The sequence below is a fragment of the Ursus maritimus genome, unplaced genomic scaffold (assembly GCF_017311325.1).
Source record: "Ursus maritimus isolate PB19 unplaced genomic scaffold, ASM1731132v1 scaffold_26, whole genome shotgun sequence".
Classification (NCBI taxonomy): Eukaryota; Metazoa; Chordata; class Mammalia; order Carnivora; family Ursidae; genus Ursus; species Ursus maritimus.
Window position 1 is genome coordinate 19,515,618 of NW_024425119.1, and position 71,742 is coordinate 19,587,359.

The 71,742-nt window shown below is 45.0% G+C and overlaps 4 protein-coding genes and 1 long non-coding RNA gene across 10 annotated transcripts in view; all 5 read right to left on the reverse strand.

Moving 5' to 3' along the window:
* The window catches only part of LOC103677812 (cationic amino acid transporter 3-like), a 25,456-nt gene extending 17,941 nt beyond the window's left edge, over positions 1 to 7,515 (reverse strand). The window contains exon 1 of the mRNA XM_040642206.1: positions 7,414 to 7,515. The gene's annotated coding sequence lies outside the window, so the exon portion shown is untranslated. The remainder of the gene's footprint in view (positions 1 to 7,413) is intronic.
* A 10,303-nt stretch (positions 7,516 to 17,818) lies between these two features.
* LOC103677843 (cationic amino acid transporter 3-like) lies at positions 17,819 to 19,582 on the reverse strand. Its single transcript, XM_040641897.1, has one exon. The coding sequence runs from the start codon at positions 19,580 to 19,582 to the stop codon at positions 17,819 to 17,821; it is 1,764 nt and encodes a 587-aa protein (XP_040497831.1).
* A 7,380-nt stretch (positions 19,583 to 26,962) lies between these two features.
* On the reverse strand, positions 26,963 to 27,730 carry LOC103677811. Its single transcript, XR_572528.2, has 2 exons — positions 27,669 to 27,730; positions 26,963 to 27,144 (listed from the first exon to the last, which is right to left on the reverse strand). It is a non-coding gene; the product is annotated as an uncharacterized LOC103677811 (long non-coding RNA).
* Positions 27,731 to 27,781: 51 nt separating this feature from the next.
* On the reverse strand, positions 27,782 to 42,500 carry LOC103677844 (cationic amino acid transporter 3-like). 4 transcript variants are annotated; one of them, XR_005837881.1, is made up of 3 exons: positions 41,944 to 42,500; positions 31,900 to 32,134; positions 27,783 to 27,841 (listed from the first exon to the last, which is right to left on the reverse strand). XR_005837881.1 is itself a non-coding variant. In XM_040642208.1 (3 exons), exons 2-3 carry the CDS (start codon positions 31,946 to 31,948, stop codon positions 30,125 to 30,127), a joined length of 1,779 nt encoding a protein of 592 aa, XP_040498142.1. In that variant the 5' UTR covers positions 31,949 to 32,134; positions 41,944 to 42,500. The 4 variants fall into 4 exon arrangements, 1 of the variants encoding a protein (XP_040498142.1); XR_005837879.1 differs by having other exon boundaries at positions 27,785 to 27,841; positions 31,910 to 32,134; XM_040642208.1 differs by lacking the exon at positions 27,783 to 27,841 and adding an exon at positions 30,125 to 30,589 and having other exon boundaries at positions 30,635 to 32,134.
* A 22,114-nt stretch (positions 42,501 to 64,614) lies between these two features.
* Positions 64,615 to 71,742, reverse strand: part of LOC103677816 (cationic amino acid transporter 3-like) — a 14,474-nt gene continuing 7,346 nt past the window's right edge. For 2 of the 3 annotated variants that reach the window (XM_040642210.1, XM_040642209.1), the window contains one exon: positions 64,615 to 67,018. In XM_040642210.1, coding sequence (XP_040498144.1) covers positions 65,068 to 66,831 — 1,764 coding nt within the window. In that variant the 5' untranslated portion in view covers positions 66,832 to 67,018 and the 3' untranslated portion in view covers positions 64,615 to 65,067. Of the gene's footprint in view, positions 67,019 to 71,318; positions 71,568 to 71,742 lie in introns of those variants that run through there. The other variant, XR_005837882.1, reaches the window with a different exon arrangement.

Consider the following 71,742-nt stretch of genomic DNA (forward strand, 5'->3'; position numbering starts at 1 on the left):
TAGTGAATTGGAGGATGGGTTAATAGAGGAAAAAATGAAAATAGAAGATGGTCTTAAAAAAATCCACGCCCACGAATGTAGGTTACGGGAGATTACTGACTCAATGAAACGATCCAATGTTAGAATCATCGGCATCCCCGAGGGGGTGGAGAAAAACAGAGGTCTAGAAGAGATATTTGAACAAATTGTAGCTGAAAACTTCCCTAATCTAGCAAGGGAAACAAACATTCGTGTCCAAGAGGCAGAGAGGACCCCTCCCAAGCTCAACCACGACAAACCTACGCCACGTCACGTCATAGTGCAATTCGCAAATATTAGATGCAAGGATACAGTATTGAAAGCGGCCAGGGCAAAGAAATTTCTCACGTACCAAGGCAAAAGCATCAGAATTACGTCAGACCTGTCTACACAGACCTGGAATGAGAGAAAGGGTTGGGGGAGCATATTTAAAGCTCTTTCAGAGAAAAACATGCAGCCAAGGATCCTTTATCCAGCAAGGCTGTCATTCAGAATTGATGGAGAAATAAAGACATTTCAGAATCGCCAGTCACTAACCAATTTTGTAACCACGAAACCAGCCCTACAGGAGATATTACGGGGGGTTCTATAAAAGTAAAAAGGCCCCAAGAGTGATACAGAACAGAAAGTCACAGCCAATACAAACAAAGACTTTACTGGCAACATGGCAACATTAAAATCATATCTCTCAGTAATCAGTCTTAATGTAAATGGTTTGAACCATCCCATAAAACGCCACAGGGTTGCAGATTGGATAAAAAGAAATGACCCATCCATTTGCTGTCTACAAGAGACTCATTTCGAACCCAAAGATGCATTCAGACTGAGAGTAAGGGGATGGAGTACCATCTTTCACGCAAATGGACCTCAAAAGAAAGCTGGGGTAGCAATTCTCATATCAGATAAATTGGATTTTAAACTACAGACTATAGTTAGAGATGCAGAAGGGCACTATATTATTCTTAAGGGAAGTATTCAACAAGTGGATATGACAATTATAAATATATATGCCCCCAACAGGGGAGCAGCAAGATACACAAGCCAACTCTTAACCAGAATAAAGAGACATATAAATAAAAATACATTAATAGTAGGGGACCTCAACACTCCACTCTCAGAAATAGACAGAACACCCTGGCAAAAACTAAGCAAAGAATCAAAGGCTTTGAATGCCATACTCGACGAGTTGGACCTCATAGATATATATAGAACACTACACCCCAGAACCAAAGAATACTCATTCTATTCTAATGCCCATGGAACATTCTCAAGAATAGACCATGTTCTGGGACACAAAACAGGTCTCAACCGATACCAAAAGATTGAAATTATCCCCTGCATATTCTCAGACCACAACGCTCTGAAATTGGAACTCAACCACAAGGAAAAATTTGGAAGAAACTCAAACACTTGGAGACTAAGAACCATCCTGCTCAGGAATGACTCGATAAACCAGGAAATCAAAAATCAAATTAAACAATTTATGGAGACCAATGAGAATGAAAATACAACAGTCCAAAACCTATGGGATACTGCAAAGGCAGTCCTAAGGGGGAAATACATAGCCATCCAAGCCTCACTCAAAAGAATAGAAAAATCTAAAATGCAGTTTTTATATTCTCACCTCAAGAAGCTGGAACAGCAACAGAGGGACAGGCCTAATCCACGCACGAGGAAGCAGTTGACCAAAATTAGAGCTGAAATCAATCAAGCAGAAACCAGAAGTACAGTAGAGCAGATCAACAGGACTAGAAGCTGGTTCTTTGAGAGAATCAATAAAATTGACAGACCACTGGCAAGACTTATCCAAAAGAAAAGAGAAAGGACCCAGATTATTAAAATTATGAATGAAAAAGGAGAGGTCACGACGAACACCATTGAAATTGGAAGGATTATTAGAAATTTTTATCAACAGCTATATGCCAATAAACTAAGCAATCTGGAAGAGATGGAATCCTTCCTGGAAACCTATAAACTACCAAGATTGAAACCGGAAGAAATTGATTCCTTAAACAGGCCAATTAATTATGAAGAAATTGAGTCAGTGATAAACAACCTTCCAAATAACAAAACTCCAGGCCCGGACGGTTTTCCTGGGGAATTCTACCAAACATTCAAAGAAGAAATAATACCTATTCTCCTAAAGCTATTTCAAAAAATAGAAACAGAAGGAAAGCTACCAAACTCATTCTATGAGGCCAATATTACCTTGATCCCCAAACCAGGCAAAGACCCCCTCAAAAAGGAGAATTACAGACCGATTTCCCTAATGAATATGGACGCCAAAATCCTCAACAAGATACTTGCTAATAGAATCCAACAGTACATTAAAAGGATTATCCATCACGATCAAGTGGGATTCATACCTGGGATGCAAGCGTGGTTCAATATTCGCAAATCAATCAGCGTGATACATCATATCAACAAGAAAAGACTCAGGAACCATATGATCCTCTCAATCGATGCCGAAAAAGCATTTGACAAAATACAGCATCCTTTCCTGATTAAAACCCTTCAGAGTGTAGGAATAGAAGGTACATTTCTCAATCTCATAAAAGCCATCTATGAAAAGCCTACTGCAAATATTATTCTCAATGGGGAAAAGCTGGAAGCCTTTCCCTTAAGATCAGGAACTCGACAAGGATGCCCATTCTCGCCACTATTATTCAACATAGTACTAGAAGTCCTTGCAACAGCAATCAGACGACAAAAAGGGATCAAAGGTATTCAAATTGGCAAAGAAGAAGTCAAAATGTCTCTCTTTGCAGATGACATGATACTCTATATGGAAAACCCAAAAGAACCCACTCCCAAACTATTAGAAGTCATAGAGCAATTCAGTAACGTGGCGGGATACAAAATCAATGCTCAGAAATCAGTTGCATTTCTATACACGAATAACGAGACCGAAGAAAGAGAAATTAGGGAATCCATCCCATTTACAATAGCACCAAAAACCATACGTTACCTTGGAATTAACTTAACCAGAGACGTAAAGGACCTATATTCTAGAAACTATAAATCACTCTTGATAGACATTGATGAAGACATAAAGAGATGGAAAGATATTCCATGCTCATGGATTGGAAGAATTAACATAGTTAAAATGTCCATGCTACCCAGAGCAATCTACACTTTCAATGCTATCCCGATCAAAATACCGAGGACATTTTTCAAAGAACTGGAACAAATAGTCCTTAAATTTGTATGGAAACAGAAATGGCCCCGAATCTCCAAGGAACTGTTGAAAAGGAAAAACAAAGCTGGGGGCATCACAATGCCGGATTTCGAGCTGTACTACAAAGCTGTGATCACAAAGACAGCATGGTACTGGCACAAAAACAGACACATAGACCAATGGAACAGAATAGAGAGCCCAGAAATGGACCCTCGGCTCTTTGGGGAACTAATATTTGATAAAGCAGGAAAAAACATCCGGTGGGAAAAAGACAGTCTCTTCAATAAATGGTGCTGGGAAAATTGGACAGCTACATGCAAAAGATTGAAACTTGACCACTCTCTCACACCATACACAAAAATAAACTCCAAATGGATGAAAGACCTCGATGTGAGACAGGAATCCATCAAAATTCTAGAGGAGAACATAGGCAGCAACCTCTACGACATCGGCCAAAGCAACCTTTTTCATGACACATCCCCAAAGGCAAAAGAAACAAAAGATAAAATGAATTTATGGGACTTCATCAAGATTAAAAGTTTCTGCACATCCAAGGAAACAGTCAGAAAAACTAAGAGGCAGCCCACGGAATGGGAGAATATATTTGCAAATGACACTACAGATAAAGGACTGGTATCCAAGATCTACAAAGAACTTCTCAAACTCAATACACGAGAAACAAATAAACAAATCAAAAAATGGGCAGAAGATATGAACAGACACTTTTCCAATGAAGACATACAAATGGCTAACAGACACATGAAAAAATGTTCAAAATCATTAGCCATCAAGGAAATTCAAATCAAAACCACACTGAGATACCACCTTACGCCAGTTAGAATGGCAAAAATAGACAAGGCAAGAAACAACAATTGTTGGAGAGGATGTGGAGAAAGGGGATCCCTCCTACATTGTTGGTGGGAATGCAAGTTGGTACAGCCACTCTGGAAAACAGTGTGGAGGTCCCTTAAAAAGTTAAAAATTGAGCTACCCTATGATCCAGCCATTGCACTACTGGGTGTTTACCCCAAAGATACAGACGTAGTGAAGAGAAGGGCCATATGCACCCCAATGTTCATAGCAGCAATGTCCACAATAGCTAAATCGTGGAAGGAGCCGAGATGCCCTGCAACAGATGACTGGATTAAGAAGTTGTGGTCCATATATACAATGGAATATTACTCAGCAATCAGAAAGAATGAGTTCTCAACATTTGCTACAACATGGACGGCACTGGAGAAGATAATGCTTAGTGAAATAAGTCAAGCAGAGAAAGACAACTATCATATGATTTATCTCATCTATGGAACATAAGAACTAGAATGATCAGTAGGAGAAGAAAGGGATAAAGAAAGGGGGGGTAATCAGAAGGGGGAATGAAACATGAGAGACTATGGACTATGAGAAACAAACTGAGGGCTACAGAGGGGAGGGGGGTGGGGGAATGGGATAGACCGGTGATGGGTAGTAAGGAGGGCACATATTGCATGGTGCACTGGGTGTTATACACAACTAATGAATCATCGAGCCTTACATCGAAAACCGGGGATGTACTGTATGGTGACTAACATAATATAATAAAAAATCATTATTAAAAAAAAAAAGAAAGAAAGAAACTAGATGGGCTTCCAGAAAGAATCAGAATGAGGATTTCTCAACAAGAAGCAGAAAGAGGGCTGGAAAAGCCAGGAAGATTGTGCAATTAAAGGATTAGGAAGTGATGTGATACATTGATGTAAACCGTGAAAATTGATTTCTTTTATACTTCCCCATACAATTCTCTACTCTCCTTTACTCAATCCTGAATCCTATCAACATAGAACACCTAAGAAAAGTCCTCAGGAGATGGGTGCCTGTGTGGCTCAGTTGGTTAAGCATCTAACTCTTGGTTTTGGCTCAGGTCATGTTTTCAGGGTCATGGGTTGGAGCCCTGTGTCAGGGCCCACCCTGGGCCTAGAGACTGCTTAAGATCCTCTCTCTCTCCCGCAGCCTCTCCCCCTTTTCCCGCTTCTGTGTGCACTCACTCTCTCTTTAAAAAAGAAAAAAAAAAAGAAAAAAGTCCTCAGGAGAAAGTAGTAGAAGGAAATCCATCTGCCTGTTCACCTTATTTTCCAAACTACAACTATGATGTAGGATGGCCTTTGTCTAAAATGAGCATAGATCCACACCCACTTCTTCCAAGAATCTTTATTAAACAGCTTTGTTTTTTCCCCTAAATCCTTCCTTTCCTTGTAAGCATAGAATCTAGAAATCCATCCAGTGGTCTCATCCATCATATACTCTGTCTCCATTTTAGACTAGCAGTTGTGAGTGGTCAGAGCCCACGGCTCCTTCTTTCATGTACCTCCTCCCAACCCACATCTTCAATAATACACAGCACACTAGGTGGCTTAGGAAAGGCCAACTATCTCTCTGTTTATCGTCCTTCATTATCTTTAAATGTGTCTTTTGACCTCCCGTGTAAGGAGGAGGTCTCTGTCTCTCCGTCCTTTCTCACCAGATTGTGCTTGGTCTTCTCATAGCTCTAGGTAGTTGCTCCACATTGCCACCTGGTTCCTGGGAAAGTTAATTGGTTTTGCTCTGTTTTGTTGTTGGAAAAACACCAGATCATCTGAGTCATGTGAAAGTTGTATCATGCCTCAAAGTCCTGAGCTCTTATCCAAATGCAGATCCATACAACTTCTCCACCAAGACCCATCTGCCTCACCCCAGTTCAGACAACATGATCTACAAGAAAGAGCTTCCATTACTAAAGGACACTCTTAATCTCTCTTTCCTAGTTCTTTCTAATCCCCACTCTACTTTGTGATTTCTGTGATAATCAAAGAAAAAAGGGACAAGGATAAACCGAAATAATATTATCCAAAAATTATTTTTATCAATTTGGAATATACTTGGTGAAGGAAATTGGTCTTTCCACAAGATTTTGCTTAAACTAAGGTTAAAATGAATCAGCCCTCTGGAAGCACATAACACATACCAATTGATAATGAAGAGAAGTTGCCCAAGAACTGCTAGAAGGCAAGAGAAAGACAACCTAGAAATCAACATTTGCCACATATAATCAAGAAAACAGGTTTCATACATGAATAAATGTTGTCTGGACTTCTGGTGTTGGGGCACTGCCACAATATACATGGTGGTGGGGAAGGGAGAGAGAGAGGGGAACAGTTTAAGACTCCAAGGGCCTTTGAAATTAGTGAGTTACAGATATGATTTGCAATAACAGCAAACCGCCTCTAGAAGACCCAGGTTTCTCCTCCAAGCCTTTATCGATCAATAAATATGACTATCATGTACATAAAATTGACAGATTCCAAGAGAGGAAAAAAACAGAACTATCAATATTCAAGGTTTATTTAGCACAGGCTCATTTATAATATACCTGGGAACTCAAAGAAGGCTTCATACAGCATTTTAAAGATCACTGGGCAGCCACACCCCAGGGAAACTTGGTAATCTGTCCTCTTACAGCCTGACCTGGCTTGTAATCAATTCCTAACACAACTTTTTAAAATTAGATAAGAAAGGCAAGGAGATACCTTCAGCAGCTTTAAAAATAGATATCTAGCTCCTTGAATAAGGAAGATGAGACCCCAAACCCTCTGTCATGATGGTGAACCATTCTATCAAACTGGACCTGCTGTTCTGCAAAGTGCACACCAATGACCTCCCTATGAGTATATGACACAGAAACTTTCAGAATCTCCAGTGATAAATGAGGCAAAATATGAAGGAGGCAGCAGAGCCAAGTGGAAGAATCTTCATTCATCCCAGAAACATGTCTAAGCATAGTATGTGCTGGGGTCTGTGGGAAAGACAAAGATGAAGAAAGCAAGCTCTGCACTAGGTCAAAGAGGAAAGGCCAGGAAAGAGGGAAGGGCTCACAGGTGGGAAAGACACTTGAGGAGAAGCAGCAAGGAATAATCTCCCCTAACTCATATTTTCTTTAGCAGAGCTGAGAATCTTTCTGGTCTGCAGGACAGAGTATAGGCCTCCACATCACTCTGACCGCAGCAAACCTACCTGTTCTTCCCAAACTTTCAAGGCCTCTGCTCTGTACCCCACAATCCAAAGACTAGCTCTTGTTCCAAGAAATACCCTCTGTTCAAACCCCAAGAGCTTCCACAGCCAGTAGTACTACACACCCAAACTTCTTCCTCTATGGCTCTGTCTCAGTTTTCTTGCCAGCTCTATAAACATAAGAAATCACTTACCAATGGGCCGTTCCTGTCTAAGAGGAGAAAGACCTGAGAAAAAAGTGCAAGCCAAACCTAGGGAGAGGTTAGGAGCTTGGCCAAGCAGAGTCAGGACTTGGAGTGAAACTTAGCTGGGCCTTTATGGATTTGGGGCCCTTGGGAAGAGATAACTTCTGGGAGGCGGGGCCCTCAAGAGGCGTGGCCCTAGCAACACTGAGTCCCAGGGAGTTGTGGCCATTGGGAGGCAGATAGAAGAGAAGGGTGGGAAAGGGTAAAAGAGGTAACTTAAATAGAATCCTGGAAGAAAGCTGGAGGTGGGCTATGGAAGATAGCAGGGCCCTGTGCGGGTGAGGAGGTAGACTGAGGACTTAAATAGGACTTTGCTGGAGACTTTGTTGGGAGCAAGATATGAATTTAGAAGTAAACAAGCTTTTCAGGGTCCTGGGTATGGAGGAGGTGCTGGCCGGCAGGAAGAGAGTGTGGGGAGCCAGGTGGAGCCCAGCCTGTGCTGATTTGGAGGCCAGTCCTAGATCCAGCTAAAGAGCCCACTCAGCAGTCCTTTATTTTTTTAAAAGATTTTATTAATTAATTTGTCAGAGGGAGAGAGAGAGCGCACACAAGCAGAGGCAGCAGCAGGGAGAGGGAGAAGCAGGATCCCTGCTGAGCAAAGAGACTGATGCGGAACTCGAACCCAAGGCCCTAGACCATGACCTGGGCTGAAGGCAGACATTTAACTGACTGAGCCCTTAGCAATCTTTTAAACAAGGACATAAATAAGGATGGAGCGCCCCCTGCCCCCAGCTACCTCTACCAGAATCTCTTACTAAGTTCCTCAACCACCACTAACCATCCCCTGCCCCCTCACCCATGTTTCCTATCACTCCAGGAATAAAACCAAAAGGGATCTGGCTTAAGCATCACCACAAGGGATTTCCTGAGACAGTCATTCAGTGTTCATAACAGATTCCAACTGAATGCGCATTGAGCCTTGTGCTGGAGGAAGCAAAGATAAAGTCCCTGCCTATAGAGCTTCCTGCTTAGACTTTCTAAATGTATTGCTTCCAAGACCTTGAAACAGTGACCAAAGGAAGGTGCCTGCTCCTTTCTGGAATATTAATCTTCAAACAGAGGTAAGAATTCTCAGAGATGGAGAAGGTGGGGCCTACTTAGAGACCCAGGGCTGAATGCATAAATCATGGGCCTAAGAAGCCATGGGTCTCAAGGAAAAGGGGCACCACTGCCTCTAACCCCAAAATTATGTGCCTTAAAGTCTGGGGTAGAGATGAAAAGAAGAGAGAGAAGGTAGTGTCAGGTCCCTAAGAGGACAGAGTCTATACTAATTATACTAAGAGCATTGAATTTAGAGCAGAAAGAATTGCCCCAGATCTCAGGAAGAACCTCCAGCTGAGGAGAAAATACAAATAACATTGACCCTGCCCTAACACATCTCCAGGGGGCATGGACCAAGGGCACTAATAGCATCTCCTGTGTTCTAGGTGCTATGCTGGGTAAGGGATGAGTGGCCCTAGCCAAGACTACAGAGCCAGAATTGCTAGAGGTAAAGGAGACAAGCAGGATTGGAAGGATGACAGTCATAACAAACAGGAGGGGAGGGGAATCTGGGTATTTGATGTGTGTCTGTTTCAACAGTTCTAGGCTGTCCCTCCTACCTCAAGCTGGGAATTTCTCAGATGTGCATCTGCTTGAGGGAAAGAAGTGCAGGTGCAGGGGAGGGTCTATCCTTGCATCTGGTCGCAAGATTAATCCCTTCGCTTTTCTTCCTATGTGATTATTCACTGTCTGCTGGGTAGAGGGTGAAAGGTTGGGGCAAATGCCAGGTCCTCCAGACAATCAATAGGTAAGGAAGACAACTGGCCCAGGGCTGGGGGGAATGGAAAGGATGCAGACTTAGGGCCATAAGTCTCTCCTGGAAGACGGGTACAGAATGGGGGACCTGGTAGGTGGAGCCCATCCAGGTGATGTCACAGGAAGTGTCTGAACCTTGATGGGGGAAGAGAGAAGAGGAGAGGAGGAAGGGGTGTGAGCCAGAGACAGGGGAAGAGGCTGAGAGACACAGAGATAAGAGAAGCAAGGCAGAGAGATGGGAAGGAGGGACGAGAAGGACCAGGGATGGGGGAGGCAGCACAAGAAACAGAGAGGAGGAGATGCAAGGGGAGATGCTGAAATTCTCACAGGGTGAGACTCACACAGATGTGATGGAAAGAGAGACCCTCAGACACTGAGGAAGGGACACAGGGAGGGAGGCAGCCAGAAGGAGGAGCTGAGGGCAGATCCAGTCCTGGGACATCTCAAACCACAAACTGTCTGGAGTCAGAGAGACAGGCCCACAGACAGACAGATGTGCTGACAGAGATGAAGGTGAAGTAGGCCAAGATGGAAGAAAGCAGACAGGGCTACAGGGAGGAGGGGGAGGGAGCCAGACAGAGAGAGAGAAGGAGGCAGGTGTACAGCAGGAGGGGGAGCCAGGCCAGGGAGGGGTCTGCATATTGGCTTCAGGAGCCTCTTCCCTCTCACCTGACTTCTGCTGAGCCTGGGGCCCCTCTCAGGAGCTGCTGCTGCTGGATGGGTCCAGAAAGCTGAGAGGGTGGGATGCTGCCAGGTCTACCCCAGGCTGCCTCCTAGTGCCCACCTCCAGAGGCCCTACATGGATATGGACAGTGTCTCTCCTCCCCCCGGCCCCCACAATGCTGCCATTCAAAGAGGCCTGAGCTCAGCCCTAATTTCTCAGGGTTCATGGAGCCTGACTCACCCAGTGCAGGGGAGTGGGGGCCAAGGAGAAAGAGAAACTGAGGCAGGCAAGGGAGGCTGACAAGCTCTGGAGAAATTGCTGGGACACACTGCTTAGGGATCCCATGGAAGAGAGGGAGGAGAGGTGAAGGCCTGGGACTGGGTCTGCATTGAGAACTAAAGAAGCACCATGCACAGTATGAGCAAAATAACATCACAGTGACTGTCCATTAACTTGGAGTCAACAGTGGAGACACCTTCTGAGCAGGCATGATCAATGCCTCCAAGCAGCACCTCACAAAAATGCCCCCACAAATATACATATGAAACCCACAAAAGGAGAAATTGAGGGAGAGAATAGTGACCTTGAGATCAGTGTACACAGTTGAATCTAGGTTTTAAGGGACCAGTGATGAAGCAACCAGCCAAGTGTGTGAAGACATTAGACTTAGCATGGCAGCTGGACCCTGCCTTTTCCCCCAGGCTTTCTTGGAGCTCTGCAAAGACTAGTTTCCTCAGTTTCTCTCAGGGCCAGGGGAGACTCTAAGAACATAACTCAAGCAATCTAAAGGGGAATAATTCTCCCTGTCCGCTTTCCTGCAGCCACATTTGAAGGTCCCAGAGGCCATATGTCTGGTGACAGCTAGAGCCCAAGGAGTCTCTGTAGCAGCAGGAGGGAGAGTGGAGAGGGAACCTTCCAGAGAAGTCCCACAGAGAAGACCAGGGAGCAAAACCTAGGAGCTTAATCCCACTCCCATGGGCACTTAGAAGTGTAATAAATTTCAGAATGTCCAGGACTTCCACATAATAAAACCCAGGAGCTGCGTAATTATATTTCTTCTCCAAGTTCTACCCGTTACTCTCCTTCTTCCCCAGGTACACACATCTTTTATGAAACACATTAAACCAGATCCTGGACTTTAGAAACTGCCACCATTAGAGGGATGGGCTTAATTACAGAAAAAGCAATTTAGGATACATTTTGTAATAGATTTCCTTAGAGCTAGGGTTGGCAAATGCTAGAACAAGAAACAACCACACACACACACACACACACACACACACACACACCCATACACATCCCCTCCTTATTTGTCTCCAAGGTTCACACTCCCTCCCTCAAGGTCATACACTTCCTGAGAGATCTGACCTCTGATGCTGAGTCCTGTCAGCATCTGTCACATGTCCCATCTCCCTCCAGCATCCCTGTCTCTTGCCTCCTGCCTACTGCTAATCCATCTTCTGATGAGGCTGGTGATGGTTTGAGCTCAGGTGCAAATTCACAGAAGCCTAGGTGCCTGGTCTGCTCCAGACCCATTTTCTCCAGGAATGTTAGTAGACCTGCTGTCTTTCTTTGACAACTCCCGACAACCCTGGGAAGCTGAGGTTGCAGATGGAACCCAAGGAGGAAGAGAATTTGCTCTTTCAGCTCAATACCTTGATCTCAGCCCCTTTTCTCCACCGCACATCCCCAAAAGCAGAACCTCAGACGATGGCAAAGGGGGTGAAATCTCAGGAAGACTATCCCAACCTTAAGGAGGTCCTGAGTGCTTCCAGAAACCAGGGGAGATGGGGTGAAAGATGAGGTTAGAGGACCACAGAATGCTTCTTGTGATACAGGCAATTTCCACCAGGGGCCAAGGGACTCAGTCCTGAGGACACGAGGGGAAGCTTCTCAGTAGTGACCTGCAAAGGCCTCAGCTGCCACAAGAGGGCGGCAGAGAAAGGTGCTCCCTGCAGAGCCAGCCGAGGGCCCTGGGCTCTGAGAGAGGCCTGGGCTGCCCAGGCTGAGGGGGTCTGTGGCTCCAGCAAGAACCCAGGAATTTCTGAATCTAGGAATCCCCTCCAGCAGCCCTTCCCACTGGCATCCCTTATTCCCTTCAGCCCCTGAAATGCCATCCCCCCCCGCTCCAGCCCCCTTCCCTTTTCTGGTCCCCAGCCCTGGGACTGCTGGCACAGAAGGGCCACCTGGCTTTTCCTTTATGGTTGGAGAGCAGGTGACATGCCAGCTCCCAGAGCTGATGCCTCACAGAGGCCCTGCTGAGAACTAGAGCCAGAACTGGAACCACATGGTCTTGATTCCCAATCCAGGGGTCTTCCCATTGTTGCTGACTGCAGCTCTTGAAAGCAAGGCACACTTCATGGCCCCAGTGGGAAGCCAGCTCACAGCCCTGGGTTCACACACTGATGTCAGAGCTCCTCCTTACCCATGTGATGTATGCTTACATACAGAACTGGGACACAGAGGACCGTTAACCATGGAACACTGACACGTTGGCCACACACACCGTGCTGTGCACACCCCCATCCTCAGCACACACACCCCTCTGCTCCTGAGTCCCACACCCCTGCCCCTCTCTTCCTACTTCCTGAGCTGCGAGAGGACCTTTTCCTCATTCATCATGTGCTCTTTGCCCTGTGTTTCCAGAGGCTCCTCACAGCTGCAGACAGGGAAGCCCTTTCCCTGCTCTAATCTGCTCCCTCCTACCACAGGCCCTGTTTCCAGTTCCCCTGGCACTGCCTGGAGTGACAGAGGAACCAGAGAGAAAACTGGAGGTCTCTGAGCTCTCTTCTCTGAATCTGCCCTGCTGATCACTGTCTTCCCGCCCAGGAAAGGTCTGACCATCTGTGATCCACCAGGCTTTACCCCACATCCTCTCAGTGTCCCTACACTCTGACCCATGTCCCTATCTAGAAAAAAACTACTCCCATGCTGGGGTTGGGGGTGCTGGGTTCCATTTTCTCCAACTGAGCCTGGCCTTATAGGGCACAGTGCAACAAAAGGATCTGAGGATAGCCTCAGTAGGAACTTCCCCGCACAAGGGTTCTAAATGCTTCAGCTGCTGTGGCATTCAGCAAGAATGCATGCATTAACTTACCAGAGGCCTCCAAGAGAAAGGGACTTCTTTTGGACCTGCCTGGGGAGCACTGATCACAGACAGAAGTTTTCACTGTGACTCTGGTCATCCCAGCTTCAGCAGGTGGCACACAAGGACTTCTGGGGACTCTAAGGCCTTCAGGCCAAATGGGTGGAGCCTAGAGTTAGGAACTGCAGCCTGGTTCCATCATTCCCAAATCCCAGGGGTGGGGGTGGGGGAGAGAGCAGGCCTGAACCCTCCACTGTCTGGCCTCCCTCCCACCCTGATTCCCCCTCTTTATGGCCCTCCCTGGTCAGAGCAGAATCTCTGAGCTCTTCCAATGCAGCCCTGAGTGCAGGCCTCAGGATCCAGTCTCCACCCAGCCTGAGACCTGGGACCCTGATGCAATCCCCTTGTGCTTTGCAGGATAGTGGCACCCATTGCTCAGACTCCCCATCCCCTACATCCCAGCAATAACAGACTTCCTCTCCTGGCCTCCCACCTCCCCCAACCCCTAGCACAGCCTGGAACCTGCTGGAAATTTCCACAAATCAAATCAGAGACATTTTCAGCTACAAGTCTTCAGGATACCCTGGAACAGCACACACACATACACACATGCACACATGCAGATATACACACACTGATGCTCACACTCATACATACACATAGACACATACCCTCAAAATACACACATATACACATCCATGCATCCAAACATTCTCACACACGAAGACACATACTCACCACTCACAAGCCAACATTTACAGACAGGCATGTACACCCAAACTTACACACACACTCGCACACACTCATCAAACACACATGTGCACACATACACACCACTCTATGCCTTTCTTCTAAGGCTCCAGAAGCCAGTCCTCTAGATTCTAGGATCTTGAATGTCCAGGGGAAAGCAGGGAAACCCACAGGAAACCTGTTTCTGGTTTCCTGGCCCACACTGCAGTTCCTCTGCTCTATCCCCCTTCCTGCCACCAGAGTCTCTAGGACTGTGGCCCACACTGTGGAAGTGCAACCTCCCACCTCACCCCCACCCCCGGGCCTGCAGCTGAGGCAGAGAAAGACCCTCTGCCCCATGGTGTGGGGGAAAGAGCAAGAGTTCAGGAGCCAAATACCTGAATTCAAGTTCTGCCTTTGCCTATTATGCTGTGTTATCCTGGGCACTTGACAGAATCTCTCTGTGCTTCAGTTTTATCAGTTGTAAGGTGGGGTTAATAAAATTTACCTAATATTTTTGTGAGGGTTAGAAGACGGGTAAATGTTCCATCAGCAATGTGTTCACCTTTGGAAAGCAACCGCATTCCATTCCCCAGCCCCTGTGATGAGCGCCTCCCCAAACCCTTCCAGTCCTGCTGTCCCTGACACAGAAACCCAGTGTCCTTTGGCCTCCAACACTCAATTGTGCATACCTGGGTAAACTTGATCTCTGACTTGGTGAGTCCACAGGATTCCCCTTCCTCAATCCCTGCCCCTCCTGGTCCATCATGCCTCTCACCCATTTGTAGGTTGAATTTTCTGTAGTTAACTTTCAATTCAGCTGACCATGGCCCAAATATTCACAATGGAGCACTGAGCCTGTGCATCAGAAAGACATGGGTGCTATCACCCCCAGGGAGCCATGTCAGAGAAAATCATCCTCCTATTTTTTAAGCATTAGCCAGCATCCTAAGCCCCCATGATTGATTAACCTTTCTCTAAATCCCTATAGATCATGCATCCTTTCCTAGAAAATAACAGAGCCCTTCTGCATGAAACAGAATCCAGACACTGTTGCACAACACCCCCCACCCCTGTACACCTAGGAACCAGGCCCCCTTGCACAACCACCCAGCACTGAGATAACATCTGTAGCTGGTACCATCAAGTGCATGTAGTCAAGAAATGTTGAGGACCACTATACTCCCTTTACTGATTAACTGCCTTAAGCTCCTTTAATAACCCCTGGCAAGGCAGAAACCTCATAGTTGGCTTTTGGGCAAGAGTCTGCCTTTTCCCCAGGTGGTTGGGCTCCTGAATTAAGCTCATACTCCTTTCCAATCAAAGTTCCTCTCTTGACTATTGGCTTTTGGAGCAATAGGCAGCAGAAATTGGGTTTTGGTAACAAATTTTGGCAAGGAAGTCAGAAGTCAACGACCCTGTGGCATCCAGTTCTATGGGATTTCCAAAGTGAATCAGTTGGCCAGTCGTAGGTCAGGACTTCCTCTTTGGTTTCAAGGCTAGTGACATGGACTACCTCAGGAGGTTAGCTGCTCCAGGCTATTTGGTCTCAGAGAGGGAATCTGAAGGATCTGTCCTTGCAGCTGCTCAGACTGTTTTTGTCTCCAGGAAACTCCCTGCTGATTCCAGACCCATGCTAGCTGCCAATTTCACATTTTAGTCGGGGTGGAAATGAAAGGAGCAATCGGGGAAGCTGAGGAGCCTCTGGACCTGGGAACTCCCTTGGAGTGCACACATCTATAAGCCTCTCATTCATGAAGCACTGTGTCTTTTTTGTTTCACTGTCTATGCTTTTCCCATTAGAAAGGCATGACTTTTGAGAGAACTAAGAGCCACATCAATAATGATTAATTTATATGGAATTTGGAACAGATCTGTTTTGGTGTGTGGGGGGGGTTGCATTGTATTGTGTTAAATTTATGTATAATGAGAAGTTCCAATCTCTATCCCACCAAGTAGCCCACTGGGCCAAATTTTGAATAAGAAGAAGAAATATAGGCAGGAATCTATGACTAAGAAAGAGGTCATTTTTATTGTGACACCACCTTGCCATGTATGTTAGGGTCAGAGGAAAAATGACCACAAAATGGCTCTTTTGTATCTATCTCTTCCTCCCATTGGGTGGCCTCCAAATAGTTTGGCTCTGTCAGCTGGTCTAGGGAGTGCTCCGGTTTATGGAACTCTGACTTTGGGGGAGGAACCAGACACCAGGAAGCCATTTATCCCTTTCTTCTACTGATCTTCCTAGTTCTTATGTTCCATAGATGAGAGAAATCATATGATTGTTGTCTTTCTCTGCTTGACTTATTTCACTTAGCATTATCTCCTCCAGTGCTGTCCATGTTGCAGCAAATGTTGAGAAATCATTCTTTTTGATAGCTGAGTAATATTCCATTGTATATATGGACCACAGCTTCTTAATCCAGTCATCTGTTGAAGGGCATCTCAGCTCCTTCCACGATTTAGCTATTGTGGACAATGCTGCTATGAATATTGGGGTGCATATGGCCCTTCTCTTCACTACGTCTGTATCTTTGGGGTAAATACCCAGTAGTGCAATGGCTGGGTCATAGGGTAGCTCAATTTTTAACTTTTTAAGGGACCTCCACACTGTTTTCCAGAGTGGCTGTACCAACTTGCATTCCCACCAACAATGTAGGAGGGATCCCCTCTCTCCACATCCTCTCCAACAAGTGTTTCTTGCCTTGTCAATTTTTGCCATTCTAACTGGCGTAAGGTGGTATCTTAGTGTGGTTTTGATTTGAATTTCCCTGACAGCTAATGATTTTGAGCATTTTTTCATGTGTCTGTTAGCCATTTTGACTTACATATACATTGTGAAATGATTCACTCTGGTTTCCCCACTGGGAAAGGATTAATGGATGGTATTTTAATCTAAATGCCTCATTAAATGAAAGTAAATGTTCAAAGCGTACCTTTGTTTACCTCACTTAATCTTTACATCATCAAGGCCTTCAGCTGGATCTTTGGTTTTCAATTGTGTTCCCTGGACCAGCAATATCAGCTTTACCTAGGAACTTGTTAGAAGGACAAGTTCTGGGTGCCACCCTGACCTACTGAATTCCAAGTGCTGGGGGTGGGGCCCAGGAATCTGTTTTCACAGGCCCTCCAGGTGAGGTGGCACCTGCTGCTGTCTGAGCACCACTGAGCAGAGCACTATTCCTGGCCTCTCTCTTTCCATCCCCCTTTGCTGTGACTTTGATTAGTGAGTTAAAGAGACAGCAAGGAGCATGCCCAGCTCAGCCACTTTCACTTTTTTGTTGGGTTTCTTTTTTTATCCAGAATCAACTTACTCACAGGACACCTGATATATCTAAAAAGGTGTTAATATCCAAAGTATATAAAAAAACTTACACAACTCAACACCAAAAAAAAAAAAAAAAAACCAAGTAATCCAGTAAAAAATGGACAGAGGTCTTGAATAAATATTTTCCAAAGAAGACATACCAGTTGGCTAACAGACACATGAAAGATGGTCAGCAACACTATTCATCAGGTAATGTATATTAGAACTGCAATGCGATATCACTTTACATCTGACAGAATGGCTAAAATAAAAAGGCAAGAAATAGCAAGTGTTGACAAGGATGTAGAGAAAAACGAACCCTCATATACTCTCAGTGGGAATGTAAATTGTTGCTGCCATTACGGAAATCATATGGAAGTTCCTCAGAAAATTAAAAATAAAACTACCAGATTATCCAGTATTTCCACTACTGGATATTAACCAAAAGAAAACAAAAACACTTTTTCTAGTTTCTTTCAATAATAACTTTTTTAAAACTCAGTATGCACTATAGACACAACTGAAAAGTAGACTGCCCCCCAAAAAAGGAGAAAGAGCAAAGACACATCCTTCATTTCACAACAAATACAGAGCTGTTTTAGTGTTCTCCCAGCAACTACCCGTGGGAAGCCTAGCTTTCCATGTGCTCAAAAGTACTTCATTATCACAGGGGACCAGACTACATTCAGGTGTGATGATGTCAACCCAAATATGGACTGGCACTGCTGAGTTCACTGCTGAGTCTACAGTTTTGGCCCTAACTGAAGTGCGGCTAAGAGACCAGGCTGTGCTGGATCCCATAGCCGAGGTACATAGCAAACCCAATCAGCATCCAGACACCAAATCGGGTCCAGGTGGCAGCTGTCATCTGCATCATAAGGTAAACATTCACAAAGATGCTCAGGAGTGGGAGGAGAGGCAGAGCAGGGACCTTAAAGGGAAGGGGAGTGGAGCTCTGTGGCTGTCTCCAGATGACCCCAGTGATCCCGGTGATGAGTACCAGGAGCAGCACAACCACTGTGATCGGACCTGGGTCTCCAGAAAGCAGACCTGGCCAGTGGGCCAGCACCAGACAGAGGAGAGTCAGCAGCAGAGCAAGCAGTGAGGAGCAAACATAGACAACCTGTCCAGAGAGTGGAGTGGGGGTGGGGCTGCCTGGAAAAAATAGTTGCTGTAGAGTCAGCTTCTCTGCTGCAGGTCTGTTCTCCTCCCACACCTGTGCTTCTTTTACCCCATTCCTCCTCTCAGGCTGATACCTGATGATGAGAACACAAAGAGCCACCAGAGAGTAAGCTAGCAGGGCCCCAACTGACATGAGATCCAGAAGATCAGTGAGTCCAAAGAAGAATGCCAAGATTCCTACGACAATGCCCAAGATTACAGTGGACACATTGGGCATGTATGTGCTAGTTTGGATGCTGGCAAGGACAGGGAACAGGAGGCTATCCTGTGCCATCATGTATATCAGATTACGTATGGGGAACATAAAGCCAAAGATGCTGACAGAAAGACTACAGAGGAATACAAAAGTTACAACATAGTAGGCAGTTGCCCAGCCAATATGGAGAAATGCCTCAGGCAAGGTGCTCCTAGGTCGAAGCTGGTAGTAAGGCACCATGAGTGTAAGTGCTGCAGAGACACCGAAATACACGAAAAAGCAGATGAGCAGTGAAATCACAATGCCCATGGGGATGGAACGCTCGGGATTCTGGGCTTCTTCAACTCTGGTAACAATAATGCTGAAACCAATAAAAGCATAGAAACAGGTAGCTACTCCTCGGAGAATCCCCTTGAAGCCAAAAGGCACAAATCCTCCAGAGCCCAGAGGGCCCAAGCTAAAAGTGCCATTGAGTCCAGCCTTTATGTAGTCCTCTTCTGTGAGTTTCCAATTGTGCAGGTCCCCCTTCATGAAGCCAGACATGATGACAAAACTAAGAACCAAAAGTTTCACCATTGTGAACACTTTGGAAACCAGGAAAATCCACCTATTCCTCAGAGTCAGCAATTCCATGAACAATAGCATAAGGCCTACAACAATGAAGCCTAGAATTTCTCCAAGGACCTGGGGAACATTCGGTGAGATGTTCTCATGCAGGGTCTGAGAGATCTGGTTCCCAAGCAGATTGTCAAAAGCTAAGGTCCAAGCCCGGGCCACAGTGGCTGTATGAGCAACAAAGAAGATGATAAGGTTCCAGCCAGTGATGAAAGCCCAGATTTCACCCATAGTGACGTAAGTGTAGAGATATGAAGAGCCAGCATAGGGAACCTGGACCCCAAACTCTGCATAGCACAGACCAGCCAATAGAGAAGATAGGCTGGCTACCAACAAGCAGATCACAATGGATGGTCCTGTTATATCTCTAGCCACCTCACCAGACAGGACAAACACACCTACTCCCACTGTGCAGCCCACGCCCAGTGCCACTAAATCCAGAGTGGTCAGTCTTCTGGCAGGGGCCATCTCATTCACATCTTCCTCCAGCATTCGTCTGCGTACCAGCTTTCGACCAATTCTGTGAAGTGCCTGACACAGCATTCTAGCTGGAAGTGAAGAGGATTCTAGGATCAGAGACCTGTAGCAAGCCCAGGAGCGGAGAGTCTGAGATCAGTTTCGATGAGGCTGAGTTAAGCTGAGTTGAGTTGAGGCTGCCAAGTTCTGTTGCTCAGGCTTCAAAGCTACTGCTTCATATTTTTTCTGTTATGTGCTATGCTTCCATAATGCCTAAGTAAACAATAAATTTTTACTGAACAATGGTGTCAACCAACAAACTAAAGTTCAGAAGTCCCATGTCACTTGTTGCAGCACCAATATCATGGAAACTAGCAAATCAATACTGCCTTCCCTACAGAAAAAGGGCCAATGACTCCTAACATTCTGCTTTTTTAAATACTACATGACAGGGGTGCCTGGGTGGCTCAGTCATTAAGCGTCTGCCTTCGGCTCAGGGTGTGATCCTGGAGTTCTGGGATCGAGCCTCACGTCGGGCTCTTCCGCTGGGAGCCTGCTTCTTCCTCTCCCACTCCCCCTGCCTGTGTTCCCTCTCTCGCTGGCTGTCTCTCTCTCTCTGTCAAATGAATAAATAAAAATCTTTAAAAATAAATAAATAAATAAATAAATAAATAAATAAATAAATAAATAAATACTACATGACATATTCCAACTTGGGTTCATCTAACTCAGGTAGTGTCTTATACTAATTAAGTTATAAAACACAACAGGGCATGAATTACTGTAGAATAATTCTCACATGGGTTGTATGAGCGGAGCTTGAGTGTGAGTTATAACAGGCTAATTCATGGACTGGTCAGCCTCATTGCAAGTATAGACCCATTCTGAAAATATCATCTGAGATTAAAATATAAATTTGAATAAACACATAGCCCCAACATCAGCTAGCCAAGGTCAGAGGCACTTTAGCTCCCTTTCCCCTCATTCTGCATCATTCATTCAGCTGTACTGATGGCCAAGAATGTACAGTCCGCACCCTCCCTTTCCCACCTAGGCCCAATGGGGCACTGTGAACAGAGAGGAAGACGAAGAAAGGGGCAGGGCCTTCATAACCACCTGTAAGAAGAAGACCAGGCTGTCTGGGAAGGAAACACTGGAGAAATGGGGGCAGCAGCCAACCCAGGGTCCAGGACTGAGAAGGGAGAGGAACCAAGAAGGTGGTTTTGTGAATTATGACATTCAATATACCTCACCCAAGGCAACCAGGCAAAATGCACTACAGTTTTCATGTCAACGGTTATGAATGTATTATGGGTAGAGAGAAAAGAAATAAATTACCTAACTCAGTGGCTCACAGCCTAAATAGTTCCTTCTGTCTCCTCCCTCTCTAGGTTCCAGGAGAGAGAAGGTGAGCTCACTTCTGCAGACAGTCTCCTCACTGGCTACACTGTGCTCTATACACGCCCGGCCAATTCTGTGATGTCAGCTGCCAAGGGCCTGGAGAAACTGCCCTGCTCTGTGAGCTTGTATTAAAACACACATTTATAACTTCCTATAAATTTTTCACAAGGAATTCTTTTTAACTCACTCAAAACATTGTCTGAATATGTCAAATATATATTCTTAATGAATGAACACTGCATGTGGTTCCTCTTTTCCCCTCCTCCCCTGCTGCTATTCAAATGATCAGTTCCCAGGAGAAGATCAAGGCTTTGGATGAACAATTCACAACAATGCCCAGAAAAGGACTCTGGAGCACAGAGAAAACAAAGTGATGTAGTCCTCACTGTCCTCCCTACTCAGGCTTTGGTTTGGAGAGAATTTTAGGAAATGTTTGCAGAGGTTTTAAAAGACAGAAAGATCAAGTTAAAATTGAAAGGTCTTAATCAGAACACACTGAGGGCTGATGGAGGAAGTTGGGCAGGTATGGGCTAAAAGGGTAATGGGTATTAAGGAGGGCACTTGTGATGAAACTGGGTGTTATATGTAAGTAATGAATCACTAAATTATACTCCTGAAATCAATAATCAATATTACCACATATGTTAACTAAGTAGAATTTAAGCCAAAAAAGAAAACAAAACAAAAACAAAAAAAAACAAGAAAATAATTGGAAAATCTTCTCTGTACTTTGTCAAAAGGAACCTTCGACTTATGGGTCAGACCTTCTGTCTACAAATTCATCTAGACCCCTTACTTGACACTCACTAGTTCCAGTGTCATGATTTACCAACTCACTAAGATAGAAAAGGAGGGTCAATTCTTAGCTCATGGAAGCTTTCTACACCATAAATGTGATTAAGTTATCCCCACCCACCTCCAGGCTCAAACCATTCAGTGGTTCCCCACACTCCTTCCTTCATAATCTGACTTAGGCTTGCTCCTCTAGCATCATCCCCTGGTGCTAAAGGGGGGTCCTGGGCTTACTGAAATAGACCAGACATGAACAAATGCAATAATAATAGTAGTATTAATAACAACAACAACAACAACAATAATAATAATCTGTTTGTGGATGGCTCATCTTATTCCTGGAAGAGGCAGTGCTGGGTACTATAGAGGTAAGAGCAATGACCATTATGTCAGAAATTCTGCATATGAGCCCTGGCCCTTCCTCACTTGGGTAATTTGTTCGCTCTCTCCAAGCCTCAGTCTCCTCGTCCACAAGGGACCTCACCTGACATCTCTCACTGGATCAGCATGAGAATTCAGTGAGGAGATACAACCATCACACACTGCTGGTGGGAGTGTCACTGGGACTACCATCCTGAGGCAGGATCTCAGTGGGATTAAGAACGCACACCCTCCCACGCCACAATCCCTCTCCCTCCAAGGTGCACACCCCCAGGAGACTCTCTCCTGAGTCCATAAGAAGCCCCTGTGAGCATGTTCATCACAGGACTGTTTGTGGTGGCACAAGTGAGAGCTGTGCCAGCATCTGTTACTAGAGGAATATGTAAGCAAAATGTGCCCTGTGCACAACAAAATATGACACAGCCATCAGAGATAATAAAGCAGATTTACAGACAGCAATTGCATAGGAACAATGTTAAGCAAGAAAATTAAAAGCAGGAAGATGTGTATAGCACAAAGCCATCTATGTACATTTTAAAAACAGGCAATACATGCTGTATGTTTGTCAAGGATACACATATACCTGTTTAAATTGTCATGTTATTCTTGTGCTCAGAACCTCCCACTGGTTTCTCTTTTCATTTATTTATTTATTTATTAAAGATTTTATTTATTTATTTATTTGACAGAGAGAGAGACAGCCAGCGAGAGAGGGAGCACAAGCAGGGGGAGTGGGAGAGGAAGAAGCAGGCTTCTAGCAGAGGAGCCTGATGTGGGGCTCGATCCCAAAACGCCGGGATCATGCCCTGAGCCAAAGGCAGAGGCTTAAGGACTGCGCCACCAAGGCGCCCCCTGTTTCTCTTTTCATTTAGAATAGAAACCAAAATCTGTATTTACAATGACCTACAAAGTCCTACGGTATTTGTCGCTGACCCAGTGACCGCTCAGCTCAGCCTTCTATTTTCCTCTTCCCACTCATTTCTCTGTAGTCTCTGGCCTCCTAACCATTCTGCCTCCTAACATACCAGATAAGACCCTACCTCAGGGCCTTTGTACTGGCTGTCCCCTATAACTGCACCACTTCTGGCCCAGCTATCCACATGGTGGCTCCATTCATTGCACTGGGTGAAATAGCACGTTTGTAGCACAGCCTTTCTAATCACCCCACATACAACTGCAATCCTCTCCTAACCACACATAACAGACCTCATCTCTCTAGCCTTCATTTTCCCACAGCACTTGTCACTATTTAAGGTACTACATGTTTTACTTATTTATTTGTTCATGATTTATCTCACTCCATAGGCACGTAAGCTCCATGAAAGAAGGATTATTTTTACTGTTTTGCTCCTGGCTGTATTCCCCGCACCTACAACTGTGCCTGACAGAGATGGCACTGTTTTTGCTGAATGGATGACAATATCTAACTACACGTTTAGAACACAGACTGGAAGAGCATTTGTTAAATACACTAAAGCAAGTGCCTCCAGTGAGGAGGGGAAATGAGAATAGAGATAAGCATGAATGGGGAAAATAAAATGCATTGAAAAGGGGCCTCACAGGAAGCAATGATGCAAACATGTCATGACCAAGGGAGGGACTGACTCCCCTCCGTGCACTGCAGGTTCAACACAGGAATTGCAGGAGATAATGTTGTGAGAGCACCTGGTACAGAGCCTGATAAATGGCAGGCACCTGATAGATTTAACGTGAGGGGGAACCAGAATCCTGTAATCATCAGGATATGGGGAATACAAAGAAGGAATAGCTGCTAGAAAGACAGTTCAGATCAAGGGAATATGGGGCACCCCTCCTACTAGTTTCCTCTGAACCCATTTCCCTTTTCCCAATTCCTCTTCCTCCTTCAGCTCCTTCAACTATCTTTGGAGGCTCCTGTCGTTGGCACTAAGGATGCTTGTACCATGTTTCTCTCTCTGGGGAACTATCCCCAGACACCTACCTGTCAACAGAGACACATAGTGGTTCTTCACATGTGTTGAATCACAGACCCCTCTGAGGTTGGTCACCTCAAAAACATGTCATACACCCTTCTGAAGTCCATCCATGTACCCTGAGCAGGAATCCCAGAGGAGGACCATCTGAATGGCAGGGTCAGAGAGGGGTAATACTTGCTAATTTCTGTTTCCCTCAATTGTGTTGTGCAGGATGGTCCTTATGCTCTTCCCAATTTTTTCTGAAGATGAGGGAAAGTGGGCCTACAAAGTAAAAAGATACCAGAGAAGCAACCCAAAGAACAGAACATCTGGGAATTAAATAATCTTATTTTATGAATCCAGCAGAAGCAGGCAGAACAAACAAATGGACAAGCAAACTTTCAGAAGAGAAAGCAAACCCATGATTGGGAATCCTGAGAGAGCCTACCACAGATCCAGCTTATAACAACACAGAGAAACATGGTTCTCAAACACCATGTTCAGAAATGCCCTTTTTCCATGAAATAATCTAAAACTATTCCAATGGTTTCTATTCAAGGTAGACTCTCTGACCCAGCTGTCAGAGTCCCGCCCTAATTTTCCCCCTCCCCTCAGGCCCATCACCTCCTTCCTAATTCAGCTCTTCACATCCTGACTTACCCTTCCTGGGATGAGGATTTGGCCTGGATAAGTTACCTGCCTTTCTAGGGGCACCCACCTCACTCCTTCTGTCCAGTCTTGATCATCTAGCTTCTCTCAGCCCTATTCTGCAATCTCTCCTCAACATCTAGGAAGACTTTCCTAAGCCATCCTAAGTGATCCCCATCTCCATCCTTCCTTCCCTTCCTGTCAGCACTTATGACCTGATGGTCAGCTGAAACCTATTTTCAGCTGGTGGTGTCCTGGGTTGTTACTTAAATTGTCTGGTGGTGTTCTGGGCATGTCACTTAAATTCCTTTACAGTCCAAAACATCCAGAGGACAGGGCCAGGATCCATGTACCTCCTCCTGAATTCCACACTCCCACGTTCAGCCCTCACTCCCCAGGATAAGGATCTGCTCATAATTATACCAAGCAACTATAAGTGGCATTTAGGACAGAAAGAATAAATATATAGATGTATTGATTATCTACTATATCTTGAGATTCCTGCAAGATTTTTTTAAATTTTTTTTAATTCTTTTTTTTAAAAGATTTTATTTTATTTATTTGACAGAGAGACAGCCAGTGAGAGAGGGAACACAAGCAGGGGGAGTGGGAGAGGAAGAAGCAGGCTCCCAGCGGAGGAGCCTGATGCGGGGCTCGATCCCAGAATGCTGGGATCACGCCCTGAGCCAAAGGCAGAGGCTTAATGACTGAACCACCCAGGCGCCCCACAAATTTTTTTTTAATTCTAAAAAGAGTGAAAGGGCCAAACAGAAGTATAAAGAGGAGACTAGAATATGCACCATCATCTATTTCAAGAACATTTCCTGAGGACATTTCCTAATGAGGGTCCTGGGTCTGTGAATCTTAGTTGAATTAGGAAACATTTTCTCCCAAAGGAGGTGCTTGGCACAGAGGAGGTTCTTAACGAAATGAAGAGAGGAGCCAGAGAACATGAAGCAGCTTGTATGAATTCCTTAATGCCCCCAGTTTCCCCTCCCCTCCCACTCCTCCCGAAACTTCTCTCAGTCTCTGAGATCCTTCCAAACTCCAAAACAAAAGTTCCTTCCCAAGTCACCAAGAAGAACGCCTTACAAATCCAACAATCCACCCACTAAATTATAGGCTGTCTTGCTTTCCCAGCCAGCACCCCTCCCCGACTCTCCTTTGTCTTGGAGGTCATTGTGTTCTACCTCATCTCTAAGAAGGGTAAGGCCCTCACTCTGGACCTTTCCTTTTCAACACATTTTTCCAAGGCAGTAACCTCCACTGGTTTCCACGGGAGTTAACACCCCTGCCAATCAAGAAGTTGGTCTTGTGGCTCCTCCTGAACAGCTTCAAAGATAGTTTGGATACCAGTTGCTTTGCTAGAAGTTTGATAAAGACTTAAGAGGAAGGCTAATGAGGTTGTTCAATAATTATTTTCACGTTCTCAGAGTTTCAGAGAAGTAGATTTTCAATGTAACTTTCCCAGAGATTATACCAATTCTCTGTATCCAAGCACAGCTCCTTTCTGATTCCAAAGTGTATAAATACTCTCGTCTTTCTTAAAATTTCCAGACAATGAAAGTGCACCTTTGTTTTCCTCAGTTCATCTTTACATCATCAAGGTCTTCAGCTGGAGCTTTGGTTTTCAATGTTTCCCTGAACCATCAGTATCAGCATCATGTGGGAACTTAGTAGTACAAGTTCTGGGCCCCACCCTGACCTACTGAATTCCAAAACTCTGGGGACAGGGGCTCAGCAACCTGTTTTCACAAGACCTCCAGGTGCCATGGCACCCCCTGAAGTTTGAGCACCACTGAGCAGAGTACTATTCCTGGTCTCTCTCCACAGGGCCCTCTCTCACTGGGACCTTGATTAGTGAGTTGAAGAGATAGAACTGAGGATACTCAGCTTAGTCCCTTCCAGGTTTTGGGGTATTTTTTATTTTTTATCTAGAGCCAATCTGCCCAAGGGACACATGCATTCCAACTTGCTCATACACAAGAAAATCTAATAAAGTATGATCCTGAATTGGGAGGCAGAGGTTGCTCAGCACTACTTGTGATGAGGAGTAAGTCAATCTGTCTGAGTGATGCAGGATTAGCAAGCCAATTAGGCTGCAGATCTAAAGCTGATAGTTTAATCATCTGTCTCTGCATCCTTGATTATCAGTTTGTTCAAACATAGGAGGGAAAAATGGGATGTTATTTGTTGGACCTCTACAGCTCCTGAATAGCTTGGGTTGTAGTGAAAAGTGGGCAGGATGCAGGTTCAAATTGCGTGTGGTAAAAAAATATAGTTGAGAAAATAACACGTGAGAAGAACCAGAGGAGATCTAAGGTTTTTTATTTAAGTACATGGATCTTCACAAATGGTTGGATCTGATCTCACGTGTTACAGATAAATAAGCAGAGCATGGAAGGAACTGAGCAGCTGCTCAAGGTCACATTGCTAGTTGGTGGTGGAAACAAGACCAGGACCCAGGACACGTGGCTCTCAGCTGTGTACTTTCTGTGCAGGTGGACCAAAGCAGACAACAGTAGAGAAACTTTAAAGTCCAAGAATGCAGATGTCGCTAAGTAGAAGAACCAGCCCCAGGGATTTTCAGCATGGGTGGTGGGTTCGAAGCCAAAGTGCTTTATGCTCAGAGGAAATCACAATCCACCTGTGCCTGCTCTGTTGTCCCGTCACAGAGCTACAGCTCAAGCTACACAGCCTACTCAGGGTGCTCTGAATGCTGCTTCCTTTTCCTGTGCTTTTCCTTGTGGTGTTCTCTCTGCCTACAATCTCCTCCTCCTACACACGTGTGGCAAGATCCTATCTGTCCCTGGAGAGAGCCAACTCAAAGGCCATTCCTCTACAAAGTCTTCTCTGGTTTCACCACTCAACCCTCACCCTGTGCCAGCCACAAGTGATCATCCTCCACTCTGAATTCCTAAGACACTTTATTTGTATATTACTTATGACAACACTTTCTACTTTGTGTTACAGCTATGCTTTACCCCTTGTGTTAGAATAGAAGTTCCTTGGGGCACCTGGTGGCTCAGTGGGTAAACGTCTGCCCTCAGCTCAGGTCATGATCCCAGGGTCCTGGGATGGAGTCCCGCATCAGGCTTCCTGCTCAGCGAAGAGTCTGCTTCTCTCTCTCCAACTCCCCCTGCTTGTGTTCCCTCTCTCGCTGTGTCTCTCTCTGTCAAATGAATAAAATCTTTAAAAAAAAAAAAAGAATATAGTTTCCTTAAAAGCAGTGATCATATTTCATCCTTTTTTTGGTCTTTTTCTAGTTTCTTTTTTTTAATTGAAGTATAATTAACATATTGTGATATATATATTCATCCTCAGGTGTACAATATTATGATTCAACATTACCATACATAGCTCAGTACTCATCAAGATAAGTGTATACTTAATTCCCTTTATCTATTTCACCCACCCACCTCCCTTCTGGCAACCATCCATTTGTTCCTTGCATTTAAGAGTCTGGGGTGGGGGTCTTTTTGCCTTGTTTTTTCTTTGTTTTTTTGTTTTTTGTCTTTTTTTTCTTTATTTTATAAGTTCGCATATGAGTGAAATCATATCGTATTTGTCTTCCTCTGACTGATTTATTCCACTTAACATTATAACCTCTAGGTGGTAAGATTTCATTTTTTAGTTGCTGAATTATATTCCATTATATATATGTATTTAATATATATGTAATATATATATACACACATAAATATTAACAAGGTAATGTGTGTGTGTGTGTATATATATATATATATATATATCTTCTTTGTCTTTTTTTTTGTATAGTTTTAAATCCATATCTTCTTTATGTCTTTTTTTTTGTATAGTTTTAAAGTCAATTTAAAGTTGTTGGTTTATTTAAAAAAGACATTTTGGGGGCTATCGACATCACACATTATACAGATAATCAGCTTTTATTCATATTTTTTTGAATTGTTGTAAAATCACTTGAATTTGGTTCTCTCTGCATTACAAGCCATTAGCATGGGCAGTGAAATGTACCATGCTCACCATCACAATACAGAGCCTATAGGTTCCTCTTTTGATGGATACTTGAGTTGTTTCCCTATCCTGGCTGTTGTAATAAAGCTGTGATAAACCTAGTAGCGCATGTATCTTTTCCAATTCAAATAAATAAAAACTTTTGCAAAGCAAAGGAAACCATCAACAGAACAAAAAGGCAACCTACTGAATGATACAAGACATTTGCAAATGATACATCTGATAAGGGGTTAATATCTAAAATACATAAAGAACTTACACAACTCAACATGAAAAAAACACAAATAATCCAACTAAAAAATGGGCAGAGGACGTGAAAAGATGTTGTTCCTAAGAAGACATACAGATGCCCAATATCCACATGAAAAGATGATCTGCATCTCTAAACTTCAGGGAAAAGCAAACTAAACCACAATGAGATATCACTTTACATCTGTCAGAATGACTAAAGTAAAAAGACAAGGAAGAGCAAGCGTTGGTGAGTATGTGGAGAAAAAGGACCCCTCCTGCACTGTTGGTGGGAACACATATTAGTGCAGCCACTGTGGGGTACGGTATGTTTGTTCCTCAACAAATTCAAAAGAGAATTACCATAGTGATGTGGGAAACAAAGGCAGAAGAAAAATCATTAAATTTCCTTACTACCCACAGCCCATTGACAAGTCCTTGGAACAGACAGTGATGTTCCTCTAGGGACTCAACTGCCTCAGTGTTAGTTGAACAGCCCCTGCCCCCAACACACACACAGAATCCGGTAAGTCTACTTTAACGTATAAAAATTCCTCTGGAAATTTCCTTTATCTCTAAACCCCCCAAGCATATGGCCCACTGATATACATCTGAAGGGTCTCATGACTAAGGTTTTATTAGACGGTAATAAATGACCTTTTCCCAACAATAGCTAGTCCCCTCGAGGTCCTGGAAACCTTGCTTCCGAAATTCCTTAGAGACTTAAGCTATCCCTAACCCCTCCCAACTTGAAAGTATATAATGGGTCACTCCTTATGACCCCATTGCAGCTCTTTCTGCCCACAGGCCCTGTCCCTGCGCTTTAATAAAATCATCTTTTTGCACCAAAAGCGTCTCAAAAATTCTTTCTTGGCCGTCGGCTTCGAACCCTAACATTCTTTCCTACATCACATATCATCCAGTATTTCCCCTAAGTATTTCCCCTTTTTACCCAAAGAAAACAAAAACACTTTTTCTAGTTTCTTTTAATAATAATTGTTTCAAAGGCATCAAGCATCTACAGACACAACTGAAAGGAGACAAGTAAAAAAAATAAAACAAACAAAAATCCTTTACTCCACAATAAATACAGGGCTGTATTACTGTTCTCCCACCAACTACCCATGGGAGACTTAGGTTTCCATAAGCTCAAAGGTACTCCATTACTGCCAGGGTATGATAATGTCAACCCAAATACAGACTGGCACTGTTGAGTTCAAGGTCTACAGTTTTGGCCCTAACTGAAGTGGGGTTAAGGGACCAGGCTGTGCCAGATCCCATAGCTGAGGTAGATAGCAAACCCAATCAGCATCCAGACACCAAGTTGGGCCCAGGTGGCAGCTGTCATCTGCATCATAAGGCAAACATTCACGAAGATGCTCAGGAGTGGGAGGAGAGGCAGAGCAGGGACCTTAAAGGGAAGGCGGGTGGAGCTCTGTGGCTGTCTCCAGATGACCCCAGTGATCCCGGTGATGAGTACCAGGAGCAACACATCCACTGTGATGGGACCTGGGTCTCCAGAAAGCAGACCTGGCCAGTGGGCCAGCACCAGGCAGAGGAGAGTCAGCAGCAGAGCAAGCAGTGAGGAGCAAACATAGACAACCCGTCCAGAGAGTGGAGTGGGGGTGGGGCTGCCTGGAAAAAATAGTGCTTGTAGAGTCAGCTTCTCTGCTGCAGGTCCACTCTCCTCCTGCACCTGTGCTTCATTTCCTCCATTCTCCTCCTGCACCTGAGCTTCATTTCCCCCATTCTCCTCCTGCACCTGTGCTTCATTTCCCCCATTCTTCCCCTCAGGCTGATACCTGACAATGAGAACACAAAAAGCCACCAGGGAGTAATCTAGCAGGGCCCCAACTGACATTAGGTCTAGAAGATTGGTGAGTCCAAGGAAGAATGCCATGATTGCTCCAATAATGCCAAATATCACAGTGGCTGCCATGGGGGCATATGAACCAGTTTCGATCCTGGCAAGGACAGGGAACAGGAGGCGATCCTCTGCCATCATGTATATCGCCTGACTTATGGGGAACATATAGCCCAAGAAGCTGTCAGAGAGACTACAGAAAAATCCAAAAGCTACAATATAGTAAGCAGGGGCCCAGCCAATATGGAGAAATATCTCAGGCAAGGTGCTCCCAGGTTGAAGCTGATAGTAAGGCATCATAAGTGTAAGTGCGGCAGAGACACCAAAATACACCAAAACACAGATGAGCAGTGAAATCACAATGCCCATGGGGATGGAACGATGGGGGTTCTTGGCTTTTTTTACTTTGGCAACAATATATTCGAAACCTATAAATGCATAGAAACAGGTAGCTGATCCACGGAGAATCCCCTGGAAGCCAAAAGGCACAAATCCTCCAGAGCCCAGAGGGCCCAAGCTAGAGGTGTCATTGAGTCCAGCCTGTATGTAGTCCTCTTCTGTGAGCTTCCAGTTGTGCAGGTTCCCCTTAATGAAGCCAGAGATGATGACAAAACTGACAACCAAAAGGTTCACCAATGTGAATCCTTTGGTAACCAGGGAAAGCTGCCTAACATTCCGAGTCAGCAATTCCATGAGCAAAAACATAGGGCCCACAACAAAGAAGCCTAGAATTTCTGCAAAGATATGGGAAACATGTGATGAGATGCTCCCATGAAGGATCTGAGAGATCTGGTTCCTGAAAAGGTTGTTCAAAGCTAAAGTCCAGGCTTTGTTGCCTATATAGGCAACAAAGGAGAGGATGAGGTTCCAGCCAGTGACGAAAGCCCCAAGTTCACCTACAGTGACATAGGTGTAGAGATATGAAGATCCAGAATGGGGAACCCGGACACCAAACTCTGCATAACACAGTCCAGCCAACACAGAAGATAGGCCAGCCACCAAAAAGCAGATCACAGTGGCTGGTCCAGCTTGATCTCTAACCACCTCACCAGCCAGAAAATACACACTAATATCCACTGTGTAGCTCACACCCAGGGCCACTAAATCCAGAGTGTTCAGGCTTCTGGCTTGTTCATCTTCAGCCAGTGGCTGCCACAACTTACGTCTCCGTACCAGTTTTTGACCAAATCTGAGAAGTGCCTGACACAGCATTCTAGCTGGAATTGAAGAAGATTGTAGGATCAGAGAGCTGTAGCAAGCCCAGGGAACTGAGAGACTCAGATCAGGTTCAGTGAGGCTGAATTAAGCCCAGTTGGGTTGGGAAGGATGAGTTTCGTTGCTCAGGCTTCAAAGCTGCTGCTTCGTATTTTTCTCAAATGTGTTGTCCCTCCATAGTGCCTAAGACATGGTAACAAATCATTATTTACTGAACCCATTATTCAGCTTATCAACAAAAGCTCACCAGTCCCATGTCACCTGTTGCAGCCCAAATATCACAGAAAATACACTAAAAGACATCTTGAAAAAACAATCCTGCTTTCCCCCCAGAAAAGGACCAAATACCTTCCAACATTCACTGTTTATACACACCACATGTGTATAATCCCACTGCAATTGTCTAAGTCATATAGTTTCATGTATTAACTAAGCTGTAAGACATAACAGGACATGAATGTATTGTGCAAGAATTCTCACATGAGGGATGTGTGCGCAGTGCTTGAGTGTGAGTTATGACACATTAATTCACAGACTAGATGACTTGTTGCAATTATAGACTCATTTATTAAATAACATCTGAGTTTAAAATATAAATATTTGTCCCCTGGTCTTAAAACCCATAACCCTTATACCAGCTAGCCAAGGTTATATGTCACTTTAGCCCCCTTTTTCCTCATTCTGCATCATCCATTCAGCTGTACTGATGGCCAAGAATGTATAGTCCACCCCCTTCCTTTACCCACTTAGGCCCACAGGGGCACTGTGGACAGAGAGGAGGAGGGAGAAAGGGGCAGGACCTTCATAACCACCTGCAAGAAGGAGAGGACCAGGCTGTCTGGGAAGGAAACACTGGAGAAATGGGGGCAGCAGCCAACCCAGGGTCCAGGACTGAGAAGGGAGAGGAACCAAGAAGGTGGTTTTGTGAATTATGACATTCAATATACCTCACCCAAGGCAACCAGGCAAAATGCACTACAGTTTTTATGTCAACGGTTATGAATGTATTATGGGTAGAGAGAAAAGAAATAAGTCACCTAACTCAGTGGCTCAAAAACAATTCCTTCTGTCTCCTCCTCTCTGGGTTCCAGGAGAGAAGGTGAGCTCACTTCAGCAGATAGTCTCCTCACTGGCCACACTGTGCTCTCTACACAAACTGTGCCAATGGGATGTCAGCTGCCAGGGTCCTGGAGAAACTGCCCTGCTCTGTAAGCTTGTATTAACACACACATTTTTAACTTCCTATTAATTTTCACAAGGAATTCTTTTTAACTCACTCAAAACATTGTCTGAATATGTCAAATATATATTCTTAATGAATGAACACTGCATGTGGTTCCTCTTTTCCCCTCCTCCCCTGCTGCTATTCAAATGATCAGTTCCCAGGAGAAGATCAAGACTTTGGATGAACAATTCACAACAATGCCCAGAAAAGGACTCTGGAGCACAGAGAAAACAAAGTGATGCAGTCCTCACTGTCCTCCCTACTCAGGCTTTGGTTTGGAGAGAATTTTAGGAAATGTTTGCAGAGGTTTTAAAAGACAGAAAGATCAAGTTAAAATTGAAAGGTCTTAATCAGAACACACTGAGGGCGGATGGAGGGAGTTGGGCAGGTATGGGCTAAAAGGGTAATGGGTATTAAGGAGAGCACTTGTGATGAAATTGGGTGCTATATGTAAGTAATGAATCACTAAATTATACTCCTGAAATCAATAATCAATATTACCACATATGTTAACTTAACAAACAAAAAAGAAATGTAAAAAAACATAAAAATAATTGGAAAATCTTCTCTGTACTTTGTCAAACAGAACCTTCAACTTATGGGTCAGACCTTCTGTCTACAAATTCATCTAGACCCCTTACTTGACACTCACTAGTTCCAGTGTCATGATTTACCAACTCACTCAAGATAGAAAAGGAGGGTCAATTCTTAGCTCATGGAAGCTTTCTACACCATAAATGTGATTGAATTGTCCCCACCCACCTCCAGGCTCAAACCATTCAGTGGTTCCCCACACTCCTTCCTTCATAATCTGACTTAGGCTTGCTCCTCTAGCATCATCCCCTGGTGCTAAAGGGGGGTCCTGGGCTTACTGAAATAGACCAGACATGAACAAATGCAATAATAATAGTAGTATTAATAACAACAAGAACAACAACAACAATAATAATAATAATCTGTTTGACTGTGGATGGCTCATCTTATTCCTGGAAGAGGCAGTGCTGGGTACTATAGAGGTAAGAGCAATGACCATTATGTCAGAAATTCTTCATATGAGTCCCGGCCCTTCCTCATTCGGGTTATTTGTTCGCTCTCTCTAAGCCTCAGTCTCCTTGTCCACAAGGGACCTCACCTGACATCTCTCACTGGATCAGCCTGAGAATTCAGTGAGGAGATACAACCATCACACACTGCTGGTGGGAGTGTCACTGGGACTACCATCCTGAGGCACGATCTCAGTGGGATTAAGAATGCACACCCTCCCACGCCGCAATCCCTCTCCCTCCAAGGTGCACACCCCCAGGTGACTCTCTCCTAGGTCCATAAGGAGCCCCTGTGAGCACGTTCATCACAGGACTGTTTGTGGTGGCACAAGTGAGAGCTGTGCCAGCATCTGTTACTAGAGGAATATGTAAGCAAAATGTGCCCTGTGTACAATGAAATATGACACAGCCATCAGAGATACTAAAGCAGATTTATAGCAGCAATTGCATAGGAACAATGTTAAGCAAGAAAATTAAAAGCAGGAGGATGTGTATCGCACAAAGCCACCTATGTACATTTTAAAAACAGCCAAAACATGCTGTATGTTTGTCAAGGATACACGTATACCTGTTTAAAATGTCATGTTATTCTTGTGCTCAAATTCCCCACTGGTTTCTCTTTTCATTTAGAATAGGAGCCAAAGTCTATATTTACAATGACCTACAAAGTCCTGCGGTATTTATCACTGACCCAGTGACTGCTCAGCCTTCTGTTTCTCTCTTCCCACTCATTTCTCTGTAGTCTCTGGCCTCCTAACCATTCTGCCTCCTAACATACCAGACAAGACCCTACCTCAGGGCCTTTGTACTGGCTGTCCCCTATAACTGCACCACTTCTGGCCCAGCTATCCACATGGTGGATCCCTTCACTGCACTGGGTGAAATAGCACGTTTGTAGCACAGCCTTTCTAATCACCCCACATACAACTGCAATCCTCTCCTAACCACACATAACAGACCTCATCTCTCTAGCCTTCATTTTCCCACAGCACTTGTCACTATTTAAGGTACTACATGTTTTACTTATTTATTTGTTCATGATTTATTTCACTCCATAAGCACGTAAGCTCCATGAAAGAAGGATTATTTTTACTGTTTTGCTCCTGGCTGTATTCCCCGCACCTACAACTGTGCCTGACAGAGATGGCACTGTTTTTGCTGAATGGATGACAATATCTAACTACACGTTTAGAACACAGACTGGAAGAGCATTTGTTAAATACACTAAAGCAAGTGCCTCCAGTGAGGAGGGGAAATGAGAATAGAGATAAGCATGAACGGGGAAAATAAAATGCATTGAAAAGGGGCCTCACAGGAAGCAATGATGCAAACACGTCATGACCAAGGGAGGGACTGACTCCCCTCCGTGCACTGCAGGTTCAACACAGGAATTGCAGGAGATAATGTTGTGAGAGCACCTGGTACAGAGCCTGATAAATGGCAGGCACCTGATAGATTTAACATGAGGGGGAACCAGAATCCTGTAATCATCAGGATATGGGGAATACAAAGAAGGAATAGCTGCTAGAAAGACAGGTCAGATCAAGGGAATATGGGGCACCCCTCCTACTAGTTTCCTCTGAACCCATTTCCCTTTTCCCAATTCCTCTTCCTCCTTCAGCTCCTTCAACTATCTTTGGAGGCTCCTGTCGTTGGCACTAAGGATGCTTGTACCATGTTTCTCTCTCTGGGGAACCATCCCCAGACACCTACCTCTCAACAAAGACACATGGTGGTTCTTCACATGTGTTGAATCACAGACCCCTCTGAGGTTGGTCACCTCAAAAACATGTCATACACCCTTCTGAAGTCCATCCATGTACCCTGAGCAGGAATCCCAGAGGAGGACCATCTGAATGGCAGGGTCAGAGAGGGGTAATACTTGCTAATTTCTGTTTCCCTCAACTGTGTTGTGCAGGATGGTCCTTATGCTCTTCCCAATTTTTTCTGAAGATGAGAGAAAGTGGGCCTACAAAGTAAAAAGATACCAGAGAAGCAACCCAAAGAACAGAACATCTGGGAATTAAATAATCTTATTTTATGAATCCAGCAGAAGCAGGCAGAACAAACAAATGGACAAGCAAACTTTCAGAAGAGAAAGCAAACCCATGATTGGGAATCCTGAGAGAGCCTACCACAGATCCAGCTTATAACAACACAAAGAAACATGGTTCTCAAACACCATGTTCAGAAATGCCCTTTTTCCATGAAATAATCTAAAACTATTCCAATGGTTTCTATTCAAGGTAGACTCTCTGACCCAGCTGTCAGAGTCCCGCCCTAATTTTCCTCTCCCCTTAGGCCCATCACCTCCTTCCTAATTCAGCTCTTCACATCCTGACTTACCCTTCCTGGGATGAGGATTTGGCCTGGATAAGTTACCTGCCTTTCTAGGGGCACCCACCTCACTCCTTCTGTCCAGTCTTGAGCCTCTAGGTCCTCTCAGTCCTTTTCTACAGCCTTCCTTCCACATCTAGGTAGACTTTCCTAAGCCATCCTAACTGATCCCCATCTCCAACCTTCTTCCCCTTCCTGTCAGGACTTACATGTCTTCCTGATGCTCATCTTACATGCTCTTCCTGATGCTTTCTGTCTGCTGGTGTCCTTTGTTTGTCACTTAAATTCTTTCACAGCCTAAAAGCTTCCAGAGCACAGGACAAGGATCCATGTACCTTCTCCTGATTTCCACATTCCCACACTAAACCCTCACTCCCCAGAATAAGGATCTGCTCATAATTGTACCATGCAACCATAAGAGACATTTAGGACAGAGAAAATGAATATATAGATGTATTGATTGACTACTGTATCTTGAGATTCCTCAAAATGGGATTTTTTTTTCCTTTGGAAGAAAGAAAGGGCAAATCCCAGGTGAAAACTGGAGACTAGAACATGCACAAGCATCTATTTCAAGACTGTTTCCTGATAACATTTCTCAATGAGGGCCCTGGGTCTATGAATCTCAGTTTAATTAGGAAACAGTCTCTCCCAAAGGAGGTGCTCACTCAGGGGAGGTGCTGAAACAATACAAAGAGGGGCCAGGGAACACGAATCCAGCTTGTATGAATTCCATAATGTCCCTGGCTCCAGTTCCTTCCCTCTCCTCCCTGTGTTTCTCTGTCTCTGAGATCATTCCAAACTCCAAAACAAAGTTCCAAACCAAGTCTCCCAGAAGAACTCCTGTCAAATACAACCATGTACTAAATCGCAGGCTATCTTGCTTTCCCAGCCAGCCCCACACACTCTCCTTTGTCCTGGAGGTCATTGTGTTCAGCCTTCATTTTGGACCTTTTCTTTTCAAAACAGTTTTCCAAGACTGTAAATTCCACTGGTTCCTGTGGTTGGGTGTTACCACTCTTGCCAATCAGGAAGTTGGCCTTGTGGATTCTCCTGAAGAGTTTCAAAGAGACTTTGGATACCAGTTGCTTTGCTAGAAGTTTGATATACACTTGAAAGAAAGGCTAATGAGGCTATTAAATAATTATTTTCAAGTTCTCAAAGTTTCTAAAAATTGGACCTTAAATGCAACATCTCCAGACATTATAGCAATCCCTTTGTATCCACACACAGCAACTTCATGATCCCAAATTATATAAGTTCTCTCATCCTCCTTAAATTTCCAGACAATGAAAACTCTGGACCCAATCAAACCAATAGCTTCCAAACACAGAAGTGTAAAGCTTTTTGGTAAGATGAGCTTCCTTAGAGTTTCTGAAGTCCTAACTCAAGCATCCCTGCAACTCATTATGGGCAGTCAGGAAGACAAGAGTAGAGGCATTTAGCTCAGGGAGAGAGCTTGAAAAAATAGTAAGTGTGGTGCTTGTGTGCACCAACACAAATGGGTCAGAATATATACAAAAAGGCAAACAAAGCAAATGCCACCTGATCACTGGGGTCGAGTCTCATATCCAAGTGTAAAAGAATTTAGTCAACAAAACCAAATGAAGAATGGAATCTTCCCATTTTCTCTTTCTCTTTGTGCCTTCTCTAGAAGGCTGTTTCCAGTCATGGTCATTCATTTATTCATTCAACAAATAAAGTGGTCCTCAAATATTTTTTTTTTAATTGTGTCTTATTTTATTTAAATTCAATTAATTAACATATAGTGTATCATTAGTTTCAGATGTAGAGTTCAGTTATTCATCAGTTGCATATAACACCCAGTGCTTATCACATCCTGTGCCCTCCTTAATGCCCATCACCCAGTTACCTCATCCCTCCACCCACCTTCCTTCCAGCAACCCTTAGTTGGTCCCCAAATATTAAGCATTTTGGATAAAGCAAAGAAAAATACAAACATCCCTCCATTCAAGTTGCTAACATTCCTGCAGTAGGAAGCAAAAACTAAACAAATAAGTAATAAAAATATACATTGTTTTGGGTTTGTAATCAGTGCTGCAGAGAAAAGGAAAGCAAGAAGAGGTTAGGAAGTGCTCAGAGTGGGTATTGTGATTTTAAAATAGATGGTTCAAGATAGCCTCACCTTCACACTGTTGTATAGACATCTACACCATCCATCTCCAGAACTTGTTCATTTTCTTCAGCTGAAACTCCATACCCATTAAGCAGTAGCTCCCCATTCTTCCCTCCCTGCAGCCCCTGTCAACCATCATTCTACTTTGTCTCTCTGAATTTGACTACTCTAGGTACCTCATGTAATTGGAATCCTATAATACTGTCCTTTTATGACCAGACTGGCTTATTTTACTTAGCATAATGTCTTCAAGGTTCATCCATGTTGTAGCATGTGTCAGAATGTCCTTCCTCTTTAAGGCTGAATAATATTCAGTTGTACGTATATTCCACATCTTGTTGATCCATTCATATACTGATGACCATGCTGGTTGTTTCACCTATTAGCTATTGTGAATAATGCTGTTATGAATATGGGTGTACAAATATCTTTTTTCAATTCTGTTTTCAATTCATTGGGATATGTACCCAGAAGTGGGATCACTGGATAATATGATAGTTATATGTTATTTTTAAAGATATCACCATATTGTTTTTCACAACAGTTACACCATTTTACATTCTCACAGCAATGCACCATGGCACCAATGCACATACCAATTTCTCCACATCCTCACCAATACTCGTTATCCTCTGTTCTTTAATAGCAGCCATCCTACTGTGTGTGAAGTTGTACTTGACTATTTTGGAGGAATAACAAGGTTATAACACAGTGAATAAGGGGGAAGCAGTAGGGGATGATGTCAGAGAGAAAGCAGGAAGCCAGATCTTCACATAGATTCTGAGAGGCACTGTGAGGACTTTGGCCATTATTCTGGGTGAGATGGAAACCCTAGAAAAAGTGGTCATTTCACATGTTGCCTACTGATTTTGATGTTCCCTGAGCTAAGTGTTGGGTTCTCAGACTAAGGAAAGGCCTCTTCCAGAGTTTGAAAGCAAGGGATGAAAACGAGTTTTGCAGAGCCCTCAATAGGTGTCTGGTTCTTCTGACAATACAATAAGGGCTGAACAAACTGTATGCTTCCATCTACCTCCCTCTCTAGATGCCAAAGAAGAGATGCCATACAGCCACCCATGGGATAGTGAGATGACAGATTGCTTTCATCAAAGCTGTTCACTTTCTGGATTAATTCTAGGCAGGACTGGATCACTTAAAATTTGAACAAAAGTCATTTTAGTATCATTCACTATTTTGGTTATTCCCACCATTACTGTGGATAATCAAGAGTGGATATGGAGATAAAGGACACATTTCTGGAACCTGGTGAAATTAAGGACTGCAAAGACAGATTAGGGTAGAATGTCAGAATGGGAAGGAACCATGAGAATCAGGCAATCATAAGCCTTAATTACTAAGTGCAACCAAGACTTGAACTTGAATGCAGGGCAACCCCCAAACTGTACGCTCATTAGAACAAGAGGAAATACAGCCACCTCCGCCAACTCACCTACCTACTCTACCACCCCCAGCACCACACCTCTCAGATTCCATCCCAGTCTGGCAGAGGCTGCATTTCAAGTCACTAACATGCATCTAGATGGAGACTAACATACACCAGACAAACCGTATATAGATCAAGTCCATCCACCCAAACGCAGACAAAAATCTATGCAGATGTAGAAAAAAACATTTTGCTTCCTTCCTGCGATACCTATGGAGTCCCTGCTACATGTGCACACCACACTAGTATCATTGCACCATTGTTTGGGTGAACAATCAGATAACCAGAGCTTCTCTGGAGGCTGTATAGACTCCATGTTATCTAGCATCATTCTGGGATGGTTGTGAACAAGGTGCCTTTTCTTAGTCCCTTTGGGATAACTGCAGAGAAGACAGTTAAATGCAACATTCCTCATTCATGGTTTGACACATTGACAGGTTTAGTTTCAATCAGAATCCATTTCTGGAAATTCTTAACATTTCTATCACACCAAAACAAGATGATCTAACTGGCAAATGAGAAATGCCCGAGCTTCTGCTTCTATTTCTAGACTTGTTCTTTCTAATCCCCACTCTGCTTTGTAATTTCTATGATAATAAAAGAAAAAAGAGAGAAGAATAAACCAAAAGAATATAATCCAAAATTCATAGTTATCAATTTGGGCTATACTTGGTAACAGATATTGGCCTTTCCACATGATTTTGCATAAACTAAGGTTAAAATGAATCTGCCTTCTGGAAGCACGTAAGACATATCAATTGATAATGGAGAGAAGTAGCCCAAGAACTGCTAGAGGGAGAGAGAAAGACAACCCAGAAATCAACACTTGCCACATATAATCAATAAAACAGGTGCTGTACATGAATAAGTGTTGTCTGTGCTTCTGGCATTGGGATGCTGCCCACACTGTACATGGCGGTGGGGAGGGGAGAGAGGAGGAGAACAGTTTAAGACTTTAAAGGCCTTTAAAATTGAAGAGTTGCAAACATGTTTTCTGATAACAGCAAACTCCCTCCTGGAGACCCAGTATTTTAAAGACCACTAGGCAGCCACACCCAAGGGGAACTTGGTAATCTTGACTCCTACAGGCTGACCTGGCCTATAATCCATTCCCACCACAGCTTTTTAAAATTAGATAAGAAAGGCAGGGAGATACCTTCAGCAGCTGCAAAAAGTTGATACCTAGCTCCCTGAGCATGGAGGCCCCTCAGGTCCTCTCTGGTGATGGGGATCCACCTTATGAAATTGGAGCTGCTATTCTGCAAAGTGAACACTGATATCCTCTCTAAGAAGATATGACAAAGAGACTTTCAGAATCTCCAGTGAGAAATGAGGCAAAACATGAAGGAGGCAGCAGAGCCAGGTGGAAGAATCTTCATTCGTTCAAAGAATATGTCTAAGCACACTATGTTCTGGGCCCTGTGAGAAAGACAAAGATGAAGAAAGCAAACTCTGCACCAGGTCAGAAAGGAAATGCCAGGAAGGAGGACAGGGCAAACAGGTGAGAAAGACCCTGGAGGAGAAGCAGCAAGGAATAACTTCCCGTAACTCATATTTTGCTCATCAGAGCTGAGAACTTTTCTGGTCTGGAGGCCTCCAAATCTTTCTGACCCCAGCAAACCTACCTGCCCTTCCCAAACTCACAAGGTCTCTGATCTGCAGCCCCCAAACCAAAGTCTAGCCATAAAATACCTTCTGCTCAAACGCCACAGGGCTTCTATAGCCAGGGGCATTCCAAGTCCCACCTTCTTCCTCTCTGGCTCTGTCTCAGTTTTCCTGCCAACTCTATAAAAATGAGAAATCACTTACCCATGGGTTTTATTGGCCTCAGAGGAGAGAAACCTGAGAAGAAAGTGCAAACCAAACCCAGGGACAGGGAAAGGATTGGCCAAGCTAAGTTAGGACTTGAGTGAAGCTTAGCGGAGGTGGCTGGGGGAGGAGCACTCAGGGAGGCGGAGCCTCCGGGAGGCGTGGTTTTGCAGAGGCCATTGCTTGGGGAACAGCTGGGAAGTGTTAAGGAGGTGGCATAGCCAGAATCCAGGACAAAACCTAGAGGTAGGCAATGGAAGACTAGTGGGGCCCTGTCTGGGTGAGGTGGTTGACTGAGGGCTTAAACGCGACTTCATTGGAGGCTTTGTTGGCAAGAAGATGTGAACCTAGAAGTAAACTAGCTTTCCAGGGTCCTGGGTATGGAGGAGGTCCTGGCTGGCAGGAGGAGAGTGTAGGGAGCCCGGTCGACCACAGCCTGTGGAGATTTGGAGTCCAGTCCCAGATCCAGCTAAAGAGCCCAGTCAGGAGTGGATTTCTTTCCTTCCTTCTTTTTTTTCTTTTTCTTTTTCTTTTTTTCTTTTTCTTTTTCCTTTCCTTTCCTTTCCTTTCCTTTCCTTTCCTTTTTTTTTCTCCCTTCCTTCTTCCCTCCCTCCTTTCCTTCCTTCCTTCCTTCCTTCCTTCCTTCCTTCCTTCCTTCCTTCCTTCCCTTTGAGAAAGAGGGTGAGCAGGGAGAGGGGCAGAGGGGGAGAGAGAGAGAATCTTAAGCAGGCCCCATGCTCAACATGGAGGCTGATGTGGGGCTCAGTCTCACAACCCTGAGATCATGACCTGAGCCAAAATCATGAGCCTGACATTTAACTGACTAAGCCACCCAGATACCCCTCAGTAGTTCTTTAAACAAGGATAGAGGCACACCCTCACCAGCCGCCTCTCCCAGAATCTCCTACTAGGTTCTTCTACCACCACCATCCATCCCTTCCCCCTCACCCATGTTTCCTATTACTCCAGGAATTAAAACCAAAAGGGCTAAGTCTTAGCTTCACCTAAGGGATTTCCTGAGATAGTCATTCAGTGCTCATAGCATATTCTAACTGAATGTGCATTGAGCCTTGTGCTGGAGGAAGTAAAGGAAAAGATAGAGTTTCTGCCTATAGAGCTTCCTGCTCTGGACAAAACATAGGGCTTCCAAGTCCCTGAAACAGTGACCAAAGGAAGGTGCCTCATCCTTCCCAGAACATTAGCCTTCAAACCAGAAACAAGCTTCTCAGAGTTGGAGAAGGAGGAGTCTACCTAGAGACAGAGGGCCAAATGTACAAGTGACGGGCCCAAGAAGCCATGGGTCTCAAGGAAAAGAGGTACCACTACCTCTACTAGATAGTGCTGAGATTTCTCTAACCCCTGAAGTAGGTTCCATAAAGACTGGGGTGGAGGTGAAGGGAGGGGAGAGAAGGGTAGCAGCAGGTCCCTAAACAGACACAGTCTAAGAATGATTCGAAGACAGAGTATTGAACTTGGAGCAGAAAGAATTGCTCCAGATCTCAGGAAGAACCTCCACCTGAGGAAAACCTACAAATCACCCTGACCCTGCCCTAACACATCTCCAGGAGGCATGGACCAAGGGCACTAATTAAGCACCTCCTGTGTTCCAGGCACTATGCTGGGTAGTGGATGAGTGGCCCAGCCAAGACTACAGAGCCAGAATTGCTAGAGGCAAAGGTGACAGGCAGGATTGGAAGGATGATTGTCATGATAGAACAGGAGAGGAGGGACTTCTGGGTATTTGATCTGTGTCTGTTCCAACAGTCCTAGGCTGTCTTCCCTTGTCTAAAGGTGGGATTTTCCCAGATGCGAATTTGCTTGAGGGCAAGAAAGGCACATTCAGGAGAAGGTCTGTCTATCCTTGCATCTGGTCCGAAGAGCAATCCTTCCCCTTTCTCCCTGTACTACTCACTGCCTGCTGGTTAGAGGGTGGGAGGTTGGGAACATACCAGGGTCCCCAGAAAATCACCAGGTATGGAAAAGAACTGGCCCATGGCTGGGAGGATGCAAAAGATGCCGATTTGGGACCATAAGTCTCTCATGGAGGGGGGGTACGGATGGGGGGACCTGTTGGTTCTGGCCCATCTAAGTGATTTCTCCTGAAGCATCTGAACCTTGAGGTGTGGGAGGAGGGAAGAGGGAAAGAGGCAGAGATGTGAGCCAGAGACAGGGGAAGATGCTGAGAGACACAGAGATAAGAGAAGCAGAGAGAGAGCTGGGAGGGAGACCAGAGAGGGAACGGGTGGGGGAGGCAGCAAAGGAGACAGACAGGAGGACATGCGGGGGAGACACGGAAAGGCTCACAGGGTGAGACTCACACAGATGTGATGGGAAGAGAGACCCTCAGACACTAAGGGAGGGACACAGGAAGGGAGGCAGCCAGAAGGGGGAGCTGAGGGCAGACCCAGTCCTGGGAAATCTCAGACCACAAACCATCTGGAGTCAGAGGACAGACAGGCCCACAGACAGACAGATGTGCTGACAGAGATGAAGGTGAAGGAGGCCAAGATGGAAGGAAGCAGACAGGCTGCAGGGAGGAGGGGGAGGGAGCAGACAGAGAGAGAAGGAGGCAGGTGTGCAGCAGGAGGGGAGCCAGGCCAGGGAGGGGCTGCATATTGGCTCCAGGAGCCTCTTCCCTCTCACCTGACTCCTGCTGAGCCCGGGGCCCTCTTAGGAGCTGCTGGTGGAAGGGCCCAGAAAGCTGAGAGGGTGAGGCTGCTGCCAAGGCTGCCCCAGACTCCCTCCCAGTGCCCCCCTGGGGCTCCCGGAGGCCCTGCATGGATATGGACACTGCCTCCTCTCCCTTCCCCCCACAGTGCTGCCATTAAGTGAGGCCTGAGCTCAACCTTAATTTCTCAGCGTTCATGCAGCCTGGCTCACCTCATGCAGGGGAGTGGGGGCCAAGGAGAAAGAGAAACCGAGGCCGGCATGCAAGGGAGGGTGACAAGCTCTGGAGGAAGTGCTGGACACACAGGTTAGGGATCCCATGGAGGAGAATGAGGACAGGTTAAGGCTTGAGACTGTGTCTGTGTTGGGACCTAGAAGCACCACGCACAGTATGAGCAAAGTAACCTACTACAGACTGTCCATAGTTTGGGGTCAACAATGTAGACACGTTCTGAGCAGTCAGGATCAATGCCTTCAAGCAGCTCCTCACTAAAGGGCCCCCACAAATACACAAATGAAACCCACAAAAGGAGAAACTAAAGTAGAGAATAGTGTCCTTGAGATCAGTTTACATGCTTGAATCTAGGTTTTAAAGGCCCAGATATGAAGCAACCAGCCAAGTGTGTGAAAAATGAAGACTTAGCATGGCAGCTGGACCCTGTCTTTTCCCCCAGGCTTTCTTGGGGCTCTGCAAAGACCAGCTCCCCCAGCTCCTCTCAGGGCCAGGGGAGACCCCAAGAACATTAACTCAAGCAATCTAAAGGGGTCTAGTTCTCCCCGCCCCCTTCCCTGCAGACATATTTGAAGGACCCAGAGGCCAGATGTGTGGTGACTCTTAGAGCCCAAAGAGAGTCTGTAGCAGCAGGAGGGAGGGTAGAGAGGGAAACATTCAGAAATCCTGCAGAGAAGACCAGGGAGCAAAACCCACCAGTTTCATCCCACTCTCATGGACACTTAGAATTTTAATAAAGTTCAGAATATACAGGGTTATCATGTGATTAAAGCCAGGAGCTGGTAATTACATTTCTCCTCCACTTTGAACCCTTTACCCTCCCAGTCTGCCATGGACACACATCTAGGAAACACACTGAGGCAGAGCCTAGAAATCTTTAAAATTGTACACAGGTCTTTTGCATAAATTTCATTTTATCCTTAACAATAGGCTACAGAAGCAGGCACTAACATTGTTATTTTACAGGTAATGAAATTAAGGCACGGAGAGGTTAAGGCACCGGCCTCAAGTCACAGAGCAGGTGAGGGGCACCTGTCTGTGCTTCCCCACCTGTCCAGGCCCCTGCAGCCGTCTCCCCCCAGCCATGGCTCCCTAGCCTGTGCGGTCCAGACTCAGTCGTCCTCATAGCCTAGGAGGACACATCAAGGCCAGGAAGTCAGCCTCGCTCCCAGCGTCCTGCCTGCTCAGCCCAGGGTCACCACGGAGATACAACCCTGGACATTTTACATTATGACCCCACATCCAGCAGACCCTCTGCCTCCCTCACACACATTCCCCAACACACACACACACACACACACACACACGCACGCACGCACGCACACACCCCTCCAAGGCAAAAGGAGCAATTGTCTGGTGATTGGCTCTGAGGTCCAGGTGAGGGCCCCCACCCCATTGCCCCAAACCCTGGCAGGCTTTTGGAGGTGATGGAACAATGGACCTCAGAGCTCAGAGGAGGGATGGGGAGAAGGAGGTCATGAGCCAGTGTGTCTGTGTCCTTCTGTGTCTGGTAGGCCTGTGGGTGCCTGAGAGTGTGTGTGCGTGTGTGCACCTGCTCCGAGGAGCAGCCTGTGCCTGCAGGACTGGGTGTCTGTCTGTTGGCCTTCTGTCCATTTGTGTCAGTTTCCCCTGCAGGAAGAGTCTGACATGGTTCGCAGTGTTTCTGGTCTCTGTGGGCAGAGCAGTTCGTCATTTTGCTGTTTGTCTCCTTGTTAGGACCTCAGCGGGGCAGATGGAGCCCGTGCAGGGAGAGACAGAAGGGGAGGCTTGGGCAGCCAGGGCTCCCGCAAGCACCACCCCTGCTGCAGACACGTGTGCACACACACAAACACATATACACAACACAATCCCTGCACACACGCTTCCCTGCACACAATCCCTGCCACTCCATGCAGCCAAATAAAATACAAAAAAAAAGCAACCAAGACACCATCCACATGTGACCACATGGAGACACACAAATGCACAAAGGCGCTGACCAACATGCCATCACCCACACAGATGGACACACAAGAGCTCTGAACATGAGGCCAATGTCACCTGGATGTACATCTCACTCCCCTCAATACACACAAACACACACACACACACACAGGACATGCTCACTTGGGCACACACGTCTCCAGACAACTGTGCACATACACACCACTGCCCAACACATCTCAGGGTTCCCTCCAGTGGCCCCAACATCTCCCAGAAAATTCACCACATCCATGCTGGGTGTCATGATCCTCCTCCCTCCACTCCCTTTCATGTTGGTCCCCAATCCAGCTGTTTATTCCTGCACAGCTGGCTCCTGCCTGGCTTTGGTTTGCTCATCCTGCTTCGGAAGCAACAGAGAGAGGTTCTCCTCCTCTTGTCCTCCTCCATCCCTGCCCTGCTGGGTTTCTCCTTCTACACCCCCTCAGGACTCCGCTCCTCCAGGCTGCCTTCCCCGATGAACTCCCTGGCTCTGATTCTGAATTCACCCTGGTCCTTTGCACTTGTGGGTTTCTGCTGGGTGAGTGTCACCGGGTTACTATGCATATGAGTGAGCAGGGAGGGGACTGTCTGCTCCCCAAGGGCAGGACCCCTTGACCAAGTATTTCAGGCAAATGCCAGACCTCCCCCTCCAGCACCAGGCCTGGGTGCTCCTGGGAGCACCACTACCTAGTTTTAACAAACACACAGAAAAATGACACTGGGACACCAGCAGCCACCAGGAATGTCCCCTTCTGTCACAGGCTGCAGTGTCTCCTTCACAATGACCTTCAGAGCCACGTGGGAGGAGACCCGTCCTCCACTGTGTCTGCCTACATCCACCTGGTTTTACACTGGAAATACTGCTTCCCAGCTGGGTCCTCACCTTCTTCTCCAGCCTCAGAGAACACTGGCCAATTCTCAACACTTAGACCCGCCCTAAAGGACACCCCTGTGCCCCTGGTGAGGAGGCTCAGAGCAGCCTTGCAGGCTGGGAAGGGATCCCCACAGAGGAGCCAGCATGAGCCGGCCTTCTGCAAGGGGTGACTGTCAGTGCCACTGGGAAGAAGGTGACAGGCAGGGGGACAGGCTCACTGCACCAAACATAGGAGAGAGGGACAAGGTCACCCTGAGAAGCACTGATGACCACCTCCCCACCTCACCCCAGGCTTGTGTCAGCCCAGGTCTCTGGGGAGACAGGTGTCCTGCTTCCCTCCCCCCTGCCCCTGCTCTGCTTCTCCACAGCCCTGGCTCCCCCTGCCCCCTCCCTCCTTCAGTGAGAAGCTACCTCCCTCCCCATCTCTCCTGCACCCCTGCCTCCAGCAGTGTCCTTCTCTACCTCTGTCCCTCTCTGTCCTCTGTCTCTTTCTCTTCTCCCTTTCTCACTCTTAGCTTCTCTCCCTCTGATCTCAGTCTGGGCTCTGCCCTTTCTTTCTTAGCTCAGTCTGTCTCTGACTTGCATCTAATTTCTGTCTCCCCCCTCCCCTACTGCTCAGAGCAGGGACTACAGAAGGGAGGAGTGTGGGGGTCAGTTCAGCACAAGAGATTCTGGCCTTGTGACTAGAGCTCTGAACTGCTGGGTTCCTGCCACACACACACAGACACACACACACACACACGCCTCTCTTCCCACCAGAGCCCCAGGTCCCAAGAGGCCAGCAGAGCCCTTGACTCAGAGTCACCCCCCCCCAGTGCCTCTACCTGCCCCTTCTTCCTGCCTCCCCTGCTGTTCCACCTCCTTTCCCTTCTCTGTCTCCGTCCCTCTCTGTGCGCACTTCTCTGGCTGTCTCCTCACCCTGACCCCATGTCATGGATCTGTCTTTGGCTCTGCGTCCAACTGTTGTCTCTGAGTCCAAGTGTCTGTACTATCTCTGGCTTCTGGGTGTCTCTGTGTCTGTCTTAGATCTTTCACTCTGCTCTCTGGAGGCTCCTCTCTTCCCTCTCTCCTGTCTCTGGCTCTGTCTCCCTGTGTCTCTGTTCAGCTGCCCACTGCCTCTGTTGAATCTGTTTTCGGTCTATTGTACTGTCTTGGCTTGAATTAACTGGTCCTTCCTGTCCTTATCTCTGTGTCCATCTCTCCCATTCTGTGCTACCCAAGGTGGACCCATGCTTCTAGGCAAGGATGGTGGGGAGGGAACAAGACAGGCAGCCTTTGTGTGGACAATGGACTGCTGGCAAACTAGGAGGGGGCTTGGGCTCCAACTGCAGCACTCAGCTCCTCACAGAACATTCTCTAGAATTTCAGATGCTGGTCTCCTCCCTGCCTATTATGAAGGCTTATCAGGCCATGAGGCTTGGCCTTTCCCTTCCCCAGTTCATCAAACAGGAGCTACTGGAAAGTCTGGGAGGGGACTCAATGTCCCCTTTAGCCAGGTATTTACCCATCAAGACCATTCTCTTAGAGGAGGAGTGAGCAGAGGTGGGAGGCCCACTGGAGGCGCTTTGCAGGAGGGGAGCAGGAGTGTGCGGAACAGTCTGGGAGCTCTGCGTCTGCATCCCAGCCAGCACCACCCAAAGGCTCCTTGCAGGCCTCACACAGGCACACGTGGGGCCACCGGTCCAGGGAGGAGGTGCAGCAGGTCTTCAAGTATAGGAAGGGGACAGAAAATATGTGTCCCTCTTTCATCCCCTCAAGCACCTGGAACCCTTCCTTGCACACAGGAAGCTCTCCATAAAGTCATGGGCTCCTATGTCACCAGCTCTCCAAAAATAAGCTCCTTACTCAGTGGAACTTAGTCCTTTTCAATATTGTGTCCCACCCCCACCCCCACCCCCACTCCCTCACTTCCAGCCCCTCAGTATCTGCCCCCAGGACCTTGTCCCCTGCCAAGCCTTCCCAGCACACCAGGGATCATGGGACCCCAGCTCAAATCACACTCATCCCAACCCTCCTCCTCCCTCACTTATCTGCTGTCCCTCCCTCCTCCTCTCCCCTCTCTCCCACCCCAGTGCATCCTGGCCCCCTGGGTGTCTCCCCAAGGACAGGCAGTCACTAATGAGCACTGAGCACTAGAAGGGGAGGGCCCAGGGCAGCCGGATGGGGGAGGGGATTCCAGAGCTAGAGATAAGGAGTCCTGTCAGCATCTGTCATATATGCCATCTCCTCCAGCATCCCTGTCTCCTGCCTCCTGCCTCCTGCCTCCTGCCTCCTGCCAGTCCATCTCCTGCAGAGGCTGACGGCCTGAGCTCAGGTGCAAATTTACAGAAGCCTAGACTCCTAATGCCGGGTCTGCTCCAGACCCATTTTCTCCAGGATGTCACTGTCCCTGCCATCTTTCTTTGACAACTCACATGACCCTGGGAGCTGAGGTTGTAGATGGAACCCAAGGAGGAAGAGACATTGCTCTCTCTGCTCAGTATCTTGATCTCAGCCCTTTGTCTCCACCGCACATCCCCAAAACCACAACTTAACACTTCAGGCAATGGCAAAGAGGATGAAAGCTCAGGAAGACTTTCCCAGGCTTAAGGAGGTCCTGAGGGCTTCCAGAAACCAGGGGAGTTGGTGTGATTGGAGGATCAGAGAATGCTTCATGTGATACACGCAATTTCCACCAGGGGGCGAGGGACTCAGCACTGAGGACTTGAGCAGAAGCTTCTCAGCAGTGACCTGCAAAAGGCTCGGTGGCCACAAGAGGGCGGCAGAGAACGGCACTCTCTGCAGAGCCAGCCCTGGGCCCTGGGAGCTGAGACAGGGCTGGGCTGCCCAGACTGGGGGTCTGCGGCTCCAGCAACACCCCAGGAGTTTCCGTTTTCAGAAAACCTCTCCTGCCGCCCTTCCCACTGACATCCCTTATTCCCTTCAGCCCCTGAAATGCCATCCCCCCCGCTCCAGCCCCCTTCCCTACTCTGGTCCCCAGCCCTGGGGTTGCCTGCACCAAAGGGCCACCTGGCTTTTCTTTTATGGTTGGACAGCAGGTGACATTCCAGCTCCCAGAGCTGATGCTTCACAGGGGCCCCGCTGAAAACTAGAGGCAGAACTGGAACCACATGCTCTTGATTCCCACTCCAGGGTCTTCCTGTGGGTGCTGACCACGGCTCCTAAAAGCAAAGCACACTTCATGGCCCCAGTGGGAAGCCAGCTCACAGCCCTAGGTTCACACCCCAATGTCAGAGCTCCCCCTTCCCCATGTGACCTATGCTACACACAGAACTGAGCACAGAGGACTGTTCACCACGAGCACAGACATGTGGGCCGCACACACTGTGCTGTGCACACCTCCATCCTCAGCACACACCCCCCTCTGCTCCTAAGTCCCACAGCCCTGCCCCCTCCTCCTACTTCCTGAGCTGCGAGAGGACCTTCTCTTCATTCATCATGTGCTCTTTGCCCTGTGTCTCCAGGGGCTCCTCACAGCTGCACACAGGGAAGCCCTTTCCCTGCTCTAATCTTCTCCCTCCTACCACAGGCCCTGTTTCCAGTTCCCTTGGCACCGCCTGGAGTGACAGGGGAACCAGAGGGAAAACTGGAGGTCTCTGAGCTCTCTTCTCTGAATCTGCCCTGCTGATCACTGTCCTCCTGCCCAGAAAAGGTCTGACCATCTGTGACCCACCAGGCTTTACCCACATCCTCTCAGTGTCCCTACACTCTGACCCACATCCCTATGCAGAAGAAATTACTCCCATGCTGGGTGGTGAGGGTGCTGGGTTCCACTTTCTCAAACTGAGTTTGGTGTTATAGGGTACAAAGTGCGACAAAAGGATTTGAGGATAGACTTATTAGGAACTTCCCAGAACAAGGGGTCTGAAAGCCTCAGCTCTTGTGACATTCAGCAAGAATGCATGCATTGCCTTAGACAAGGACTTCTTTTAGACCTGTCTGGGGAGCAATGACCAGAGAGAAGTTTTCACTGTGATTCTGGTCACCCAGCTTCAGCAGGCTGCGCACAAGGACTTCTGGGGACTCTGAGGACCTCAGGCAGAATGGATGGAGTCTAGAATTAGGAACTGCAACCTGGTTCCATCATTCCCAAATCCTGGGGGTGGGGCCAGGTTGAGAGGAGGCCTAAACCTTCCACTGTCTGGCCTCCCTCTCACCCTGCCCCCACCCCTTTATGGCCCTCCCTGGTCAGAGCAGGACCTCTGAGCTCTTCCCATGCAGCCCTGAGTGCAGGCCTCAGACCCCAGTGTCCACCCAGCCTCAGACCCGGGACCCTGAGTCCACACCCCTGTGCCTGTCAGGACAGAGACACCCACTGCTCAGGCTCCAATCCCCCACACTTCCAGCACTAACAGCCTTCTTCTCTTGGCCTCCCACCTCCCCTCACTCCTACCATAGCCTGGAATCTGCTGGAAATGTACACCAATCAAGTCAAAGACATCTTCAGCTGTGAGTCCTCAGGCTCCCCTGGGACAGCAGACACACACACACACACACACACACACACACACACGTGCGCACGCACACACACACATGCAGATACATAAACAGATGCTAACACTCATACATATACACTCAGACACATACCCTCAAAATACACACATAGCATGCACACCCAAATTTACACTCATACACTCATGAAACACACTTGTGGACATTCACAGCACACTATGCCTTTCTTCTAAAGATCCAGAGCCCAGTTTTCTAGATTCTAGAGATCTAGAATGTCCAGGGGACAGAAGGAAAACCCACAGGGAACCTGTTTGCAGTTTCCTGGTCCACACTGCAGCTCCTGTGCTCTATCCCCCTTCCTGCCACCGGAGTCTGTGGGACTGTGGCCCACACCGTGAAGGGCAACCTGCACAGATAACTCAGTCCTTCACACAACGGACACTTGCGAGCACCTACCTGCCAGCCCCCACCTCACCCCCACCCCCAGGCCTGCAGCTGAGGGAGACACATAAGAGAGTAAGACCTTCTGCCCAGTGGTATGGGGGAAAGACCAAGAACTCAGGAGCCAAGGACCTGAGTTCAAATCCTGCCTTTGCCTCTTCATATGCTGTGTTACTTTGGGTCCTTGGCATAACCTCTCCGAGCCTCAATTTCATCACCTATAGTTGGATTAAAAAATGTACCTAATAATTTTGTGAGGATTAAAAGACAGATAAAGCTTCCATGAACAATGTGCCCACCCATGGAAAGTGACCCCATTCTATTTAACAGCCCCTGTGGTGAGTGTCTCCCCAACACCCTTCCTGTCGTGCTGTCCCTGAACAGAAACCCCATCTCCTTCAGCCTCAGACCCTGTTGTGTGCACCTGGGGAAACTTGATCTCTGACTTGGCCAGGTCCATAGGACTCCTTTGCCCCAATCCCTGCCCTTCCTGTCCATCAAGCCTCTCATTCATTTGTAGATTGAGTTTTCCATGCAGCTGACCATGGCCCAAATATTTCTGATGGAGCACTGAGCCTGAGCATCAGATGGACATGAGTGCTAATCACCCCCATGGAACCATGTCAGAGAAAATCTTCCTCCTAGTCTTTCAGCTTTATCAGCACTCTGGGCCCACAAGGTTGATTAACCTTTCTTTGTATCCCTATAGATCATGAGTCCTTTCCTAGAATAGAATAGAGACCTTCTGCACATCATGAAACAGAATCCAGAGACTCCTAAACAAACTTCTACCCCACAACAAGGAACAAGACCCCCTTGCACGACCTCCCAGAACTGAGAGCTAGTCCCATAGAGTCTGCATGTAATCAGGAAATGTTAGGGACCACTGGACTCCTTTTACTGATTAACTGCCCTAAGTTCATTTGATAAGCCCTGGGCCAGGTAGAAAACTCAAGAGTAGGTCCTTGGACAAGAGCCTGCCTTCTCCCCAGGTGGCTGGCCTCCTGAATAAAGCCCATAACCCTTTTCAATCAAAACTTGTCTCCTGAGTATTGGCTTTTGGAGTGACATTTTGGTTTATTTGTTTTTGTTTTGTTATTGTTGCTGTTGTTTTATCTATCCAGAAATGGAAGTTTCTGTTTTGTCTTTATCAGGTCTTTGATTACTTAAGACAACTAAAAGTTCTCAATAGTAAAAGAACTACGCTGAGACACCTTGGTGGCTCAGTAAGTTAAACATCTGCCTTTGGCTCAGGTCATGATCTCGGGATCCTGGGGTGGAATCCCACTTTGGGCTCCCTCCTCGGTGACGAGTCTGTTTGTCCCTCCCCCTCTGCCTGTCCCTCCTCTTCTCTCTTTCTTTCTCTCTCTCACTCTCTCAAATAAATAAAATCCATAAAAAAATAAATAAAGGCAACCTCTACGACATCGGCCAAAGCAACCTTTTTCATGACACATCTCCAAAGGCAAGAGAAACAAAAGATAAAATGAACTTGTGGGACTTCATCAAGATAAAAAGCTTCTGCACAGCCAAGGGAACAGTCAAAAAAACTAAGAGGCAGCCCATGGAATGGGAGAATATATTTGCAAATGATGCTACAGATAAAAGACTGGTATCCAAGATCTACAAAGAACTTCTCAAACTCAATACGCGAGAAACAAATAAACAAATCATAAAATGGGCAGAAGATATGAACAGACACTTTTCCAATGATGACATACAAATGGCTAACAGACACATGAAAAAATGTTCAAAATCATTAGCCATCAGGGAAATTCAAATCAAAACCACACTAAGATACCACCTTACGCCAGTTAGAATGGCAAAAATTAACAAGGCAGGAAACAGCAATTGCTGGAGAGGATATGGAGAAAGGGGATCCCTCCTACATTGTTGGTGGGAATGCAGGTTGGTGCAGCCCCTCTGGAAAACAGTGTGGAGGTCCCTTAAAAAGTTAAAAATTGAGCTACCTTATGACCCAGCCATTACAATACTGGGTATTTACCCCAAAGATACAGACGTAGTGAAGAGAAGGGCCATATGCACCCCAATGTTCATAGCAGCATTGTCCACAATAGCTAAATCGTGGAAGGAACCGAGATGCCCTTCAACAGATGACTGGATTAAGAAGCTGTGGTCCATATATACAATGGAATATTACTCAGCCATCAGAAAGAACGAGTTCTCAACATTTGCTGCAACATGGACAGCACTGGAGGAGATAATGCTGAGTGAAATCAGTCAATCAGAGAAAGACAATTTTCATATGATTTCTCTCATCTATGGAACATAAGAACTAGGAAGATCGGTAGGGGAAGAAAGGGATAAAGAAAGGGGGGTAATCAGAAGGGGGAATGAAGCATGAGAGACTATGGACTATGAGAAACAATCTGAGGGCTTCAGAGGGGAGGTGGTGGGAGAATGGGATAGACTAGTGATGGGTAGTAAGGAGGGCACGTATTGCATGGTGCACTGGGTGTTATACGCAACTGATGAATCATCGAACTTTGCATCAGAAACCAGGGATGTACTGTATGGTGACTAACATAATATAATAAAAAAAACATTTAAAAAATAATATTATATGGGGATAAATCTACTGGTAGGATACAAATTCCCTAATAATATGATCTATATCTGAAAGTATTATGAGCAAACCTATGTTAACAATAATATCCTTAATCAATATTCATAATGCACCTACTTCTAAATCTCTACCCAAAACCTATTTCCCTACTGCTATATAGCATGCATGGAAGTTATTTAACAATTCTTTAGCTCTGTGTTCAACCCTGTAGAAAGAATATAAAAATATACAGGACTGTCTCCCCACTCCAGGAGCTCACACTTGACTGAAGGAGAAAGAGAAGACACAAGGTAACTACAACTGAAGACAGTGTGAGGAAAGAGATGTGGTAAGACAGACACAAAGGAGTAGAGGAGGTCGGAGGGAATAAATTGCTTCTGACATGGATTATCCAGGACTGTGTGGGTAGGAGGTAACATTTAAACTGGACTGTGATGATCATGTAGGATTTCAGTAGTCAGAGATTGGGAGGGGGAATTCCAAGGAAAGACATCGCTACTGGGAAGGATTTCTTGACTTTGGGTATCATTTGATATTGAATTTCTGTTCATCATGAGAGAGTGAAATGTAAGGACCAGTGAAATTCAAGGTAAAACTGCAGAAGCTGGAGGCTTTGAATATGGAAGACAGAAGCCAAGACCTGGTCCCAGCTCAGGTTCCATTTATCCCTACTTCTCTTGCACCTGATCTTACTGAAAGGGTGTACAGTTCAAATGGGACAGGTTACCCATAATGCCTCCATCTATATGTGTCTCATCTCCTCTCTCACCCTACTGAGTTCTTTGTTAGCAATGAAAGGATTTCTTCATCTCATTACTGAGAGGAGAACAAAGCACAGAAGAGCATAAGATACACAAAATAACTTGGTAATTTGCATACATAGGGAAAAGGAGAAACCTTCCCTCCAATTCCATAGTCAATTTTCCTCCATCTTCTGACACTATGTACCAATAAATATCTATATTTCCTCCTTCTCTGGACAAGAGATGCTGTGAAATGTCAGATGTAAAGTAAAGTTTGTCATAAATAAGTCTCCCAAGTGCTGACACTGGAAGGTGGAGGAGGGGGTTCCTGTGTTGTATCTGCATTCGAACCCTGGGTAAGTCATCCTATCTCCTGCTTCCAGGAGCTTTGCTTCAGGTTTTCTAAAGAACTAACAGAGACATTCAACTCCTCTTACCAACCTTGCTTCTGTCAAAGCCTACTGCTTTCTATGAAATTAGTTTCACAAACGACCAGTTTCTCACAATCTCAATTCTAGATTCCTTATTTGATATAATTTTAATTTTCCTCTTTTGGGGTGGCTCAAATAGAGACTGTCACTTGGAGGTGAAGAAGTAAATAAAATAGCTTCTCCTAGTACCTTCCATGAAGAGGTTCTTGGAGAGGGGAGGTGGTGATGTGGGTGGTGTACATACAAGCGTGACTGTGTACTAGGCTAGAAAGTAAAAGACAAGAGGAGATTGCCTTGTGGCCGCAGTTTCTCTTTCTTTGCAAAACTCTCTGATTCCCGGAATCCAGAGTCTCTCATGGTTTGTCTCCCTCTCTGATTTCTTCCCATTCAGTTTTCCCTCCCGTCCCCTGTGGTTCTCCGCACTATTCCTTACGTTCCACATATGAGTGAAGCCATACGATAATTGTCTTTCTCTGCTTGACTAATTTCATTTAGCATTATCTCCTCCAGTTCCATCCATGTCGATGCAAATGGTGGGTATTCATCCTTTCTGATGGTTGAGTAATATTCCATTGTATATATGTGGGACAATTGAACATAATAAAAAATAAATAAATAAAATTAGAAAATATAAAATAAAATAAAATAAAATAAGGATCAAAGCAAAACAAAACACAACAAAACACCAAAAAATCAAACAAACAACCAAAACTCCTCTGATTGTAGCACATGTATGGGGCTCCACAGCAGCCCAGCATCTTAGCCATGAACTTCTCAGAAAGAAAACTCATTGAGGTTCCCTTGAGAGGTGATGAAGAATAAATATCAGGGTTTGGTACAAACACGTCAACCAGGACAAGGGGGAAAAACACACCACAAGAACGACTTTTGAGAGTTCATTGTGTACATTTCCCTGCTTCTAGGCAGAACCCCTTCTGAGGCATTCCAAACCCAGGTGAGACAGTCATGCACACAGCCAGAGATCCTGCACCATCCCATCTCCCCCATCATCCTCTTGTCTCAGGATATTTTTCCTTATGTTCACTGTCAATCTGTTTTCCCTCAGTATTGGTCTCTCTTTATCACTCATTCTGAATGGGGATGGGATACACAAACCCTCAAAAGCTTAAGAAAATTTTCAAAGGCCCACCTGGAAACACTGTTCCATTGTATATAGCCCAGGTCTCTAGAATTATAGATCATGCACATGCTGTTATTAACCCATTAAAATCATTCCTTAAAATATTCCTTATAAAGCATTAATTTGGCCCTTACCAGTTGTAACCACTCATTCAGTCAACTGGTATCTCCTTAAAGCTTTTGACAGATGAAAGTAACCTAATTTCCAGGACAAATCCTTAAGAACTCAATTTCATCCCCCCAACCTCCCAGCCTTCTCTATTACTATCATCACATTATCACTCATTTGATTAAGGGACAGTACAACCCTGAGGTGGGGCATGACTATTGTGACCTCCCCAATCCCCTTCAGATCATCATATGAAGTAGGGGAAACAGAACTGACAGCAGTCCCAACCCATGCAATGCTTGCCCCAGGGGAGCTCCTGAGGACCAGGCAGACCTCAGTAAGGGCACAGCAGGCATTTTTCCAAAGTGGGCAGAATGACAAAACCTGCCATAGTGACTGGCCGAGGTGGCCTGGAGACAGGAGGGGAGCCAGTGCCCACACTTCTCCCTCTTCCCCAAATTCAACTTCCCGAGCCTAGGCCCCTCCTCTTGTGCTCCCAATTCCAAAGTTTCAGATCTTTCATAGTGCTCATCTGAGGCCAGACACCTGTCATCCATCATTTAAGGCCAGTACTTCTCAGACTGGAAAGTGCATACAAATCACTTGAGAGCCTGTTAAAATGCAGATTCTGATTCGGAAGGTCTGGGTTGGGGCCTAAGATGCTGCATTTCTAACAAGCTCCCAGGTAACACCCATGCTGCTGGTCCACGGACCATACTTTAAAAAGAAGAATGTAGATGACTGTAGCAGGTTACAACTATCTCCCAGGAAGAGTCTCTGTCCACATCCTTCTGTCTGTCTATCCTCCAGATGGCTGTGAGAATCATATCTCATCCCTTCCTGATTCAGGAATCTCGCTCCATGGCACAATAGACAATACAAACCTAGCTCATAAATTCCCTACTAATGTGAAAATATATATTCCCTCATGAAAGTCTTATTCTTTCATGTGTCTTAAATGTCCTTATAGGCTAGAATTACTGTCCCATTTCTTTTCCAACTCACCTGTCTGTCTTTTATTTCCCAAATTGCTCCATAGACATCTTACTCCAGGAAGTGTCTCTTGACCAATACCTCTCTCTCAGTTTCTACTCAGACCTTTCCTTCCAAAGGAATGATGCCTCAATCCCTATCCAGCTCTGAATTTCTCTTATTTCAGTCCATTTTTCTCCCATGTGGGGTGTAAATTCTCTCTCTCCAAAGAATCTAGATGTTCTTACAAAGACTTTTGCACTGGTCTCTCAAAAAAACATCTAAAGGAGTGGGTAAGTACATGGGCAATCCTGCGTCTAGCCTACTTCCCTGGAGCCACCTAATCCCTGTTGGGAAGATGAAAATTCCACAAGTAAGAAAGTAGCTTACTATCCCTTCCTCTGAAGGCAGGCCCCGTACATAAATGCAATAGAAAAACAGTGACTTTTCTATGCCAACTATAAAACTCTGCATCAAGAAAGATGCCTATTGTGCCCAAGCGGGAGCTAGTCTCATCTTCAGGGATTTCCTGTCAGATAGAGCAGATTGGGCCTTCTATTTATCAATTTCTGTACTTTGGCTGCTCCCCAAATCCCATGGTAATAGACGGTGCAGGACCAGGGGAGGTCCTATGAAGCTGTACTTTCCCTCTTGCTCTTTGAATGAACAACACTGTTTTTACTGTTGGGTCTAGAGGAGGGGCAGAACCTACTTCCTGCCCTCAGCACAATTCCACTCTGTTGGAACATACAGGACAGTCACCAGAACTCAGGCGTAGCCACACAAAGGAAAAACTAGAAATGCCTGAGTACAGTTCTAGGTGATGAGTACAGATCTAGATATAGTTCTAGATATAGTTCTATTAAATTCTCATTATGTGCCTGGCCCCCAGTTGTGTGTTCTGGGGAGTGAACAACATACACTCCTTACCTGTGATCTACAATCAGGAAACAAAATAAAGAAAATAAAGACACACAGATAACTGTGGTATTTTATTTTATTTTTTATTTCAGCTCTTTTGAGGTATAATTGACATAAAATTATATGATATTTAAGGTGTACATTGTGGTGATTTAATATACATACACATTGTGAAATGATTCACTATGATTTCTTCACTCTGAAAGTATTAACCATGATATTTTAATCTAAATGTTTCATGAAATGAAGGTAAGTGTTAAAAGGGCACCTTTGTTTCCTTCACTTTATCTGTACATATGGAGAGGGTTCATCTGGAGCTTTGGTTTTCAATGTGTGGTCCCTGGACCAGCAGAATCAGCATCAATTGGGAATTTGTTAGGTCAAGTTCTGGGTCCCACCCAGGCCTGCTGAATTCCAAAGGCTGGGGGTAGGGCCCAGAAATCTGTTTTCACAAGCCCTCCAGGTGAGGTGATACTTGCTGAAGTTTGAGCACCACTGAGCAAAGTTCTATTCCTGGCCTCTCAATCCCCTTCTGTCACTGTGATATTGATTAGTGAGTTGAAGAGATCACTGAGCATGCCCAGCTCAGCCCCTTCCAGTTTTGTTTTGTTTTGTTTTGTTTTGTTTTGTTTTGTTTTGTTTTGTTTTAAATTCAGGGCTGACCTTCCCAGAGGACACGTGCTTTCCAACCTGTTCATACATGAGAAAATCTAACAAAAGCAGACTCTATCCTGTGGTGGGAGGCAGGGATTGCTCAGCACTACTTGTGATGTGGGACTATCAAGCCAATTCGGCTGCAGATCTAAAGCTGACAGTTTAATTACCTATCTCTGTGTCTTGATTATCAACTGGTTTCAAACATACAAGGGGGAAATGATGTGCTATTTATTGTCCCTCTACAGCTCCAACAATGGGTTGTGTGAAAAGTGGGCAGGATTCAGGTTCAGGTTCAGATCACATGCAGTAGAGAGACCTAGTTGAGAGAATAACAGAAAAACCAGAGGAGACCCTAGAGATGTTTAAGTAAACAAAACTTTAGAAATGATCAGTTGTGACCTCTCCTATTATAGATAAATAAGCAGAGCATGGAAGGCACTGAGCAGCTTGCTCAAGGTCACATTGCTAGTTAGTGGTGCAAACAAGACCAGAACCCAGGACACTTGAATCTCAGCTGTGCACTTTTTGAGCAAGTGGGCCAAAGCAGACAACAGTAGAGAAACCTTAAAGTCCAAGAATGCAGATGTCACAAGTAGAAGAATGAACCCCAGAGATTTTTAGCATGAGTAGTGGGTTCAAAGCCAAAGTGATTTATGCTCAGAGGAAAGCTCTGGCTTCAATCCACCTGTCCATGCTCTGTTGTCCCCTCACACAGCCAAGCCTCAAGCTACACAGTCTGGTCAGTATGCTCTGAACACTGCTTCTTTTTCCAGTGCTTTTCATAGTGCTATTCTCGCTGCTTAATCTCTTTCTGCACCCCACGTGTGGCAAAATCCTATCTGCCCCTTGGGAAACCCAACTCAAATACCATTCTCTACAAAGTCTCTCTGATTTCATCATCAAACCCCATCATTGTGCCAGACACAAATGATTATCCTCCACTCTGAGTTCTCAGGATACTTGATTTGTATATTACTTATGACAACATTTTCTACTTTGTGTTACAACTATTCTTTACCTCTTGTATTAGAATATAAGCTCCTTCTTCAAGCTCTGTTAAAAAGCTATAATCATCAAGACAGCATGGTAGTGGCACAAAAACAGACACATAGATAAATGGAACAGAATAGAGAACCCTGAAATGGACCATCAACTCTATGGTCCACTAATATTCAGCAAAGCAAGAAAGAATATCCAATGGAAAAAAGACAGTCTCTTCAACAAATCGTGTTGGGAAAACTGGACAGCCACATGCAGAAGAATGAAACCGGACCACTTTCTTACACCATATACAAAAATAAACTCAAAGTGGATGAACAACCTAAATGTAAGACAGGAATCCATTAAAATCCTAGAGTAGAATGCAGGCAGCAAACTCCTTGACTAGCTGCAGCAACTTCTTGCTAGACACGTCTCCAAAGGCAAGGGAAACAAAAGCAAAAATTAACTATTGGGATTTCATCAGGATAAAAAGCTTTTGCACAGCAAAGAAAACAGTCGACAAAATAAAGGGGCAACCTATGGAATGGGAGAAGATATTTCCAAATGACTTACCAGATAAAGGGCTAGTATGTAAAAGCTATAAAGAACTTCTCAAACTCAACACCCAAAGAACAAATAATCAAGTCAAGAAATGTGCAGAAGACATGAACAGACATTTCTCCAAAGAAGACATACAAATGGCCAACAGACACATGAAAAAATGCTCAACATCACTTGGCATCAGGGAAATACAAATCAAAACCACGGTGGGTTACCACCTCAAACTGGTCAGAATAGCTAAAATTAAGAACTCAGGAAGTAACAGATGTTGGGGAGGATGAGAAGAAAGGGGAACCCTCTTACACTGTTGGTAAGAATGCAAGCTGGTGAAGGCACTCTGGAAAAAAGTATGGAGGTTCCTCAAAAAGTTAAAAATAGAACTACCCTATGATCCAACAATTGCACTTTTAGGTATTTATCCAAATACAAACATAGTGATTCGAAGGGACACATGCACTTCAGTGTTTATAGAAACAATGTCCACAATAGCCAAAATATGGAAAGAGTGCAGATGTCCACTGACAGAGGAATGGATAAAGAAGAAGTGGTACACACACACACACACACACACACACACACGGGAATATTAAAGAGCCATCGAAAAAATGAAATCTTGCCATTTGCAAAGATGTTAATAGAACTAGAGAGTATTATGCTCAGTGAAATAAGTCAGTCAGAAAAAGACAAATTCCATATAATTTCACTCATATGTGTAATATAAGAAACAAAACATATCAACATAGGGGAAGGGAAAGAAAAATAAAATAAGATGAAAACAGAGAGGGAGTGAAACCATAAGAGACCCCAAACTATAGGAAATAAACTGAGGGCTGCTGGAGGGGAGGTGGGTGGGAGGAAGGGATAACTGGGTGATGGGCATTAAGGAGGGCACTTGATGTAATGAGCACTGGGTTTTAAATATAACTGATGAATCATTAAATTCTACCCCTGAAACTAATAATACAGTATATGTTAACTAAACTGAATTTAAATAAAAAATTATATAACACACACACACACACACACACACACACACACACACACATACATACATACACTCCTTAAGGTCAGGGGCCATATTTCATCTTTCTTTTTTGTCCTTTTCTGGTTTCTTTTCTTTTTTTTTTATTGAAGTATAATTAACATACATTATCATTATATTACTGTAGGCATACTATACAATGATTCAACAATTCTACACATTTCTCAGTGCTCATCAAGATATGCATACTCTTGGAGCACCTTGGGGACTCAGTTGGTTAAATGTCTTACTCTTAGTTTAGGCTTAGGTTGTGGCTTCAGGATCCTGGGTTCAAGCTCTGTGTCAGACTCCATGCTCAGCAAAGAGTCTGCTTCTCTTCCTCTCCCTCTGCCCCTCCCCCTGAGCTCTCTCTCTCTAAAAGAAGTAATATTTAAAAAAGATAAATGTAGTCTTAATTATTTTTATCTAAATCACCCATCCTCTTACACCCTCAACTTCGGCAATCATCAGTTTATTCCCTGTATTTAAGAGTCTGGAGTGGGTTTTTTTTTTTGTTTGTCTTTCTTTTTTCTTTGTTCATTAGTTTGTTTTATTTCTTAAATTCCACATAAGAGTGGAATCACTGGTATTTGTCTTTCTCTGACTGACTTATTTCACTTAGCATTGTACAGATCAGGTCTATCCATGTTGTTACAAATGGCAAGATTCCATTCTTTTTATGGCTGAGTAGTATTCCATATAGATACTCCACATCTTCTTTATTCATTCATCTATGGATGGACACTTAGGTTGCTTCCATATCCTGGCTATTGTAAGTAATGCTGCAATAAACATAAGGGTGCATATATCTTTTAGAATTATGTAACTAAAAAGCTTTTGCAGTGAAAAGGAAATCATCAACAAAAGAAAAAGGCAACCTATTGAATGGGAGAAGATATTTGCAAATTCTATATTGAATAAGGGGTTAATACCCAAAATACATAAAGAACTTATACAACTCAAACCAAAAAACCCCACAAATAATTGAATTAAAAAATGGACAGAGGGGGGCACCTGGGTGGCACAGCGGTTAAGCATCTACCTTCGGCTCAGGGCGTGATCCCGGTGTTATGGGATCGAGCCCCACATCGGGCTCCTCCGCTATGAGCCTGCTTCTTCCTCTCCCTCTCCCCCTGCTTGTGTTCCCTCTCTCGCTGGCTGTCTCTATCTCTGTCGAATAAATAAAAAAATCTTTTAAAAAAAAATGGACAGAGGACCTGAATAGACATTTTTCCAAAGAAGACATAAAGATGGCCAACAGACACATAAAACGATGTTCAGCGTCACTAATCATCAGGGAAATGTAAATTAACACTATAGTGAGGTATCATTTTACACCTGTCAGAATGGCTAAAATGAAAAAGAAAAGAAAAACAAGTGTTGGCAAAGATGTGGAGGAAAAGGAACCCTCATTCACTTTTGGTGGGAATGACTATGGAAAACAGTATGGATGTTTCTCAAAAAATTAAAAACAGAACTATCATATGATTCAGTAATTTTGCTATTGGATATATTTTTAAGTAATCTCTACACCCAGTGTGGGGCTCAAACTTACCACCCTGAGATCAAGAGTCATGTGCTCTACCAACTGAGCCAGCCAGGCATCATTCTGATGCTGGATATTTATTTATTTATTTATTTATTTATTTATTTATTTATAATTTTTATTTTATTATATTAGTCACCATACAGTACATCCCCAGTTTTTGATGCAATGTTCCATGATTCATTATTTGCGTATAACACCCAGTCATTATTTGCGTATATCACCCAGTGATACTGGACATTTAACCAAAGAAAAGGACAACACTTTTTCTAGTTTCTTTTTTTTAAGATTTTATTTACTTGACAGACACACAGAGAAAGAGAACATAAGCAGGGGGAGTGGCAGAGGGAGAAGGAGAAGTAGGCTTCCCACTGAGCAGGGAGCCACATGTGGGGCTCGATCCCAGAACCCTGGGATCATGACCTGAGCCAAAGGCAGATGCTTAATGGACTGAGCCACCCAGGCACCCTTAGTTTCTTTTAATAATAAATTTTTAAAGCCAGTATGCAATACAGACATAATTGAAAAGTAGACGAGAAAAAAAAAAAGAGAGAGAGAGTGAAAGAGAGAAAGAGCAAAGACATATCCTTCACTCCACAATACATACAGAACTCTATTAGTATTCCCACACCAACATACCATGGGAGCCCTAGCTTTCCATGTGTGAAAAGTACTCTCCATTATTGTACAGGGGGACCAGACTGCATTCAGGTGTGACGATATCAAAACGAATGTGTACTGAAACTGCGGAGTTCAAGCTCTACAATTTCAGCCCTAACTGAAGTGGAGTTAACCAGACTATGCCAAATCCCAAGGGTGAAGTAAGGTTAAGTGACAAGGGTGTGCTGGATTCCATAGCCGAAGTAGAGACCAAACCCAATTAGCATCCAGATACCAACTCTGGCCCAGATGTCAGTTGCCATCTGCATCATAAGGTAAACATTCAGGAAGATGCTCAGGAGTGGGAGGAGAGGCAGAACAGGGACCTTAAAGGGAAGGGGAGTGGAGCTCTGTGGCTGTCTCCAGATGACCCCCGTGATCCCGGTGATGAGTACCAGGAGCAGCACAACCACTGTGATTGGCGCTGGGTCTCCAGAAAGCAGACTTGGCCACTGGGCTAGCACCAGGCAAAGAAGAGTCAGCAGCAGAACAAGCAGTAAGGAGCAAACATACACAACCCTGCCAGAGAGTGGAGTGGGGGTGCGGCTGTCTGGAAAAAACAGTCCCCTTAGAGTCAGCTTCTCTGCTGCAGGTCCATTCTCCTCCTGCCCCTGTGCTTCATTTCCCCCATTCTTCCTCTCAGGCTCATACCTGATGATGAGAACACAGAGAGCAACCAGGGAGTGAGATATCAGGGACCCAATTGACCTGAAGTCTAAGAGATCAGTGAGTCCAAAGAAGAATACCATCATTGCTACAATAATGCCAAAGATCACAGTGGCCGTGATGCGGATGTATGTGATGGTTTGCATGCTGGCAAAGAAAGGGAACAGGAGGCCATCCTGTGCCATCTTGTATATCACCAGATTAAGGGGTAACATAAAGCTTGAGATACGTGCAGAAAGACTACAGAAAAATCCAAAAGTTAGAACATAGTAGGCAGAGGCCCACCCAATATGGAGAAATGCCTGAGGCAAGGTGTTCCCAGGCTGAAGCTTGTAGTAAGGAAACATAAGCGTAAGTGCTGAAGAGACACCAAAATACACCAAAAAACAGATGGACAGTGAAATCATGATGCCCATGGGGATAGAACGCTCAGGATTCTGGGCTTCCTCAACTCTGGTAACAATATTGTCAAAACCTATAAATGCATAGAAACAGGTAGCTGCTCCACGAAGAATTCCCTCAAAGCCAAAAGGCACAAATCCCCCAGAGCCTAGAGGGCCCAAGCCAAAGGTGTCATTGAGTCCAGCCTTTATGTAGTCTTCTTCTGTGAGCTTCCAGTTGTGCAGGTCCCCCTTAATGAAGCCAGCGACGATGACAAAACTGAGAACCAAAAGTTTCACCAATGTGACTACTCTGCTAACCAGGGAAGAATGACTGATCCTCAGAGCTGGCAATTCCATGAACAGCAACAGAAGGCCCACAACAAAGAAGTCTAGATATTCTGTAAGAACACGGGAAGCATGCGGTGAGATGCTCTCATGCAGGGTCTGAGACATCTGGTTCTCACGCAGATAGTCAAAAGCTAAGTTCCATGTCCGCACCACCATAGCTGTATCAGCAACATAGGAGAGGATGATGATCCAGCCAGTGATGAAAGCCCAGAGTTCACCTATGGTGAGAAAGCTGTAGAGATATGCCGAGCCAGAATGGGGAACTCGGGCACCAAACTTTGCATAGCACAGCCCAGCCAACAAGGAAGTTAGGCCTGCCACCAAAAAGCAGATCAAGAAAGATGGTCCTGCTTGATTGTTGGCCACCTCACCAGCCAAGATATATACACCTGCACCCAGGGTGTGGTCCACTCCCAGGGCCACTAAATCCAAAGTGCTCAGGCTTCTGGCAGGGGAAGGCTCAGCCACCAGTTGCTCCAGTGTAAATCTGCATACCAGTTTTTGACCAAATCTTTGAAGTGCCTGACGCAGCATTCTAGGTGGAATTGAAGAGGAGCCTAGGATCAGAGAGTTGTAGCAAGTGCAGGAAGCCTAGAATCTGAGATCAGGTTCAGTGAAGCTGAATTCAGTAGCGTTGGGGTGAGGCAGCTGTGTTCCATTGCTCAAGCTTCAAATATGCTGCTTCATATTTCATCTGACATGTGTTATTCCTCCATAATGCCTAAGTAAACAATAAATATTTACCAAACAGTAGTGTTCAACAAAGCAACCAAAGCTCAGAACTCCCATGTCAACTGTGGCAGGCCAAATATCACAGAAACTGACACCAAAGGACATCACAGAAAAATCAACCCTGCTTTCTCCCCAGAAAAAGGGCCAAATATCTCCCAACATCCTTCTTTTTTACACACCACATGACATAATCCTATTTGAGTTCATCTAAGTCATGTAGTTTCATGTACTAATTAAGCCGTAAGACACAACAGGGAATGAATGTATTGTGCAATAATTCCCACAGGGGGCATGTGCATAGTGCTTGAGCATGAATTATGACACATGGACTAGATGTTTCATTGCAATTATACAGCCATTTTTTGTATATCACCTGAGTTTAAAATACAAATAATGGTCCCCAGTCTTAAAACCCTTAGCCCCAAAATCAGCTAGCTAAGCTCAGATGGCACTTTGGCCCCCTTCCTCTTCATTATACATCATCAATTTAGCTATAATGATGGCCAAGGATGTACAGTCCACCCCTTCCCTTTACCCACCTAGGCCCACAGGGATGCTGTGAACAGAAAGGAAGAGGGAGAATGGGGCAGATCCTTCATAACCATCTGTAAGAAGGAGAGAACCAGGCTGCTGGGTAAGGAAACATTGGAAAAATGGGTCCGGCAGCCAACCCAGTGTCCATGACTGAGGCAGGAGAGGAGCCAGAAAGGTGGTTTTATATATTCTGACATTCAATACACCTCACCCAAAACAATCAGGGAAAATTCACTACAGTTTTTATGTCCTAACTGCTGTAAAGTGTGGTGGGTAGAGAAAAGAGAAATAAGTCACCTAGGTCAGTAGCTCTCAACCAAAATAATTTCTTCTGTCTCCTCCCTTTCTGGTTTCCAGGGAGAAAGTGAGTTCGCTTCTGCAGACAGTCTCCTCACTGGCCACACTGTGCTCTATACACACCCTGTACTGTCTGTGATGCCAGCTGCCAGGGGCCGGGAGAATCTGCCCTGCTCTGTGAGCTTGTCTTAAAACATTCATTCATTGTTAGAGTATAGAAATTCAACTGATAGTATCCAAGATATACAAAGAACTTATCAAATTCAACTCCCAATAACCAAGAAATGGGCAGAAGACATGAACAGACACTTCTCCGAAGAAGACATACAAATGGCCAACAGAAACATGAAAAAATGCTCAACATCACTTGGCATCAGGGAAATACAAATCAAAACCACAATGAGATACCACCCTACACCAGTCAGAATGGCTAAAATTAACAAGACAGGAAACAACAAATGATGAGGATGTGGAGAAAGGGGAACCCTCTTACACTGTTGGTGGAAATGCAAGCTGGTACAGCCTCTCTGGAAAATGGTATGGAAGTTCCTCAAGAAGTTAAAAATAGAGCTACCCTATGACCCAGTACTTGCACTACTAGGTATTTACCCAAAAGATACAGATGTAGTGAAAAGAAGGGGCACCTGCACCCCAATGTTCATTGCAGCAATGTCCACAGTAGCCAAACTGTGGAAGGAGATGAGATGTCCATCGACAGATGAATGGATACACACACACACACACACACACACACACACACACACACGTGTGTGCGCAGTGGGATATTACTCAGCCATGAGGAAGGGTGAATACTTGCCATTTGCATCAACATGGATGGAACTGAAGGGTATTATGCTAAGTGAAATAAGTTGGTCCAAGAAAGACAATTATATATGGTTTCACTCATATGTGGAATATAAGAAACAGTGCAGAGGACCATAAGGGAAGGAGGGAAGACTGAATGGGAAGAAATCAGAGAGGGATATAAACCATGAAAGACTCTTAACTATGGGAAACAAACTGAGGGCTGCTGAAGGGGGGATCGATGGAGGGGTGGGGTAACTGGTTGATGGGGATTAAAGAGGGCACATGATATGATGAGCACTGGGTGTTATACACAAGTGATGAATTGTTGAACACTACATCTGAAACTAATGATGTATTATGTGTTGGCTAATTGAATTTAAGTTAAAAAGAAAACAAAGCAAAAACTCTTTTAACTCTCTATTAATTTTTCACAATGAGTTATTTTTAACTTGCTCAAACTATGGTCTGAATACACCAAATATATTTTCTTAATGAACAAACAACACATGAGGTTCTTCTTTTCCCCTATTCACTTGCTGCTCTTCAAATGGTCCCCTCCTCAATGGCAGCAAGACTTTGTATGAACAATTCACAACAATGCACAGGAAATAGTAGAAATAGTAGTGGAGAACAGAGAAAGCAAAGTCATTCAGCCCTCACTCTCTTCCCTACTCAGGCTTTGGTTTTGAGAGAATTTTAGGAAATGTTGTCAGAGGTTTCTAAAGACAGAAATATCTAGTCAAAATTCTCTATGGATAATCAAAAGGAACCTTTGTGTTATGGGTCAGCCCTTCTGTCTACAAATCCATCTAGACTCCTTATTTGTCACCCACCAGTTCCAATGTTATGATTTACCAACAAGCACAGGAGATAGATAAGGAGGGTCAATTCTTAACTCATGAAATCTTTCTACACTATAAATTGATTGAGGTGTCCCCCAACCATCCCCAGGCTTCAAACCCCTTAATGGTTCCCCACTGCCCTTTCTTCTCAATCCTTCCTTCCTTCATAGTCTGACCTGTGCTGATTCCTCCAGCCTCATCCCCTGCCCAGTTCTTGCTCCAGCTGCAAAATTCTACACTCACCCTGTTCCCTTGCCTCTAATGCCCTCTGGTCCCCTTCACTTAGCTAATCCCCACTTCCTTTAGTTTTTGGCTCAGCAGTTGCTTCCCCAGGAAACCTCCCCTGATCCTTATCCTGTCCTTCCTTTTTTTTTTTTTAAAGATCTTTAAGAATTTTTTAAATTTAAGTTCAATTAGCCAACATATAATACATCATTAATTTTTGATGTAGTGTTCAATGATTCATTAGTTTCATATAACACCCAGTGCTCATCAGATCACATGCCCTCCTTAATTCCCATCACCCAGTTACCCCAACCCCCCAGCCCCCCAGCCCCCTCCATTTTGCAACCCTCAGGTTTTTTCCCCGGAGTCCAGCCCATCCTATGTGTTCTCACTGCACCCGGGTTTCCCGCATGTGGAATTTATCCTAATGTATCAGAATTCCAGGTCAACTGTCTGTCTCCTTCATCAGACTGTGAGTTAGGTGCTTAATAAGTATTTGTTGAACAAATGTACAAACTGAGAAGAGAAACCTGAAAGGGCACATAATCCAGAATTCCTATCTACTTGACTTTGACATACATACTTTGTAGCCAAGCAACCTTTATAACCTGGTTCAGGTGAAGGTATAAATGGTATTACTTTCCTTATGTAAGGCAATAAAAATGAGAAGTGTGAAGGGAAAACCAACTGTGGTAAAACCTGACTGCCCGTCATTCAATTTAATTAGGAAACACTCTCTGGCAAAGGTGGTGGTTGGCACAGGGGAGGTGCTTCAAGAAATGCAGAGAGGGGCCAGGGAATATGAAGTCCCTTGTATACATTCCATAATGCCCCCAGCTACCCCTTCCCTCCTTCCTCCTTCCTGTGTTCCTCTCAGTCTCTGATTTCCTTCTAAACTCCAAAACAGAAGGTCCATCCCACCTCACCAAGAGCTGTCAAATTCAATAATCCACCCACTAAATTGCAGGCTGTCTTGCTTTCTGGCCAGTCTCACCCACTCTCCTTTGTCCTGGAAGTCATTATGTTCACTCTTCTGTCTCTAAGAAGGGTATTGCCCACGCTCTGGGCCTTTGCTTTTCAAAACATTTTTCCAAGGCAGTAACTTCCCCTGGTTCCTGTGGTTGGGTGCTCCTACTAATCAGGAAGTTGGCCTGAATAGCTTCAAAGATAGTTTGGATATCAGTTGCTTTGCTAGAAGTTTGAGAAAGTCTTGAGAGGAAGGTTAATGACACTGTTAAATCATTATTTTCAATTTCTCAAAGTTTCAGAGAAGTGGACTTTAAAAGCAACATCTTCAGAGATTATACCAAACCTCTCTAACCAAGCACAGGTCCTATCTGATCCCAAAGTATATAAATTCTCTCATCCTCCTTAAAATTTCCAGACAATGAAAACTACAGAGCCAATGAAACCAGTAGCTCCCAAACAAACAAGTACAAAGCCTTTTAGATAGCTGAGCTTCCCCAGAGTTTACAAAGCTATAACTCAATCAGCCCTAGACTCTGGTAGGGGACAGTCAGAAATACACAAGTATAGTCATCGAGTTCAGGGCAAGAGCTTTAAATAATAGTAAGTGTGGTGCATATATACACCAACACTCCTAAGAGGAAACAGTTGAGAATACATTTGAATAGGTAAACAGAGCAAAAGCCACCATGAACACTGGGGCCAAGCCTCATATCCAAGGGTAGCAATTATTAGTTAACAAAACCAAATGAAAAATGGAATCTTCCCATTTTCTCTTTCTCTTTGTGTCTTCTCTAGAAGTCTATGTCAAATCATGGTCCTTCATTTACTCATTCAACAAATAGACTGCTCCTCATTTATTCAGCACTGTGGATAAAGCAAAGAGAAACACAAACACCCCTTCATTTGAGTTGTTTACATACCTGCAGTAGGAAGCAAAAACTAAATGAACAAGTAATGAGAATGTATATTGTGTTGGATTTGTACTCAGCGCTGCAGAGAAAAGTAAAACAAAAAAGTTAGAGTGTGCTCAGAGTGTGTG

Coding starts and splice junctions, on each gene's coding strand:
- LOC103677844 (XM_040642208.1), bottom strand. CDS start 31,948: ATGCTGTGTCAGGCACTTCTCAGATTTGGTCAAAAACTGGTACGGAGA. Junction 30,590..30,634: donor ATGGGGGAAATGAAGCACAG/GTGCAGGAGGAG, acceptor GTGCAGGAGGAG/AATGGAGGAAATGAAGCACA.
- LOC103677843 (XM_040641897.1), bottom strand. CDS start 19,582: ATGCTGTGTCAGGCACTTCACAGAATTGGTCGAAAGCTGGTACGCAGA.